Source organism: Tyto alba, unplaced genomic scaffold, assembly GCF_018691265.1.
Source record: "Tyto alba isolate M040663 unplaced genomic scaffold, T.alba_DEE_v4.0 Super-Scaffold_38, whole genome shotgun sequence".
Lineage (NCBI taxonomy): Eukaryota > Metazoa > Chordata > Aves > Strigiformes > Tytonidae > Tyto > Tyto alba.
In genome coordinates this window covers 23,922,935-23,989,356 of record NW_024881313.1, presented here as the reverse complement: position 1 = coordinate 23,989,356, position 66,422 = coordinate 23,922,935, and the positions used below count along the sequence as shown (strand labels likewise).

General features: G+C 44.0%; 1 protein-coding gene across 3 annotated transcripts; it reads left to right on the top strand.

The window, feature by feature from the left end:
- Positions 1-15,179: 15,179 nt before the first annotated feature.
- On the top strand, positions 15,180-61,410 carry MKX (mohawk homeobox). 3 transcript variants are annotated; one of them, XM_042802270.1, is made up of 7 exons: positions 15,180-15,250; positions 15,510-15,756; positions 17,905-18,064; positions 24,811-24,964; positions 26,182-26,517; positions 60,403-60,436; positions 60,568-61,410. In XM_042802270.1, the coding sequence occupies exons 2-7, from the start codon at positions 15,575-15,577 to the stop codon at positions 60,752-60,754; spliced, it is 1,053 nt and encodes a 350-aa protein (XP_042658204.1). In that variant the 5' UTR covers positions 15,180-15,250; positions 15,510-15,574; the 3' UTR covers positions 60,755-61,410. The 3 variants fall into 3 exon arrangements, with proteins under 3 accessions (XP_042658204.1, XP_042658203.1, XP_042658205.1); XM_042802269.1 differs by lacking the exon at positions 15,180-15,250 and having other exon boundaries at positions 15,469-15,756; XM_042802271.1 differs by lacking the exon at positions 15,180-15,250 and having other exon boundaries at positions 15,469-15,756; positions 60,573-60,654.
- Positions 61,411-66,422: the final 5,012 nt, after the last annotated feature.

The following is a 66,422-nucleotide window of genomic DNA, read 5'->3' as shown; positions in this document are numbered from 1 at the left end:
GATCATGTTGCTGGTTCCCTCTACCACAGACTGGTAAAGGCTGTGCTACAAAATTAGTGCAGTAAACCACTCATCTTTCCAGTTGCCGCATTCTCTTCTCCAGTTGACAACCTTTTGGGGCCTCCTTGGCTCTTCAGGAGAAAGCACCAAGTGCAGTTCTGTTGCTCTAATGAAAAAATAACAACAATGTCTGGGAAGCCATAGAATGATGCAATAACCGTGCTGCTCTGCTTCCTTTAATGTGATGAAGCTTGCATATTTGCCTGGCCCCAGTGTTTTACTCCTGCCAGTATTGTACTGTAAAGAGACTTGGCAGAACATGTTCAAAGGCTGTTCGTGGTTTTTCACTCAGCATTAAACCTTCCAGTGACGGAAGGGTGGGGGAACACATATTGGGACAAACGGACACTCAAAAAGTAAGAAAAAAAAAAAGAGGAGAGGGAGGCTGGTGGTAGATGGACAGCAGTTTAATTAACCTTGGTTATGGGACTGGAGTTGATTAGGGCCAAGATGAGACCCACTAGTGGACAATACCATGTAATAAACCAGTGGATCTTCTCTGCCCATTTTCCAGGGGGCAATCAGCCCAGGGGAAAAACAGCTCCTAATGTTCCAAGAGAAGACATCAGTGTTGCTTCAGTCTGATAACCAAAGTCACACCGCCCTTGATAACTGTGCTTGGTCACAACGGGTGTGATAGTTCAGAGGCTCTAAGATTGTTACTTTTTGTGCTGTGTTTGCCCAGTATATGGAAAATTCCTGTCCCAGTGGCTGTCAGTCTTTGCAGACCTCCACTGAACTCATGGTTGATTTCCTTCTTTAATTACACCATTAGGAAAACAGACTACCTAGTCCTTACCCCTGTGAGAGGTTAGGCAGGAAAATATTCGAAGTGGAACTGGAGCAACTCTTGGAGAGAAATACTCCATGTGCACTTGCAGATGAGGGGCAAAATATGTTCAGAACCAGAAGTTATGGTCAGATTGATGCCTCCTTCCAACCCGTTCCACAAGTGTCTGTGGTGGGGTGTCATGCAAAAGGAAAAATATTTGGAAAAGCAGAGATCTGTGGGCCAGCCTTGGTATGCTTCCCAGAATGTAATGACTAGGTGAATGTTTTTCAGCACAGCAACTAAGGAATATAGGTGACTGCCAAGCACTGGATCTGATGTGGCATGAAGAGGTACAAAACAAAGAGGAGTGATTTCTCTGAAGAAACTGAGGCCTAATTCTTTCCAAACTCAGCATTAAAAAAAACCAAACCAAAACAAAACAAAAAACCCAACCTACAACCAAAGACAACAAACCAAAAAAAACAGCAAACAAAACCAAAACAGAACTCTTTTCAGTCCCCCTGCATTGCTTTTCAGATCTTTGCATATCTTTAAGACACTTCCGTTGCGTGGACATGCTTGTTTTCACCAGTCATAGGGCTCTACAAGTACCAGTGTAGACTCATTATTGTCGACGTTTCTAAATCAACACAGTTCCTTGAGAGTTATGTTATGATTTTACTTCCACTGGCAATTACTGACATCTAATTACCACTTAATCTGTTCTGAACTTTGTAGGAATGTGTAATAGAAACCACTTTAACTTTTGCTAGAACTGAACTTGAATCATGTGTCTCCTCTCCTACATGACTGCCACATCCACATCCACCATCCCAAAGAACTGAAATGTATTTCAGCTTTAAGAGGAAAATACTTAGTACTCTACCATGTACATTCTTGCTCTGGGAGATGGGACATGCAGGCTCAAGTGCCCACAGATCCTTCAGACACTCTACAAGTCTCAGAGAGTGTCCATCAAAGAAAGCCAATGTAAGAGAGAACCCTCATGGCCTGGAAACAACTATTCCATATCACGGACAACCATTACAACTAGGACAAAACACAGCTGTGATGCTGGGGCCTCAGAAAGTGCTGGCCAAAATGCTCCACTCCAGAAGCAGATTTAGGGATGTAAAGCATTTCTTTGCAACCTCAGGTAAGTGTGTATGTCCCTGAGAGAGCTGACATCAAGCACAGAGCTTCTCCATAACATTTCCCAATGCCACAAGTCCTGCTGGAGACCTGTTAACATCCTGCAGCAGTGGGCAGGGGCCTGGTAAGCATCCTGGGCTCAGGGCTTCCACTGTGTATCTGGTGGGGTGTGCACTGGATGCAGAGAGGCACATATTTTCATAGCAAATCTAAGTGGCAGTTTAGAAAAGCTGACCCAGCCAAAGAAAACCCTGGAAAATCCCACAGAATGAAACAATAAAACTGTCTAAGAACTTAATCCAATGAGAAAGTTAGCAATTGTCAGAAGTCCACCAGATTTACATTTCTAAAACGAAACAGGCCAATGAAGTAACAAGATTGTGCTTCTATAATCAACTAGTAGCAGTTTTACAAGGTAGTAAGAATGTGAAGGGAATTCAGTTACAGAAAGTGGCTACCACCTGCAGGTACCCCTTCAAGATTTTAATCAATAAGGGTTGTGGAAAAATAGATGAAATCTCACTTTTCTGGGGCAGGTAACATTTTGCATGGGCCAGTAGCAACTGTGATTTGGGTAAACATGACTGGGATAACTGCAAATGAAATGATGGTGAAACTGCTGAGTGAGAGCCAAAGGGGGCTTCAGGCTGCCCCTGGAGAGCTCCCAGCAGTGGAGGATGTGCTGCAAACCCAGATTTCTGTGACCAGGACCAGTCAATGCCCTTGGGTAGCTCTGGGCAATGAGTAACAGCATGACAATTCAAGCATGGATTGTAGGATATCACTCCTGCACAAGGAAAAATTAAGGGGAAAATTTAATTTACACATTAAATTGTGTAGGGGAGTCACTTCCAGTGATTCCTACGTGTGCAGCTGATGTGCAGGTACCCAATGTGCTCCAGCTCTGGGAGCACCAGGGCAGCACAACATCACTCACACTCTGTTTCTCACCTTGCTCTTTGCTGTGGGGCCCGTGTGAGTGCAGCTGCATGCTCAGCTGCAGGGGTGGGTGCTGGTCAGTCACACCACTGTGTGGAAGGAAGCAAGGTGGAAAGAAAGGTTTACTAAGGAAGGACTTCATTAAGAAGCAAAGAAAGACGATTTAGTTTCTCAGCTTGATAAATGCAGATTTTGGGATGCTGCATGGTAGAATGGCAACCCAAGCTGCTGGGATCCAAAGTCAGCCCCTCTTTTGGGGAATCGTTCCAGCCAACAAGGGGTATGAAACAGTGTTTCTTCTATTCGGGAAAAGGACATGTGCCCTGTACACCTTATGCTACCCTCATGATGCTCCCCTTTCCATAAAGACTCAAAATGGCACTTACATGGCACTCTGCTATGAGAAGGGAGCTCCAAAAGCCTCACAGAAATTTTTCTTGCAGTGGGGATCCCAACATGATCTGTGAGTCAAACACCCTCCTCACGTCACGGCATTCACTGAATTTCATGGGGATGCATCTCAGGAGGGCATTCCTCCAGCCTGTCCAGACCCCGGCGCATCGAGACCTTGAGTTTTCCAGCCCTAACAAGCAGCTGAGCCACAGGGGAAGCAAGAGGACTTAAAGAATGAAAATATGCACTTAGCTGCACAGGCTGTCTTGCCTCCAGCTCAGACTATTTCCTTCTGTCTCAGTCTGATAACGGTGCAGTCTCTCAAAACCTTCTCAGATAGCTGCTGTCCTGCAGTTCCCAACAGAAGCAGGGTGAAAGAAAGCTTACAAAAGGCTTGATATCTCTCCGAGAAGTCTCAGTCTCTGGTAGATTAGCAATGCAAACAAGCGAAGGCTTCTTGGAACTAGCCAGAGACGTTTGGCAAACCCATGTGTTTGTGACTGCTACCTTCACTGGAGACAATTGACATGACTGTGTCCTTTCCAGGCATTCTGAGCATTTCTGTATTATCAGCCACCTGGTCCAGCACTGCGGAGTCCATCCAAGGGAGGACCGAGGCATGAGGACTGCTTGAAGCAGCTCCATGGTTAAGAACCTTAAAAAGCTGGATCTTTTGTGTATAAAATCCTATTCCTTGGCTGGTTTGTAGATGTTCATTGCAAACTACCTAGTGCTGCTGCCAGACAGAATTACCTTAACTGGGACCTTATGGCTCAATCCATGGAGAGTCTCCCACATAAACATAGGCACGAATCGAAGTGCCTTTTTTTTCAACACAGCGCTCCAAGTGGGCCCAGGCACCTCAGTCATAGACTTTTAAATGACAACGGTTGTGACAACAGTTGAGTTCTCTGAGCTGGAAGCCCAGCAGCTATTGAGGGTGTCCTCCTCAAGGGCTTCTATAAAACCAGCAGTATGTTGCTTGAGCACTGCAAAAGGCTGTCGGTTCCTCCCCAAATATCTGCATCCCAACCAATGGAGGCCACTGAAGGAGGATCAACAAATGTTGAGAAGGAGGTCGATTTTCAACCCCAATAGTTTGTAGCTAGGTGGTTTTAGCCCTGTTATTGTCTGGAAAAAGGTGAACAGCAAAACTCTCTACCTGGATTTGGCTGCTCCTGAAGTGCCCTCTCGATCTGAGATCCTGGGATTCATAATCCACAAACTGTGAACTAAAATGGTCTGGCAGTTCATGGCTTGCCAGGTACATATTTTCATGCTTTTATTCACCCATCTGGAATAAGACACTAGTATCTCAGCTGTCCTCGCGGCAAGTCTCAGCAAAAAAGTGGAGGTCTCCTTTCTGTGTAACCATGGCTTGACCCACTTCACCTAGGGCCTGAGAAGGTGACAGCTTTCCTAAGACCAAGTGTTTGAGCCAAGCACCTGGTGATATGTGGTGGCCTGAGGTTCGTAGTCAGTGAACAGATCAGTTGAGCAGATTTGGGCTTCCACTTCTGCCCTGGGCAGTCCAAAGTTCTGTTCACTTTCCCTCTGGTTGCAGATTATAGTTTATGGGCGAGGTGCCTGGCTCCTTGTCAGGAACAGCCTGCCAGTAGCTGCGAGGTAACGCTGCAGGTGCTGTGTGGACATGCTGCTCACGATGTCCCCACATTTCTTTCCTTACTGAACTGGTGAAGAGGAAACATAAGACAAGCCCCCGTCTATTAAAGCAGGCTGCGATACGCCTTGCTTCAGCCTGATGGGGAAAGTAAAGTCCAGTAGGGCTTAGCTGACCTCCGCTGTGCCCTGGGAACCCTCCACATTCAGACATCAGGAAAGCCTCGCTCTGCAGGGAGGTCCGTAACCCTGGCTGATGCCACCACGACTGGTGGGGGTGGAGAGCCTCTCGCCGGGAGGGGCCCAGACACTGTCTGGGCAGAGCACTTGTTTAGACCATTGCTCTGTAAAGAGGCGGGAGCACCTCACGGCGGTGCCCTAGGTACCGTTGTGGGCTCTGCCGGGACAGGGCAGTCACAGCACCAAGATCCCCGGGCTGGCTCTGCCAGGGCTGCCGTGCCCAGGGTTCATCCCGCGCCGGAGGAGCGCGCGGGAGCAGGCTGTGACCCTGCTTTGTGCCTGCGCCTGGTCCCAGTATTTACCCTGGCAGCTGAAGCAGGTAACTTTATACCATCTCACTACTTCGCGGAAGCACTGTGAGGTGAAGGGCACCTGAATTTGTTGACAGCTTTGAGGGAAACAATTTAATTATGCAAATCTGAAGCTGCCTCTGTCCTCACACCCTGGGGCTGCCGATGGCAGCTTCCCCCGGAGCATCTGAGGGCAGCCCCTGGCCCAGCCCAGCAAACACCTACTAGATGCTTAATATTGCACAAATGAGGGATGCTTGCATAGCCAAAGGGATAGCCAGTGGGATAGCCAACATTTATGTGTACAATGAAATGTGCAATTTGTGCCTGAGCACTTTGTCATATTCTTGGCCTATGTTTAGAAAAAAAAAAAAAAAAGAAAAAAAAGAAAAAAAAAAAAAAAAAAAAGATGAAAACCCACAAATCACATTTAAACTAGCAGAATGATTTATTAAGAAAAAACACTGACAGATTTTTGAAGTACCGAAAGGGTTGAAATAGTCTGAATAAAATAAAAATTGACACAAATTTTTACCACAATGCAAAAGGAACTTGAACTATTCTAATAAGAGTTTGCTTTAATGTTCATGCATGTCTTCACATCCTGCTTTTGGCAATGGCCAGAAAAGAACTACCGAAATACTGTGAGAAAAGCTGTTCTCATGTTATTTCTGGCCCTGCTGTAATGCATGAAATCAGGACATCTCATGAGAGAGACTGATATTCAAGATTTTCAGTCTATTTTTCAGACAAAAAGGTCTGAATATATATCTAAATTTCTGGGTTTAGTCATGGCTAGATCTCAAAGCAACACGAAAAGTATCCTTGAGGTCACAAGTCAAAAAGTCACAATACAGAAGAAAATATAATAGTCATATTCAAATAACCTGGAGAAAAAAAAAAAAATCCTGCAAAGCCAATATTCACTTAACAGGCTAAGGTGCATGGCTCTCCATTCTCAAAATAACCCTTAATGCCATTGGGGAATTTCTGAAGCTTACTCAGAGGGTGGATGGGGGTTATGATTGCACCTAAAGTGCTTGCAGACACCAGAGAGTGTCATAGGACTGGTACTGTGTATGTGTGTGGCTCTAATCTGTCTAAAAATCAGTTTTGACAAACACCTTCAGGATCCAAAGAAATGAGGGCTCTATGAACTATATGGTTTCTGGTGCCCCTGCCAACTCCGAATAAATACACTGTGTGTGTAGCCAAGGTCTTGGAGAATTATTTCCTGAAAACTACTTTAGAACCAGAAGGAATTAATGAAGATGTGCCAGCTATTTCCTTTGCTGGCTTGCATGCCTCAGCCTCACCAATAATAAATAGTAGCAGTTTGTACATGAGTTATGCTGCTACACCTCATGTTTTGCACCCTGCAGAACCCATCTATTCCGTACACAAGCAGGAAAGCAGAGAGAGAATATGAGTTTGCTGCCTCTCCTTGGGTATCGACATTCAAGGCTGGCAATAGCTATCAAAGTCAAACTGCATTTTGAGCCTTTGGCTTTAGCCTCTGCTAAAATAGCATTTGTGTATTTTTGAACTATTTACAGAGATTTAAGTCCAGTTCTACTAAAAAGGAGATAATATGGCTACCAACACTGGTTAAACAGATTAATATGATCGACCTGACTTTTATTCTGCTTGAATAAACATATTTATTATTGTTGGAGAACTTTAAAAAAACTTCTAAATCATTGGAGATTTATAAATTATCAATAATGTAAGAGCTAGAGCAACTAATGAGATGTTTTTATACGACTGCAAGCAATAAGAAGGAGATCTTTCAAACTCAGGCCAAAAACATTAATCGCAAGCTGTCTTTAGAAAAATCTTTCTGCAACCTTATTTTATCCTCAGATTTTCTCAGGCTTTCTCTGTGGGAAACCAACCCACTACTGGGTGACTCTTGAGCAGAGCCAGAGAGAGTGGGATCCTGTGTCCTGGAGGGAGCTCTCGCCGGGCGGCTCCAGGTGCTGGACCCCATACAGTTTTTATAGAAACTGGCATTAACTTTGGGGTTTTCCTTCAAGACACAAAATCCCCTCAATTATATCCTTGTTGCCGAGGCAACATGCTCCAGCTCTGCCTGTCCCCTCCAGGACCCAACATCTACCCGAGGAGCTTCTAGACAGAAAATCATCAAAACCCTGACTCAACCGCACAAGGTTTTATGCTGTGCAAGCAGCCAAGAGGCTGAGGATATTTCAGAGGTTTTTTTATGCAGTAACTGGAGGGCCATCAAACTGAAGCATGTTATGACTACTTTTCCCTGTTTAAAATCCTAAAAGTCAGCCTGAATCTTGTATACTCTCTGTCTTGTCTCCGGAAAACGCCTCAGATTTGGGGTTGAAAGTGAATACGCTCTGGGCTGACGTGTTGGGAGCTGCTACCCTGCGCAGAGCTTTGTCAGTACAAAATAAAAAGGAAACGTTTCTGCTGGTATTATTAACATGTCAGTAGCACTGATAGATTCCAACTGAGATCAAGCCCTCTTGTATTACCCATGTGCCAAAAGCGGAGTAGGAAGCAGAGAAAGGGGAGGAAGCGTTATTATTCCCGTGTTACAGCTGCAGAAGAGAGGCACGGGAATTGTGAAATCCTCGAGGTCACACAAAACTGTGTGCAGCTCAAGTGGAGACTGGAATCAGCCCCTTGCAGCTGCCTCTTACATCCCCTCAGCCCACATGTGTCTCCCCACTTTGCTGGGTGGGTTCACATTTTTGGCTATTTAGGGAAGCTCAAGAGTTGGGGCTGGTAGAGTAAGTGGCAGGGGACGGGTCACAGGCAGATGCCATATGAATTGCAGTGTCTCTCCCTGACCAGAAAAGATGGACTTGAGCAAAAATTCCTCGTGGTTTGAACCATTCTGCAGATAATTATTTAAAATTATGGATTGACTTCTATATCTGTAATACTGAGGAATATTGTTGGTAAAAATACCTGACTTTATACTTTCCAGTGGAGCTAGATGAAAGAACAGGAATAAATAGTGTGAAACTAAGTAACACAGTGTGTGGTGTTTAATTTTGCACAGGTGGCTGAAGAAAAATTGCAATTTTAATTATTGTTTTTATCAACTGTTCAACATTTATCCTTAACTTTTCAAAGCAGTGATTTCTGCAATGTGACCTGCAACTATTAATGTTAAATCCAAACAAATCCACATTTTTTCAAATGTAGAGCACACATCAGCCATCTGAGATACTACATTAAATGGAACTGAACCATTCCCTGGCCAGTAAAGGCACTGAAGATGTGAATTTACTTAAGGAATATTAAATATGGATTTTAAAACACCGTTAAAAGAAACATTGCTATGAAAAGAATAATATATATAAAAAACAGTAAAATCACCAATTTTTATTATATTGATACATTACACATAATTACAAAAATCAGCCTCTGTTGGGATGTTTCAACTTGTTTGTCCAGAAACATGGGCTTATGTACATGTTTAAGGCTTGAGTGTCTGGCTTTATATTCCTTGGAGTTAAACAAAAATGAGCAGCAGGGGAGGAATGCTGGAGACTGGAGCAACCCACATAGCTTGACCCCACGGAGGGCAGAGAACTGAAGAAACCAGGTGCATCATAAGAGGCATGAGTGAGGTCTCCTGTGGGGCACACACATCCCACCTGGGTCCTATGAGCATGAAACGGAGAACGGCTCACACATGTGAATGAAGCTTAATAACAGAGGCCTGTTCTTGAGCCACCAACTCTATCCCAAACCAAACTGCAGATCCTCTCCTGCTAACCACATTCCCCACTGACTAACACGGCATTGCACGCCATTGTCATTCCCAGGAAAAGCACCTGGCCACTCTCTGGAGCGCTTTTGCCCTTGTGGCTGGTCACAGAGCCCCAACAGAGCTTGAGTGAAGGGGTGCTCACGGAAAATAAAGCTCCTGCAAACACCATGGTCCTCCTCCCCATGTCTGCTGCACACAGCAGCTAAAGCACAGCAGAGGCCCTATGGAAGGTGCTTTGTTGTACATGGCCCAGGGGATGGAAATCTAAAAAATGCAACAAAAAATGGAGATGGAACAGAGCAGTGAGAAAAAATAAATATCCTGAGCACCACTCAGGAGCTTGTTTTTCTGACTCTTTGCAGGGAGTTCACATGGAAATAGAAAGAACTGAGATCTAGTCCTTGGTTGGAGATCTTGTTACATTTTTGTTTATTAATCCTTAGAACAAAACACATCAAGAAGTTGCAGAACAGGACTGGGTCCTCAACCCTCCTAGATGACGCAACAGGTACAGGTTGGGGGTTTTTTGGTCTGTGGTTTGTCTGGGGCTTTTGTTGCCACTAAACCCAGTGCTTCTTCCACAGTTTGAGGGTGTCACTAGGGATGCCACCCCACAGGGCGCCCTGCTTCTTAGCAGAAAATGGGGACAGCACTGCCTGCTGCAGCTCCCAAAGAGGCACCTGCCCCCTCCCCATGTTTGCTAGCCCAGCTCCCTGCCTCCAGAATGGCCTTGGTCCCTCCCCCACACACATGACAGCAGTGTGTAAGGCCAGGTTCAAGGCGCATCTTCATGGTTAACCTCTTCCTGCAGCCGAAGCTCCCTGGCCACTTCCCCTTGCCATGCCATAACCCAGGATCTGGGTTCCATTGCTGAGAGGAGCTAGTAGCCAGATGACAAAATATTATGTGTCGTAGCACATGAGTCTGCTCTACAACCCAGCCCGTTCCCTCAGTCACTCTTTTCTAAACACAAATGTCATACAACCATTCCTGTTCTGTGGAAGGCAAGAACTGGACCTTCACACAAGGTTGTCTCCCACATGTGTACAGAGTCTGGTGCAGTTCTTTTTGGCTTTCTCATCAGGTGAAGTCTGGTTCACCTTTCTGCAGCATTCAGCGGCCTGCAGACAGCAGACCAGCTCCCTTAATGAATACATCTCCTGGATGTAAATGGTGAGGAAATATCTGAGTTACCCTGAGTGCTATGCCGGAGCAACAGTCTATAATTTTGTCTCAGTTTAGTCTTGCTGGAAACCAGGGTTTGGTTAATGGTCTTATCTGTCAGGCTTCAGGATGTCCTCTTGACAACCTCCCCATTTCACCCTCTTGCTGTTGTTGCCCTCTTTGCGCCCCACAGTCCTTGCCCCTGTGGTTTGACAGTATTACTGGCCACAGCACCACCAGCAAAGCTGCTTTAAGGATGGTCACGCATGATGTTGGTGTGTTTGCTTCCTGCATGCATGTTTCCATTTCAGCACACCCTCTTACCAATTCCTCCAAACCAAATATCCATAAGGAAGAGAAATAAGCACACATTTTATCTTTTAGGTGCTCCTTCGCTGCTGTTGAGAAACATTCCAAAGCTCATTTCTCCACAGCTCTTTGTATGCAAAAAGGCCTGTAGTTTGGTGGCAACTTCAAAGCCTATCTTTGATTTCTAGTAGACCAACATAATTATCCCCCAACTTAGATGTAATAAGCCTGGTATGATGACCCTGTTGCTCACAAGGATGGAGCACTAAACCCGCTTTGCTCTAAGCCAGGGGCTATTCTAGGCATTAGTCCTGCAAAATGGCCAAAGGGGACAGTTCTTCTTCCTTCCTTAGGATTATATTTAACAAAATTCCATGTTGAGAGATTTAACTTCACCCCTATTTTATTTCACCCCAGTGCTTTGGGGGCTGCCAGACTGAGCAGGACGAGCCCCTTCAATGGCTGTGGCTCTGCCAGCTCTGGCTGCCCACAGAAACAGAGCAAAACCCTGGTGGCACCATTTCAGCCACCTTGGTTAAGCAATTTCATCCTCATCTACGTGTGCCTTGGGACTTTGCTCAGTGCTGACCCAGCTGCTGCCATGGATGGCAACAGGTCTCTGCAACTGCTCTGCCTGCAAGTGTGGCTATTTTGCGGTGTAGATAACACCTCATTTTGCATAATCCTAACCAATTTCTCACCTACCTGACTTTTCAGGCCCTTTGACATACACGGCCATAGTTATTTAGCCACCCAGCATGTCATAGAGCAGACTGTACCAGGGACGTGAGGAAATTCTTTGAATTTCAAACATATATGTTTACTGTGAAGGAATCCGCAGCTGGAGGGGGGAGCTGTGAGAATGCAATGCCAAAGAAATGTTTGCTTATATTTAAAAAATAGCCAGAGCACTAAGCAAGGGACAAAAAACATTTTGCTGGGAGTGTAAACCAGAAACTAGGACTGTATTTAGAAGCCTAGGTGGGATTCTACCAAACTGAATTTGGATTGCCCCTGCTCCTGGCCGGGGAAGGGGCAGCAGGCAGAGCAGCGCTGCAGCCTGCCCCAGCGGTGCCAGCTGGGCTCTGCGCGGCGGCCGCCCACCGCAGGAGGTGGAACTGGGCTGGCACTGGGGAGCTCCATCGCTTGCAGCCTCGGAAGCGAATTCTCCTCTCTGCCTGACAGCATGGTTGATTTTTTCCTGGCTCCTCCAGTGAGACAGATTAGGCCCCAGAGCACCACTTTTAGGCTCTTTCTGCACAATATCCCTTGGAAAGGTGCCTCGCTGCCACTTCGTGGCATGCCAGCCTGCCCTACCTGCTGTCTGAGGCTGGGCACATGGGCATGGCCTGAGAGAGGGGCGTTGAAAAGACTGGAAAGGAGCTTCTTGCAGCTTCAGCCCAGCAGGTGCCCAAACTTCCCCAGCGCCCCAGGTCCCCACCCTGCTGCAGGACGCATGGGAGCCCCAACGCTCCGATCAGTCGGCGCTGAACCGTCCTCCGGGGAGCCGGCTGCGGGCTGCAGTACGTGGCCAGCAGCTATTGACTTATTTTTCCGTGCATGGCCGGGTAAGTAACCTTAATTAAAAACATGAAGCCCACAGTTTGTATCACATTCGCGATGTTAAACAAGCTCTGGAAATAGAAACCCTGTTTTCATTTAAGCTTTTCAACTGTGATCTAAGTAATAAAATATGGAGGGGGCGGGTGTGTGTGAGATTTACATGTGATGATTTGGGAGATCTTGCTGCTTTAGAGGCTTGTAAGGCGCCGCAGTGCCAACTGCTCCTGCCGCTGCCTCGCCGCGCTTGGCAGCGCCTGCCCCGCACAGACTTTTGTTTTTTTCCAGAGCCGCTTTCCAAATGCTGATTTCTGCCCTCGGCTCTTGTTGCTGTGATTTATTCTGGGTGGGGGGTGTGGGATCCGCCAGGCCTTCAGCAACCTGTTGCCCTGGCTGCCTGTGGGCAGGCGGGCAGCTCACACCCCCCCCACCCCCCCCCCCCCGCCCTTGCTCCTGGGACCACGAATGTCCTTGGGGACAGCCACGTGCCCTGCAAGTGCAGACAATGATTCCCCAAGCCCAACCCTAAGCAGCACCATCATCAGAAGACACGGGGGAGGATTAGCTTTACCTTCCCTGTTCCTCCTGAGCCACCACGCAGAGAATGGACATCCATCCTACCGGGGCGGGCAGGCAGGAAGGGAGGCTCTTCCGAGGGTACCTGCTCTTGTACCTCGACAGTGCACGGGCTGGCCCTACTCCAGAGGCTGGCTCAGCCTGCAGGGCCCACAGAAACCTGCCATGCCCCACCCGTGCCTCCCCTCGGGAGTGGGGGCCAGAGCTTGCGCCTGCCCTGCCGGAGGGGCTGGGAGAGGGGACTGGGAGGACAACGGGGCAAAAATACGAGGCTGTAAATGGTTGAGATCATTTTCACTTTTCACTGGGGTGAGCAGGAGCCCTCGGGAGCTTGTTTTTGATCGAGCCTGTCACTTTCTCAGTCTCCTTTTGCTGTAATATAACAACACTTCCCAGGTCATAAACAGTTCAGCTGGGCATGGCAATGATCGGAGCTGTGTGTTTTGAAGCAAGCCCCTATTAAGCATGTTAGCACAGATTAACAGTGAGGCATTCGTCCCATGGTGTCCCCATATGCCCTCCCCTCCTCCCCCCCCCCCCCCCCCCCCAGCCGTTTTGGAGTGCTCTGGCCGGGGCATGTACTGTGCGGGAGCCTCGAACAGGGCTTTGCCCAAAGGCCCAGGGAGGCGCGGGGTGCAGGGGCTGCACAGAGGTGTTCCCAGCATCATTTCCACCTGTTTCTATCCTTCATTTTCTTACCCGGGGACTGGCAGCAAGTTGTTTGTGGGTTTTTTTGCTACTCTGGGGATAGCGTTTTTTCTCCCCCAACGATGGGGTGTCTTCAGCACATTGCCCATCCCCGACCTCCCTCCTGATTCCCTTCAGCAACTGGAGAAATTTCAATCGGGTCAGTGACCCCCGACGCCTGGGTGCCGCTCTCCCAGCGACCTCCTTCCCCAGCGCCTGTGGCTGTGTGACGTTGCAGAGAGCGGCCGTGACGTCACGCGCCCGTGACGGAAGGGGTGCAGGGAGGGCGGGTTAGGTCGCACAAAGCAACCCACGACAGGGCAGAAACGGTGCGGCTGATCGCGGGAGGGGGGCGCGGCGGGCGGCGGGGGTGCCCGGGGACAGGAGCTGCCGCCGGGTCCCGCCGCGGAGCACAGCGGCCGCGCCCGCAGCAGGTACCTGCCCCCGCCGCTCCAGCGCCGAGGGCCGCGGAAAACCGCGGAACCGCTCCGCGGTGGCTTGTCTGGCCCGGGAGGACGGGAGAGGACGAGGCCGGGGTGATGGAAAGGGGAGGGGATAACGCCGGTAGCGGCTCTGTAGGCTCCCGGCCCTTTGGGGACATGCTGGCGGGGACAAGGACGGGGAGCCCACGGGGAAGCGAGGTGCCGTGGAAGGCGTGGGGCGCCGGGGGGGCGCGCACGGTGGTTCCGCGCCGCGCACGTTCCGCCGGGCCCGCGGACGCAGACGGGTGCTCCGCGCTCACCCACGGCGGTCAAATAACGTCTGAATTACATCCTTGTAAATATTGACTGTGGCCATCTTCGTTTCTGCACACAGTAACCGAAATGTTAAGACTGGTAGAGCCGGGGCCGGGCCGCGGGGGGGGTGTGGAGTGGCGGGGACGGGGGGGGCCGGGACACATCCGTGGGAGCGGGCCAGGGCCGCCCGCAGACCTCGCCGGCGAGCGAGCATCGTCTCTCCGCCCGAGCGCCGAGGATGCTAAAGGGAGCGGGGCTGCCTCCCGGCTTGGACTGCGGTCTAATTCATGATCCTTGTAAGGGGGGAGGGGGACGGGACACACGACGTACAAGAGGAAACGGAGAAGGGTGGGGGGAGACGTTTTCGGTTCCCGCTTCATGGAACGCCGGCGTTAATGACCGGCGCAGGGCTGCGGCTGCCAGCACGGCCGTCGCCGCGCCGGTTGCGCCCCGCGCCACCGACGGGGATCTCTCCCGTGGGCAGCGTGACCCCAGCCGGTGTCCTCAGCCGCCTTCCCCGGCAGGCCCCCCCCCCCGGGCACACCGGGACTGCCCAGCCGTGCGCTGCCGGCCCCGCGGCTGCCCCTCGCCGGGCTCTTGCCGCCCCTCCGCGCACCGCCCCTCGACGCCGCGCTGCCCGGGCGGGGCCCGCGCCCTTGCTGGGACTGCCGGGGTCCCCTCGCCGGCGGTGCCCCCTCCCCGGGGGACGGGGAGCCGCGGTCCCCGGCAGCGTGAGTGGCCGCGCGGCGGCTGTGTTCTCCGGGCGCCGGCTCGCCGCATTTGGTGGTCGTTAAAAACAATTTGTTTCCCTCCCCGTTTGGGGAGGGGGAAGGGGAAAATAATTCCGGGGGAGGAGAGGGGAAGGGAAAGGGGAAAAAAAAGAGAGAGAGAGAGAGGGAGAGAGAGAGAGAGAGAAACAGCAAACCCAACAGAAAACCCGCGCTCCGAACTATTGCGACACGGAGCGAGGAGCGCGGCGGAGGCTGGCGGCGAGGTGCGAGCGGGAGCGGGAGCGGGCCGTGGGAGCGGGCCGGGCCGAGGGGGCCGTGGGAGCGGGCCGGGCCGCGGGAGCGGGCCAGGTGGGGGTGGGGGGCCGTGGGAGCGGGCCGGGCCGTGGGAGGGGCGGGCTGCACCCCCTCCCGTGGGTGGGCAGGCGGCGCCCGGTGCCTCCGCGCTGCCCCCCCGCCGGTCGCGCCGGGCGGGTCTCGGCGGTTCGGCGCGGCTGCCCGGTGACCGCTGCCGCCTCCCCGCAGCGCAGAGCGAGCCCCCGCACCTCGGAGCCGGCGGCCAGCCCGACGGCGGCCCCCAGCCCCCCACCATGAACACCATCGTCTTCAGCAAGCTCAGCGGCCAGGTGCTTTTCGAGGAGGACGCCAAGGAGCGGGAGCGGAGCGGTCGGCCCTACGTGGGGGTGGTGGAGGGGCCGCACCACGCCGAGGTGCTGCTCCCCGACAGCCCGTCCATCAAGGAGAGCCTCAGCCTGCGCAACCGGCGGACGGGGTATGCCGTGCGCTCGTCTCCGCGCCGCGCACCGGCTTCGCGGCGCGGCCCCGCGTGCCGCTCCCGGCCGCCGCGTAGCCGGTTTTGGGGTTGCGAGATGGGGTTCTGGATGGGTCCTCCCCCGCGCCCCTGGGTCCGTACTCTCTGAAGCTCTCATTCCACAGCTACGGTGGGAAATTCCGGTACTAGGTGATGCGGAGGCGTCCGATTGGGCTGGAATGTGCCAGACGGAGCGCTCCTGTCCCGCGGTGTTTGACCTCCCCCTCTCTGCCGCCAAACAAAAACAAACTGGGGAAACCGGGGCTCGTCCGGTTTGGTCGGGCTCTTCTCGTAATTAAAGCCCCCAAAACAGAGGCGCAAGGCGGAAGGTGGGAGACCCGCGGGACGGGAGCCCCGCCGGCGGGGCCGGGGCAGCTGGTCCGCGGCCGGGGCCGGGGCCGGGGCCGGGGCCGGGGCCGGGGCCGGGGCCGGGGCCGGGGCCGGGGCCGGGGCCGGGGCGGGAGGGCTCTGCGCGCACCCCCACACTTGTTCCGCCGGCCCCGCTGGTTCGCAGCGCGCTGAGCAGGCGGCCGGGAAGGAGCTGCATTGTCGGTGCATTCCCTGGGTTGGGATTTAAAACGGACTAGAGCGGTGCCAGGCAAGGGCTGGACAGGATGATGCTAGGATCGGTTTTGTTAAAAAGGCGGCTGAGACTGAGCCGTGTGCGGCTGATTTTCTTTGGTGCTGGAACAGGTGAAACAAGAGGTGATGAGAGGACGTGTTAGCTCCGGCGCGTTGTCAGCCGTAGCTCGAAGGGTTGAACTGGCAAGCGCGGACCAGGCATTTCGGGTCAGCTTTACCAAGTAAAGACTGAGGAGCACAGTCAGGAGGCACCGAAACCCAGAAATCCCGAGGAGCTGTTTTTACTGCCGAATTTCCACCTTAACGATTGCATCAGCTCGTACTTCTAGCGGCGGTGCTGGTTGGTAGGACGCAGGTTATGTTTCATCGAAATGCTACTATCAGCCGATCGCGGCGGAGCGGGGTTGCCGAGGGAGCCCGGGACGAGGGAGCCTCCGCTCGGCCTGGAACGGTACGGCCCGGCTCGGCTTAGGTCGGCTCGGCTTAGGTTGGCCCGGCCCGGCCCGGCCCGGCCCGGCTCGGCGCGGCCCCGTGGCGCCCCCTGCCGCCGCCACCGGGAGCCTCTCGCCTCCGCGCTGCCGCCCGGCGCGCCGCCGGCCCCGGCCCGCCTCTGGGTTTTCCTTGCTATTCCCCCGTTTTTCTTCGCTCGCTTTTTATTTTCGGCCGTTTTTTACAAAGAAACCTTTTTTTTTTTTTTTTTTTTTTTTTTTTTTTTATTAATAACGGCACCTCCGTTTCATTCCCCCCGTTTTAACCTTTCTATCCCCGGCTGGCGTGGGGCTTTGGGGGCTGCTTCACGTCGCTGCCGGCGGCGTTGAGGAGCGGCACCGCCGGCTCCCGCAGGAGCGCTCCTCGCCGCCGGCTCCGCGCAGGGAAATGACCCGGGAGGAGCTTCGATGCCGCGGGTATCCCTGAATGTAACTGACAGATATATTCGCGCGGGGGCTCAGGCTCGGTTGGCCCCGGCGGCAGCCCGCGCCGCAGCCCGGTTCTCCCGGCTGCGCCGCGCTGGGGTGCGCGGCCGGGACCGTGCGAGGCGGGCGCTGGCCCCTCCGGGAAGCCCCTCTGTAAACAGACCGAACGGCCACACACGCTTGACAGATGCCGAGCACCGACAGCACCGGGGCACTCAAACCACGCACCGGCGGAGCCCTGGCCCCGCTGAAACCCCCGCGGTGGAGCCGTCCGGGCCCGCGGCATCATCGCGGCCAGCGCCCCGTCCTCTCTGGGTGCGCTCCCCCAGAGCCTCCACCGGGCTTCTCCTGCGCGGCCGGCCCGGGGCGGGGGCTGCGGCCGTGGCAAGTCCCCCAGCACGCCGCGAGGACGGGGCTCGGGCAGGGCGCACCCCGATGCTGGGGCTGCCCCCCGAGCAGGGTCCCCCCCCTCGAGCAGGGCGCGCATCCCTGCGCGCCTCCCGCAGCGGCGGCCGCGCAGGGAACCCGGGGGGAAACGGGACCGGGGAGGGGGGGCACCGGGCAGGTGCCCGCCGCCCCGCCCGCGGCCCTCAGCGCCCCTTCTCCGCGGCAGGGCGCGGCAGAGCGGCGGGAAGGTGCGGCACAAGCGGCAGGCGCTGCAGGACATGGCGCGGCCGCTCAAGCAGTGGCTCTACAAGCACCGCGACAACCCCTACCCCACCAAGACCGAGAAGATTCTGCTGGCACTCGGCTCCCAGATGACGCTGGTGCAGGTAAGGGAACCCCCGACCCTCACCACCGGCGGCTGCCTTGGGGCGTTTCATAGACGGGAGGGACAGGGATGGCATCAGCCAAAGCCCCCCTGGGAGCTGAGCAAGAGGCAGCGCTGGGTACCAGGGGAGGCACTGGAGCAGCCAGCAAGGCCAGGGCTCCTGTGCTCAGCCTTCCCTCCACCCTCCCCAGGGCCCCCCCTCCGGCAGGTCTGTATCCCCCAAACAGGAATTCCCACATCTGGGCTGTCCTGGCTGGGGAAGCGCTAAATGCAGGCTGCAAAAAGTGTGCGCTTTCCCTCCTAGGAAAAGATGCCCTCATCCTTTAATCTTACTCATAAATGTGGTGGGAAAATTTTTGTTTAGTCTTTAAAAATCTTCAGGTAAAAAGGAAAAATCAATAATGGGAGATTTTGGCACAGAATAGGAATTGCTGAGGACGTTGTAGGGAGCTACTCTTTTCCCTTTTGAAAATGGACTACAATAGAAACAGTTATATTGTTCTGATAATAATCACCTGTTGCACAGACCTCAGTGTTAGCATACACACTGTGTGCAGTGGCTCAGCATGCAGTGACTGTGCTTCACAGCCTTGTGGGAATTAGCATTATAGTGTAATTAGACATGGGGAATAATTGTTTTCCTCTCAGGTAAAACTTCCCTGAAATGACTGGCAGTTGCGTTGCCAGTAAGAGATATAAAGTTGGCTGCAAATGTTTATAAATCTTACTTCTTTGTTCTCTTTGCCATCTGGCACTCTATTGAAATATGTGGTTAAATGCTATCGGTTGCTGAGTGATGCTATCTCAGGTCTGGATGCTGCAAAGATTTATGTATCATGGATAATCTAATTTCCTAACTGCAAGCTACTGCTAGGTGAATAAAATGAAACACATGTTTTTGCAGGATTGGGTCCTCAGCTCTCTGCCTAACACGTTATGTGTCACTTTGCAAAGGACATGAAGATATCAAAATAACATGAAGTGTTAGAAAAAGAAGGTGGTATTTCAGCATTATTATTTTGAGTGTGCTATGAGCTTCCATTCTAGTAACGGCAAAATGCGGAACTTTTACACTTTAGTACCTCACTGTGAAAGTATTGAACTAGAAAAAAACACTATAGCTTTAACCAAAATATTAATGTCTCAGAAAATGCCAGTTATAAATGGAAGATATAGTTAAAACAACTTCTCGAGCTTTTAAAAAATATATGTGAAAGGTTTGCTCAGACTTTTAAAAATACGATTACATAAACACTATCTACTTAATGCCACAGTGCAATAGGAGTAGTTTATTGGATTACGGCTTTTAGAATATTCCTGTATTTTTACATGAGATTTAAAACATACATCCAGAATACATGTTGGGAGACTTTGACATTAATGACATCTCGAGGAGTTCTGTTCTTTTATAAATGCCTCAGAATGAACAGAGAGGGAAGAAAAAAATGGTGGATTTTTGCCGTATTTCTCTCGTGGCAGCTTTGATAAATTCTGATGGGGATATGCTGTGTTAGCCTCTATAAAAGCATCAAGTGAGCCATGGCCACTACTCCACAGAATTTTGTGATCTACATAAGGTGTAGAATAAAATTTAAAAGAATCACGGAGGGCTACATTTATCTCTGTTAGACCCCCATGACTCTAGTGGATTTTTGCTGAAGCTGGATTTGACCAGCCTTCTTTCTATGAACTGTAAAGAGCTGTGCAAACCAGCACATCTATCTTCATTTACAGAAGCACAACATCAAAAAGAAACCCCAGATGTTTCTTCCATCATTTGGGTGCAATGCTCTTTTAATTCAGGAATACAATAGCATCTGTACAAGAGGTAAATACGTATGTCTGGAACCAGCAGTAATTCCTGAGCCTGGAAGAAGAAACAACACACACCCCACATCTACTTTTTGGATGCTCAGAAAGAACGGGACTGTAATCCAGATGAAAATTCTTGTTCTCTGAGAGTGAGAGAGAAAGTGCCAGGCTGTGATCTCAGCCACGTTGGGTACATCTGACATAGTTTCCACGGAGGCTGTGCGCTTTCAGCTGGGTGGTATAACTGAGAGCAAGCTTGGGACTGGGCTTCGGTATCTGTTGGAAAGATTTGATTCTGTCCCAGGAGGGGCACTTTGCAAAAGCATCAGCCAGGGTCTCCTGTGACTGCTTTTCTAATCCAGTAACACCAGACATCACTGGAGAACCAGGAATCAGCATATGATGTTTTCTCCGGGTTACACACCTGCACATTTGCCGACCTGTCTCGTATTTCCCACTCTTCTTCCATTTCTTGGTGCTGTCCTGTGGAGTTTACTCTAGGTGGGAACGTACCTTTATCCCCACAGCTTTCCACTCCTGTGGCGGCTGGTGTCTGCTGACAGCTATTACCTCTTCCCAGCACCCCTCGTGTGCTGGCACCTTGTCATTGGAAGCCCTAGGGAAGGCAGAAGATACTGTTGAAAACACCTTTGAGTTTCTGCCAAAATGCCGTTTAGGGAATGAATGGTTGGGGTTTTTTTTCTTTTTCACCTGACTGCTGACCTTGGAAAAGGTCTTTAGCAGCTGCCTGGAAGATGATGTTGCTCACAGTAAGATTGATAATATAGCTGTAACTCTTCTCCATGTGCTTTTTTTTTATCTAATCAACCTTATTCCAGTATGTACCAACTATCCAAAGGAGCTTTTGCAGAACTGTGGCATAGATAAAACTGATCCTTCTGTGAGACAAGGAGGTGAACATCTGTTCATGTTTTCTACAGTATCTGCATGTCAAATCTTTCACAACTTTATTTTCATTAGTTTCGCTGTCACATAGTTGACTGATTTTAAATTAATTTATTCTACCTCACTAATACTTTGGCTGAACCCCCTGTTCCTGGGTGCAGTGGGAAAGCAAGGGGGCTGTTCCAGGTGCCTGTCTGACAGCACTGCAGGAGGAAATCCTACCTCCTCTTTCAAGGAGGTAGGATTTCGCAGGAATCATAAATCATCTTATTTCTTAATAAGTAGTAGCAAAACTTGGGGCAAGTTCTGGGCTGACTTATTCCTAATCAGGCCAACAAGGTCTTCAGGAGTCCTCAAGGCAAATGTTATTGCAGCTTTCAGTCCAGAAGTCCAAAGTTTTCTGCTTCCCCAACTGCCAAAGCAGAAAACCAAAAAAGCAATATAGTTTGAAAAGGCATTTTATGTTATACTCCAATTAGATTCCAATTCAGAATCCAATAATTTGTCCTATTAATATGCTACATTTTCATTTGTATTATTACCACAGTGCTTGATTTATTTTATTTTAAATTTTGGTTTAGATGTTCTTGTGAAATAAAAAAGAAAAATGGCTGTATATTCCTTCCAGAAAGAAATATGAATGGCCATATTGTTGAAGAGAAGTTTTTTGCAGTACTAGGATTCATATATTGGACATGTGCTGCTATGGATTTAGTAGTATTCAGATTCATAAAGGCATATCTGGATTACTGGAGGAGGAGAATCACTTGATTTCTGTTCCCTTTCTGAAACTTTGGCCACTCTTAAGCAGTGAAGCAGAACCAATTACAATAAAATTGAAGAGACTCTTCAGAAGTGAAGCCAGAGGGTTAATATTTCATGATGCTGATATAAGTACTTGATGCTCTTTGGAATGACTGAACTGCTGTAAAATATGAAAGCTGGAAAGCACATCTATTATCGTTCTCCTTGGGTTTTGCCTTTTTACTTCTTGAAGAACTACATGGTTGTTACTTTACAAGCATAGTGAGTTTCATCATGCATTTTTTTCTTTGGGAAGTTTCTAAGACAAAGATTTTTCCACTGGGTTGTATGTAAATCATTGTTTTGGGGGTTTTAATCATTTTTGGAGGTCACAGTGGTGTAACTTGGGACCATGGTAAAGGATGGATGGCTTTTGGCAGCTTTGGTTGTTTCTTTTTGTAATAGCTTGAGTAAGTGTGGTGCAAACAGGCACTTGTAGTGAGTGGGACCTACAGCAGTACGCATGCAACTTTTTAAAGACCACATGGATACACAAGGTAACATTTGGGGCTGGTTGAAATTAGTGATAAAACTGTACCTTGGTTTTAAAGGAGCCAGGGACAGCCTGTGATCAGTCAGGCGGTGGCTGGAGCTCAGGGTGAGCCTGCTGTCTGGTACAACTCGGGACCGTGCAGCCTCTTCCAGTCCACACACCTGGAGGTTGCCCAAGACTGAAGAGCAGGAGAGATGTTGAGTCTTCTGACGTCTTAGAGATCAGGATTTTCCAGCAATATACACCAGTGCCCAAGAGCAAGAAAACACCCAGAGATACCACACCATAGATCTAGCCTAAAGTCTCTTAAGTGAATTTGCGTATCTTTCCTTCAGCTTTAATAGGCCATGTTGTAGTTGCATTTGGGATAAGAGTTTCTGGAGTGAGTTTGCTGCTTTGTTCTTTAGCAGAAAGTTTCTCTTGTAAATGCTGACTTCAGGTTCTTTCATAATGATCAAATACTACTATTTCCTCCTCTCATAGCAGAAGATTTAAAATATGACTCATCTTTTCATATTGATATGCAGAAAGCAAAGCATTGGCATGGGAAGAATGAGCCCAAAATAAACTGAGAGTACCATGCAAAAATCATTCCTGCTAAATTTAATTGCTTTTATGTATGAGTCACTCTAATACTGCCCCATCTTTCTTTTCTGTACATGGCACTTCACTGATGAAATATTTCAGTATCTAATGAACTGGAGCCTAATGAAATCTTTCTCGTGAGAGGTTGGAAAGCTGTCAGTTTTGTAAGATTCTGCAGTAACTGCTATAATATTCAGTGGAGCCGTGGACTGATCCATCTCTATCATTGCATACTTGATTTCAGAGTTTTACTAAATCATGCAGCAGCCAGGTGACTTGACTGCTGCTTCTGCTGAGCAGTCTGGAGTGAATCTGTTAACAGCATTAGATGTGGATGTAGATTAGTGGATGGATTCCAGCCCACCCTTTCTGGTTTACTATAATGATTGCTGTGTTAATATGATTAATACAAACAAGTAGCCTTAGAAGAGAATGAAAATTACTTACTCTTCTCTGCCAGCTACAGTTTTGGTGTTCTAACTTGTCATAGTAAACTACATGGCGTGTAAAGTTATGTTTGGCATCTGAGCTCTGATCCAGGGCTCACTGTATTTTGGTGGAACCCTGTCTCGTTTAAATGTGATTTTAAGTAAAATCAAAGTGACAGGTGACACTACTAAGTTCTGGGTGGGACTCTGAAGTTTTGTTTTTCCTTGAAGCAGATAGTGTTTATTTTTCTCATAATCACCCTAGAAAAGATTAGCAATCCAGAATAATTAGCCAAATACTTCTGTGCAGTTTATACAACGTTAGCTACTATAGACAGATGACAAAACTAGGGCCAAAATCCAACACCGAGGTCTACAGTTTGGCTCCCTAGTAGGTGGAGTATCATGTATTGATAAAACATGTGTTAACTTGCTTTTCAGGTTTACATAAATTAAATGGTATGATCATTCCCAGCTCAGAACATGACTGCAGTAGTCTCCGACTTCCTCTGTATGTACTTTCACAACACAAAGATGTGAGTGGGGCTGTAGACTGCTGACATTCTTTACATTCTCCTTTGCAAGTAATGCTACTCTGCCTCCCTCTTGCAGAGGTCAGGTCAGAATACACTTATTCCTGCAAGGAGTAAATAGCATTCTTAAGACCTGATTTATCATTAAACAAATATTGTTAGAGTATAGGTAGCTTGCCTCTGCTCTTGCTCGTAGTAAGGTTATGGTAAGGTCACTCTGTCATTATCAGTATTTCCTATTTTATGTATTTTAACTCACAGTAGAATCAAGGCCAGTATTTTCTCAGGTATGCTTTCATGCAAAGTCACTGCAAGTACACACATCCCATTTGGTGGTTTGATTAGCACTGCTGGCACAGAAGACTATACCATGCCCTCTTGCTCCTTTGGTGCCTAAAGCACTGTGAAATACTTGTGTTTGAGCATGACTTTGTGGTGACCCTGTATGCTAGAAGGGTACTAACATGTATTCATTTTGCAATGCCAAACTAGAAAAATGCTCTGCAGCTGAGAAGGAAGACAAGCCAGTCTCTTGTTTAGTAGTTACCTTGTGAGGAGTCTGCATCTTCACTGGTTTTTAGGGTTTCCACAACAGAAAGAGTTCATAAAAGCTGCTGCTCTGTAGGGCAAATGGTTGATTCCTGCAATGACTCAAAGTACATTGTATTCTGTGTAAGACTTTCCAGATACCCACTACCTGCCAGACTTGGAGTACTGATAAAGCATGAGGGAGAATTTGGGCTTTTATATAGCCAAATTCAGAATGTTTTTTTCTGTTCAACAGCCGTATTGTAGCCTACATAAACGTCAAAGGCAAATTACTGAACATTAGCTGTTAGTTTTAATTTAGGATGTTAGTAAAATATTGAAAGTTCATATTGAAAGTATCTTTAAAATAAAAAAAAAAAAAAAGAAAGGTTAGTATAAAATGAGTATTTTGGGACACCTTAATTAACACCTTGTTAATAATGAGGGTTTGCTAACACTTATGAGGGGTGGGAAGCCTGAACCTGCCTTCTTGTCTGAGGTTCCTTCTCTGCTCAGTGGTAGTTGCGTGGACTCTTGTTCATCTTTCCCTTGCTTGCCATTTTCTTAGGGCTTACATAAAACTCATGAAAATTCTATGCGTTAGATTTGTTTGTTTGCATCATCTTCAAGGGAAACTAATACATTAATTTGTATGCAGGTATCAAACTGGTTTGCCAATGCAAGACGACGCCTGAAGAATACTGTCAGGCAACCAGATCTTAGCTGGGCTTTACGAATAAAACTGTACAACAAATATGTTCAAGGAAATGCTGAACGACTCAGCGTAAGCAGTGATGACTCATGCTCTGAAGGTTTGTTGACGTTCTTTTTACCAATTTTAAACCGTTTAAAATCTATTTAGAAAGAATCAGATACCCAAAGTTAGCTCTGATTTCTCACAAAATGCTCTCAGTGGATCCACCCTTACTTTTTGTGAATTAGGTGTCATTTTTGGCTCCCAGCTACTGTGCAGCCTTGCAGAGCAGGACTGTGTAGGTTAATCGGGTTGACAGTCTGGTTGCATGTTATTTGCCTGTTTTCTGTAGCATTGTTACTAGAAATATAATTGTTAGTTCATTAGATTTTACAATCATATTCCTTTAATCTGCATTAAAGGAAAAAATTTATTACATTTGTTGGTTTAGGGAAATGAGAAATCTTTTGACTGTTACTTTTCTTGATGGAAGGGCTATAGCATTATCACATCATTAACAAAAGAATCTGATTAACAAGGCAGTCTGATTAACTTCAGTGGGGCTTATTATATTAATTACTGTTATTTGGCTTATGCACTTTACCAGCAGATGTGTTCCTTAAAAGGTGCACTGAAATTCGCTTTCTTATCCAAATTAACAAATGCAGGATTTTTTAAATAGCACCCTGTATTTTTTAATAGAACATTTGTATTACTTATGTCTGTGGGTGCTTTTCTTAGTGTGACATGGAGATACATTGACAGGAACAAATGCTACAGAACATTGTTAGAAATCTGTATGTGAATTTTTAGAATAATATATCTCAATTTGTACTCAGTTCCAATTATCTTTGTTCCAATTTCGATTTGTACTCACATTTCTTTGGTATGCGCTTCCTTTTAAAAGATTGGTTGCAGGACAGTTAAAAGAGTACAGTTTAAGGAAATACACTTAAATATGCTGAAGTATTCAGAACAACTAAATTTCATGTTATGATAGTAAGAATTCAGCTTATTCACACAGATTTTTAAATGTTTATCATTGATTTAGGACATTTCTCAGTTTTTTTTCTACCTGTCTTGTGTTGCTCATGAACAAAGTAGACTCAGAGACTGTTTTCTACAGTTAATTAATTTGAAATAGCTGGAACATCTGAGAACCCTGGGAACTACTGTGAGCAATGTGTGAACAGAAGAAGATGAAAAACATTGTCTACTGCTGAAGTCTAAAATTATTGTCTTGTTTTAGTTATATTTATACCAATTTAAAACATGTGGCGAAAGCCTCTTGTTAAGTATCAGGTATTCAATGTATCTTTGTTCTTTTGCTTTCAGATGGAGAAAATCCTCCGAGAAACCATATGAATGAAGGGGGATATAACAAACCAGTTCATCACACTGTGATTAAAACTGAAAGTTCAGTAATAAAAACAGGAGTGAGACCAGAAACAAGTGCCAATGAGGATTACGTGTCACCCCCCAAATACAAAAGCAGCTTATTGAATCGTTACCTAAATGACTCATTGAGACATGTCATGGCTACTAACGCAGCTATGATGGAAAAAACAAGGCAAAGGAATCACTCTGGTTCATTTAGTTCCAATGAATTTGAGGAAGAATTGGTGTCTCCATCATCATCAGAAACAGAAGGCAATTTTGTCTACCGGACAGGTAAGGGATTCTTTCCGCATCATTTCTAATACAGCTAGCTTTGGTGGATGTTGTTACCTGGAATGAGTGTCACCCAATTGTACTTTTTATGAGAGTGAATAACTCCTGGCCATCCTCTCATATGAGAGTGAATAACTCATGTCCACCCTCTCATTCACCAGAGAAGTTCTACATGCAGCATTGAAGTTAAATGCTGTTACTGACTGCTAATGAGGATGGTTTGCGATTTGAATGGAGCTGTGGGATTGATTTTTGAAATTACACAGGCTATTTTTGTCAGCACTAAGACGAGCCTAAAGAAGGTGAAAACTCTTGAGCATTCTGTTACAGTAAAGGAGGTCTGGAGGAGGACTAAAGTACTCTATGGCCCCACATCGGAGGAAGAGAAGGGCTTTGACGTTGCAAGGTGGCTGTTTGCGGCGCTTCCATGAGCCATAGACACCCCAATGGAGTGCACGTGAACACCTTCCTCTGTTGTACAGCATCTTGTCTGTCCTCAGAGTGCCTTCTCCAGTGCATGGCTCTTTGGTGCTCATGCATTCAATACATCAATTAGTTCACACCAATTTCTGCATCACTCTCCAGACACAGTGCACTGAGGAAAGGGCCACAGACTTGGCCATTAAATATCTTGGCGTAATGTTTTTTTGATGGGTCACACATAATTTATTATTTTAATCTTATCAATAAAAACATAAAAGCATGATTTATATCATCCGCTGTGTTACCAGTCAGAGGAAGGCATATGGGACTGTTCATGCCAGTAAATTGCTGTAAATCAGGGCAAGATTAGGACTTGCTTAGGTCCCTGTGGGGCAGGGAGTTCTGGAATGTTCCTCTTGTGAAGCTTGTTCTGTCTTTTTTTGGGGATGTAAGGGAAAGGCTGTCCCCTTATCTTTGGAAAAAAATGAAGTTTTGCATCCCAAGCTCTGGAGTTCTCAGCCAGCGTCTCAGGGTTTCCACCCATTGCAGCATCCCTTTGCATTGTCCTGGGGCCTTTCTTGGGAGGTTATTCTGACAGGGACCACCATGCAGGCAGCATCACTTTTGGGATGAATATTGATGAAAAGCACTGGCAGGCTTTGCGCTAAAGTGAATGTAGATTTAGATGCTTTACTTGGTTCCCCTTGGCTTCCTTGGCAGGCAGGTTCGGGTGCCCTTGCCTTTGCAACCTCTCAAGTTTCAGCCTTTGCCCTCTCTTTCCTGCCACGTTTCATGTGATTTTTGTTGTCCCTGTGGTGGGGCCACAAGGATTTCAGGGGGCTGAACGCTCTGATGGGGGTAGGAGGACATTGGTGTGTGCAGTTTGTCAGGGAATGACTGAGAGGGTAGTGGGGGCCCTGTAGAGAAACGGGATCTTGTGGGGAGCAAGAATAATGAATGCATGATGAGTAGGTTTCAAAATTAACTCTCTCTGTTCATTTAGCTTCTTTTTTTTTTTTTGTTTAAATACCAAATGCATTTGGTCTGCATTATGGGTGTATTGTCTGCCAAGTTTTATTTTTAAGTAAAAAGTTACTCGAGAACAGATGCAGCAGCTCAGATATGTAAACTTCTGTTTTCTGTACTTTTACCATAACTTAAAAATGGACACAATGACTTTTAAAAAATTGTAATAAATTTGCTACTGGATTAAGTTGTTCTTGCCAAGTTTCAAGCTGCACTGAAAAATAGGGTCCTTAATGAGAAGTTTGAGACAGGCACACTGTAGCTGTATGCATTCACAAGCTGAGCTGGAATGACTAAAACCCAGTATATTTGTCCTTAAAATTCATAACTGACATTCCTGGAACTCATTTTGAGATCGTATTTAAGTCAGTTCTTAAATATCTTTGTTAACCTTTTGAAGTGAAAGGCCTTTGATGAGAACACACCAGCAGATCTCAGGATACAGTTTTGTGTTTTTACACTTCCAAAGCAGACAAGCAGTAGCCTGCTGATAGAAAGAAAAGGGTCATGTGCACACACTTATATTATGTGGTATATCCTTCCTATACATGTGTGCACATTTAGGAAATAATAGGTACAAACAGGCTTTTTTCAGCTGCAAGATTACAATCCCATTAATGATTTTCTGATGATACTGTACCATGCAGGAGCTGAGCCCTTCATGAACAAAGCAGATATTTTCAAGTTACCATCCATTCATTCAATCTACTTACAAATAGATGAAATTATCCAAATGACTGTTAGCTAGCAAGAGATAAATAAGGAAGTTTTATTTTTTTATGTCTTTCTCTGTAATTTGAATACCTGGGATGGCAGTTCTCAGTGCAGTTGTGTAGCAGACCTGTATCTGTGTTCTCAAAAATAGCTGTAATCCATTTTGCTTAAGCCAAACAATGGGGTATGGCTGACTGTACCACTCTTACCTTTCTGAAAGCAAGAAGTCTATTTTTAAGTGAGACGTCGCCACTTGTAAGGAGCTTCTCACTCCTATTTTTTGTTAAGTGAAACAGTTAATTTTTAATACAAACAGGTTGAAGAAAAATTGTTAAGTCCCTAGTAAATATTTTAGTTTATGAAGACATTTTGAGTAGTATTTCAAAAAGCACAGAGTGAAAGCAGATTGACATTTTATTTTTGAAAAAACATTTGTCAATGTTGCTGTGCTCCTAAGAGCAGGCAGTCATTGGTGTTGAAGCAAATTCTTTATTGTGCTTCCCCGAAAAAGCAACTTTTCATAGCAGATCATGAGTAGAAAGCTTATGACATCTGGTTCATGCTATGGTCCGGACCCTGATTTCAGGTACATCAGTGTGTCCACAGCAACTTTGCTCACCCAGTGCCCAGCATCACCGAGGCCACATTCATCTCAAGACCTCGTGCCAAATTAACAGGGTATGAGTGCAGTGCCCGGTGACGAAACCAAGAAATTGCAGTTTACCGTTTATAAGGTAAACGGATTGTACAGTTTCCCATTTCAGTCATTAACATGCTTATAAACATGGGACCATATGCTACTCTAGCTTCACACAACGGGGAAATCCCACGTAAAGATCAAGGACAGGCTGTATAACTGACTGTCAGGAGAGCGGCCTCGCTTTATACCTCTGCATGATTATTGCGATCTTGTGGGAGTTGGGTCTAGTGCTGGGGTGGGAGTGTGGCCCGGGGAGCTGGGGAGCCGGGGAGCGGCTGCGGGAACGGAGCTGCTGGGAGAGAGTGCAGCCGTGCTCGGATGTGTCACATATGTAAGCGTTTCTGTCGTAAGCTGATATGCTTATGTGTATAAAGTGACATACGCGAATGTGTTCGCTTAAGGCAGTAAATTTCAGTTTGGATTAATCCTAGTGTAGGTATAATATATAAATATATATAATTGGTCAAATATGTGTCTTCATCTGACCACTGAAAGCTTGGTTCAGTGTTTTTGTTTGGTTAAAAATCCATGTTGGAGAACAAGTTTTCATTAACTCCTTGGCATGCTGTCATTCACAGCAGGTTCCCTGTGTGACAGGAATAACTAAAACCAGACTTACCTATCTGTATTTGTTGTACAAACGCATGCAGAAACAACAGTCTGACTGCAACAAACACTCCAGAAATCTACAAGTAAAATATCTAATAATGTTTATAGTGAGGCTGGACATAAATCTAAAGCGGCAATGTCAGTCTTTGGTTTACGGATCACTAAAATGCTGGCTTTCTGTAATGCTGCACTGCTCTGAGTACCCTATCGTCAGTCACCTGCGGGAACAAAATGTTCTGCATCGTTATAGCACAAGGAAATGAAAAATCCCAGCTTTCTGGGATATCGCTGTCTGGTGAACTGCGTTTGGTGAATGTAAGCAAAAATTAAAATGAGGGAAAGAGCAATGAAATGGCAGGACAGGGAGTTCTCTAACTTTTCTGTAGACAGATTTTCCTTGATTTCACTTTATAAGTTATTTAGCACAGTAGAAAAGCCAGAACAAATAAAAATAGTGAGGAAACTAAAGACCTGGGAAGGAGGGTGGCTTTTAAAAATCCTCTTGAATGACTGGTTGATTTTTGAAGATGTTTGATCTCTATTTTTAGACGTTTATACTCAGGAGTGTGCTCTGTTTCTGATGTTTTCATTGCTGCCACCTTTTTCTTTCCTTTCGGCTTCCTTTCTTTCTTTCATTTGGATCCTGCAAAGTTTGTGATTTATAAAGCATGATCCCGGGGTTGTTTATTGCAGCACACTGAGCACCTCTGGTGAGACCCTCAGCACACTGCAGGATGAGGCCCACATTAATACAGAGCACTTAAATGTAAGGGTATAGCCATGCACATAAGTACTATAGAAAGACACACACAAGCTGCAGAATAGTGCTGTGATTTTGTGTGGTCCTTGCCAACTTTTCCTCGCAATTTAACATTTTTAGAAATTAACATGTAATTTAAAAATGAGCTATAAAATTTAAAAGCATAATATGAACACAATGGAACCTGTTTTCAGAAACAACTCGAGGGACCTGCAAAAACCACTAGTACCAGTAACTTTTGCAAGTCTGATCTAAACGGTGCTGGAGGCCTTGGGGATATTTTAAAATAAATGGTAACCTGGGAGAGCTGAAGGACGTCCTTGTTGCAGATCCTAATGTCATCCAGAAGTGAAATGGAAAAGGGGAATGTCAAGTACAGTATTAAATGCACACAGCAGTGTAACTGCAATTTGAAGGTTATACAGTTAAGATCGTATTTCTGCAGGAATTTTATTATTACATGACCTGATTCGTCGACACTGAAATAGCATGGAATTGAGAATTGAGGAGAGGATTGTGTTTAATTTGCTGTTCTGTTGTTTTTTCTAAAGAAAGATTAAAAGGAAATGGCTTTACTACAGGGACAGTGTCAAGTTTAATATGCCAGATGTGATAGCCCAAACTTGAGAATTTTAAAGATCCTGCCCACTCCCTGCTAGTTAAGTTGGTTGTTCGCTTTTTGCATTTTTCTGTTTGAACAGCAAAAATCAAATAAGCTGGTTTTTAATTCCCATTAGTTTCTTGATTTCTCAGTATTTGAACTGCAGGGGGAATGGGTCAGGATTATTTCCACATGACCCTGAAAAACTGCTTCATCAAAACTTAATCATTTTTTTATTTTGTGGAAAGGTAGCAGTGTCAACCTCTCTCAGGTGAGGGGAGCAAAGGAAGAGGGTGGAGGGTGGGCTGGGAGCATGGATGGTGTGGATAGAGCATCCTCCCAAATAGCGTGGCACCCAGGGGCTGCCAGCGGGCCAGGGGGAGCTTTGCCTGGAGCCAGCCCACCAATGTTAGCTTTTCTGAGCCATTTCTCTCTACTCCTTGCTTTCAATGGTCAGTTTTGTGGGAAAAGAGAGTATTTGTTTTCTCACAGGTGCTGGGTGAAAGTACTGTGCATTCTTGTTTTATCTGTTTGTTTTCAGGTGCAAATAGCTATGAATTTTGGGGGCTTTTTAAATTTTTTTCTCAATCCCCAAAAAAGATTCTGGGGATTGGGCTATGTGCGAGTCAGATATGCTTCCAATAGCAGCGTGTTTGTGGATATAATTCAGGTATAATTGCTGTGGAGACGCCACGGAGCAGAGGAGGTGTGTGTGCACCTCTGCTGATTTTGCTTCTGTTGATATCATGGCAAATTTTTTGCGTACTTTAGTAAAAAGTAGCTCAAGACGGTTGTGTGGCCGCAGAGAATTTGCTTCAAGTCAGCTTGCTTCAGGGCAGCACGTCTCAGGACTCCTGACAGCTTTATCATCACAGAGAATGAGGTGTTCTTGCATGAATGATTTGAAATGGAAAAGACACCTGACCAAAAAACCAAGAGAGACGAAAAAAATCAGGGGATCAGCCATGTTTCCATGGCCACAGGTTGCAGCTGCCTGTGCTGGTACAGCAGCCCACCTCTGTTTCTCCAGGACCATTAAAATTTCCCCAATGCAAATATTTGCTTCAACAGCCAAAAAAGCATCAGACTCATGCACTTGCCCGGGACCTCTCTCAGACACAGCAGGAAAAATGTATGGTGCTGTCACCGATTGCTAACATCTATATATATTTTAATACTGCTCTTTAGACTTAGCCAATGCCCCAGGCCTCAGCAAGAGCTGTTCCCTGGCAAGCCTTAGGCCTCATTCATTTAGCAAAGGTGTGTGTTCAAAGAGAAAGAAATATTTATCCCCATTTTCCCATTGTTCAACGTGTCTTCAGAATTATGCTTGGTCTTAAAACCTGGGGCCAGCCCAAATGTGAATGTTTCAGGAAATTATGTGCATGGAAAAGCACATGATCATAAATCAGACTGTTTTCCAGTTTTAGCTGTAGACTACATGGCTAGTAATGAATATAATAGGGAAATTAGTAAGAAAATTAGCAGTTAATTTAAGGAGTATTTAAAGAGTGTGTGAAACTACAGTCTGGGAAAACTGATTTAGTGAAATGGATGTGATTCTTTCTCCCCTAACGCTGCCTGAGTAGAATTTTCCCCAGCAGCCAAATTTCTGTGCAGATTGCTCACAGCAGGAACATCGGGCTTCCATGCTGCGCTGCAGCGCATCAGCTGGTGCAGCTTTTGCACCGATTCAGGGGATCCTCAGCCTTGCAAATGCTGTCTGGCTGCAGCCACTGCCACTGTGAGTGGCTGCATGCATTGCAAAAGGAAGCACTACTCAAAGGAGGAGGGCAGAGGGGGGCTCAGGAGGGGATAAGGGGAGGAGATAATGGGGAAATGCATCAGCTCAAGCAGAGCAGCAGAAAGCCCTGGGTGCTGCAGCCCTGGTGCAGCAGCCAGGGACAGACCAGTGCAGCATCAGGCAGGAGCGTGGCTTTGCATCCCGTGGGTCACCCCCGTGGCCTGACCGCCCTGTGCTGTCCCTGTGCTGTCCCTGCGGGACCCTGCCACTGCAGCTTTCCCCCCGATACGCTTCTGGGGCACAAAGGAGGGTATGTTTGCTCTCTCCCCTACCTGAGAAACCTGGCAGCAAAATGTGGTTATCAGCTGTTTGTGCCAAAGAGGGAATGTAAGCCAATGAACATGAAAATTATGGCATGATTTTAAACATAAAAGAAAGAAAAAGGGGAACAAAACACGAGTGTTTGCAAAGACAGAAACACAAAGATGTGCTGTCACCCCATCAGGAGTGGCTTTGAAATCATACACCTGACTTTATAGATCACTGATTGGAAAGTGCTTTTGAGTGCAAAGCCATGGCTGGAGGCAGATCACCCCAGTGCTGTGTTGCGAGCAAGACTTTCACAGTCTTCAATCCCAAAATGTGCCTGTTCTGCTCCTTGGGCTCACGTGAGTCACCAGCTGGCTCTGCCCCTGCACCGAGACATCTGCTCGTGGCACCTGCATGGAGAAGAAAGAGAAATTACAGGGACAAAGACCTTCCTTTTTGCCCACTGAATTATTTTTACGTGTAAAATCTATCATCTCCTTCATGAATAATCACTGTCTTCGGTGACACTTGTTAATACACTAATCTACATACAGTGCAGCAAAGCATGACCAGGAGGGGACGGGGTGCAGGAAAGTCAGGTGCAGGTGGGACAGGGTGATAGCAGCAGGGGGATGAGGGCTGGACTTTTCATATTCTGGGGCAGTAAATTTAAAGGAATGGCAAGCCCATAAAAGTTTCACTTCTTTCTGGAAAAATGTCTGAATTGAAATTTCATACCTGGCATGGGGTTCCTGTGTGTCCCAGCCTCCTTCCGCTGCTGGGGAGAAATAACACAACTTTGGGTAATGTCCTGGTAAATTCTGCTTGTAGCGTGGATTATCCCCCATGCAGTGTTACAGTGCTGCTGTTCATGTTGCTGTAGTTAAGGTTGTATCTGTGTTTCCATTAGAACCCTTTTAATCCGCAAATTTATGACCCAGCTGTAAAAATTCAATCCAGACTGAAACTTGGCATGGGCAGTGTTCGTTCTCCCATCTGTGGAAGGGATTTAAGCAGGTACATCCCAGTAATAACCATCCGAGTTAGGCTTGTAAATTTGGAGCATGATGACTGCTGAATAAAACTGTGAGCTTCTCAGTAGTCCTGGAGTTTGAAATATTTTATGTCTGTGGTGAGACTAGTGAAAAGCAGCTTGTTTGTATTGAGTCGTATACCTGTAAATGAAGAAAATGTTTTGGGTTTTTCTGTGTTTGCTTACATGCACAAGCACATGCATTTTCCTTACCGTGGCAATATTTTGATGTGGGTGGCAAACACTTGAAACTCTACAGGGTCTTACTCCAAAGCAAGGTTTGATCGCTCCCAGGTAGCATAAGAAATTGTATTCATGCTGGTGCGGACAGTAGAATTTATTTATTTATCATAATAGAAAAAAGCAGGGAAATAAAACAACTTCTGAGTAGGATTTTTGATTAGATTTTTCTTAAAATATCTTCAAAAGTGATTCAGTATTGAACTGCAAAATTATTCACCATCACTTCCTCTCATTTTAATTTTCTTTTCTAAAAAGCTACACACTGAACGTGCCTGACCAGATAGACTAGTAATCTTATCTGATCCAGCAAATCCTATTTCCCTTTGCAGATTTGTGGTTTTTGAAAGTAATTCTGTAACTTAAAAAAACTCCTTTATGTGTTTAACTGAAATTTTTTAGGTCATTTGTCCATAATGTGAATACCAGAAACATAATGATGAAAGCAGTTTAGCGAGACCAGACTTCTGATCTTCCATGTGTATTCACAAAGAAGATTTCAGGAGGGTTTTGGCACTTCTGGATTGAAGGGGGAACCTGGAATCTCTAAGTGGACTAACAGTAGGTTGTGGATGAGTTTATACCTGGACACTTGGAAAACTCCTTGACTGTATTTAGAAAACAGGGGAACTTATGGGTATTGTTTGTGTATGAGATTTTTCCTCTTGGTAGAGGAGGGGGAGTGCTCATAAAAACACCTGTTCTGGAAAAATGTCCCTTCATCTGTAAAGTTCAATTTGAAATTTCTAATTATCCAGAAACAGAGAAGCAGAGTTGAATTCTGTTTTATTTAATCCACTTCACTTCAAACTTAAAAAAATCTGGTATGAGATACAAGGGGTAGATGCTGAAATGTCAGTGATTACTAAAGTCCATTTGAGGTCTTTTATGCTTTGTGGCATTAAATTGGCATCAGATAGCTACTTTAGTTCTGTTAAAGGAGAAATACGTCCAAACAGTCAAAGCACACAGAAGGCTTGTATAATATATGGAAGTTTTACATGAAGTACAAAAAAAGGAGCAGGACTTTAAAGCAGGAAAGTAAATTGGAGAAGTAAACTACATTGTAGAAAATCTGGAAAAAGTAAGAACAATTCAAACAGACAGAGATCAGATAAACGGCTAGAGCTGGAACAGAGGAAAAGAAAGACACAAAAATAGGTAAAGCAAAATTCCAACAAGCCATGAAATGTGTTTTCCTTAATTTTTCACAGTGGCCTTGAAACCTGATGTTGGAGACTCTATCTCTGTTCTCTCACTGATGACCAGAAGTTGAGGTTATTATGACCAGATCATTTGGTATGGCACTGACATTTCAAGTTAACAGGGATTGCCAAGACTCTCAGTTATGACACTAAAATATACCGCTATTTCTGGGGCCAATTTTCAGTCCCTCCCTCATGCCTCCACATTGATTTAGGCAACAGATGCATGAAAGGCAAAGCAACATTCAAAATAATCCCTTAACTGAAGCTGGGGGAAGGCTGGCTAATGGGCTGTAGCCAAAATTCCTTAAATGTTACAATGTTTTACATTTCTGAATGTAAAAACTTTCTTTCCAATGTGAGGTACCAGCCAAATGTCTTAGTTACGGTATCTCAGAGTAAAAACTGGCATATGGCCTTGTGGTCATTTGTGGGTATTGACAGATTTACACCATCAAAGATCAAGTTAAATGTTGTCGGTTTCTCCATCTCCCCTTTACTTTGTCAGGCTTTTTTTCTCTCAGTTACTATTTGTCAACTTAAATCCAGTTTGCTGGAAAAATGAAGGCTCTTCACGACCTGGCTCTTCAGGAGCAAATTGCCTCAAATTCTTTCTGCTAGCCAAGGTATTTTGTAATGCATTGCAAAACAGCAGCAGGATTGCTCTCCTTGCACTGGATGTACTCTGTGGGCTAGACACTGTGGGCAGTTTTAATGAGATCTTGGTGTGCTGGAGAATTTTTCTCAGCCGTTGACTTCAGGGAGACTTTCATCCCAGGTCCCTGCTCTTCTAATTGCTATTCCCTCCCCAAGGAGCAGGGTCTGGCTTTGCCCCATTATTGGCTAAGCCGTGGGGAGCCTGGGCCAGCAGCTGCTGGGGGAGCAGGTCCTGGAGCTGGTGTGCAAATTAAACGGTCTGCTCCTGACTGTCAATGGCAGCTTTGCACGGGAGGACTGGTGGATTGCCCATTACACAGACACACTAAAATTCATTGTCCTGCTTTTCTCCTTCTTGTGTTGTTTAGCTGGTGTAGCTGTTGGTCACTGCATCGCTAATTCACTTCCCTGGGATTGTCTTCAAATAAGACTATTGACCTCCAGAAGGCAGTGGCCTTTGTTCCTTTATCAGGGAAAGCCCAGGGTGGCCGTAGTACTGCTTTTGCTGTCAGTCAGGGCCCAGTGCAGCTTGCAAGACTAATGTCACTGGGGGAGCATGGGTGCTGGGTGAAGCCTGGCGCCCTTCCCTGTCCACATTATCAGAACTGCAGTAGTTATGGTCTTCCTAATTATTGAATCTCAGTAGTATTGAATATTTAAAGACACTTTTTGAAGTGGGGAGAACCCAAAAAAGCTGCTGTGTTCTGGTCAGCTCCAGAGACAGTAGTAGTGTTTGTAGACCATACAGTCTTTCATATATATATATATATATATATATATACACATACACACACACACGTATTTCCTCAGTGCTCTGTTACAATGATGATATCTGTGGAATTCAAGCCTGCTGCCTTGCTGTTTTACTCTGCTTATTCCTTCAGCTCAGAGCTGTGCAGTAGTTTACTATGGCAATGAACTTTGCAAATATAGAGGAAAAGAGGCTTCCAAGTGTATTATCCACATGTAGTGAGATATCTCCCTTTCAAATACCATACCTCACTGAGGTGCTTAGTTCAGCTTGCCCAGCAAAGCCCCAAGTCCTATCCATGAAGGTCAGCAAGGAAGACAGGCTGACCTGCAGGTATTGATCCCAGTGATCCTTTGTTTTATGCAAAGGCCTTTTTTTGCTGGCTAAACCAATGTAAGGAAATGCTTGTTTAAACATTTTAAACAAATAGAAATGGCAGGCATCTTTATAAGCCTGTTCTCCTTTTAGTACTGTCTCCCAGCATTTCTACTACTGTTTTCAGTCCTTGTCTAATGAGACTGAGAGTGATAAAATTTCTCCTGGCTAGAAGTTCATATAAGCATTAATGACTGTTACATTTGCTCTGGATCTATATAGGGAAAAGGTCATTAATATTTCTTAGTCCTCTAATCTTCATTCAACTCACGGATTCATATCCCTGATTCTCTGCCCTCTTATTCGAAAAGGGGCTAATAATTATATCTGATGTCTGACTCAAAATGCTTTTAGCTTCACCTGATAATTGATGGACAGGCACTCAGATGTTTTCAAACCAAGCCTTTGGAAATGCTTTATGTTGAACAAAGCAAAAATACGTTGCGCCAAGATCTGGTCTGGTTTTTGAGCGTTTTGGCCCCAAAGCCTGCTACATGGTTTGACACACAATGTTCATGTGTTTGTAAAGCTTTCCAAACTTCATTTGGTGAACTCCAGCTGCTTTCAGTAGGATCTTTGCTCACAGATCAAAGACTGTGACCCTCAGAGAATGTAAGTGCTCATAACTGGGTACTGCTCTTCCTTCATTCCTTGTACAAAATAGGAAAAATAAAGGCTGTTTTCAGTGCCACAGTACTGCTGCACTTGCTGAGGTTTGAGGAGCTCTGTCATCTCTCTGTGGGCGTTGTGGCTGCTTGGAGACATCCCTTCCTTGCCGTGCTGGCAACACCCAGCCCAATCTGAGCCCACCAAAACCCTCTCCTGCCTCATGGCAGCATCCTCTTTCCATTCTGTCCCAACAGCCTCCCAGGCAGCAGCTCCATGCTCGCCACAGGACCAAAAATCCTGTAATGGACCAAGTGTGGGACATGTCTCTGCTGGGGCAAACTCAGCATGATCCACCTGCTCCTGCCCACCTTTCCCCTTGGAGACCCTGTGTCCCACCACGCAACGCCTCCTGCATGTGAAAAACCAGCCTGCGGCCCCAGCTGGGAACAGCAAAAAGCCAAGTCTGGGTGAGCTGTGTGAAGGGCAGCAGAGGAGGGTTGGAGCATGGTGTCTGAAGGGGGTCGTGGGGAGAATTGGGTTTGTGCTGCCCCTCGGGGTGCGAGGGACCTGCGTGCCGTGGGTTATCTGGTAACAGGCCTCACCTTCGTCCTTGACAAGCTCTGCTCCATCCAAGGATTTTGCTCCCTTGGCCTCTGCGTATCTTTACAGCTGGATTATGGGTTTAGGAAAGTCAAATGCCCTGAGATCACAGATACAGGGTAACTGTTTACAGAGGACAGGAGGAGGGAGAAAATCAACAAATTCCTGTGATATATTGTATGTCATCTGTACGTGACACTCCAAGACCTTCAAATGCTTAAGCTAAAGACCTAAATATAATTTAGTTAGTAAAAATATACCTTAGTTATAATAAAATGATAATAGTGGAACTTGGCAACAGAGCAGCTAATAAATACTACACTTCTGAAATGTGCCTGGGATCCAAGTACGTACTCTTTTACTGTGTAGTTAAAGCATGTGGCAGGACATGCTAGACCAAGATTTTCTTTTTGTCTTTCCAGTGGAAAACTAAAGTTCTTTGTTTAAGTGAAGCCCGTTGGGAATTTTACTTAAGTAAAACAAGGAGCTAAAGAATTCCATTCCCTTTTGCCAACTTTTTTCCTCCTTCGAGCCAAATTATCGATTAATGGGGCATTAAATATCAAATACTGCCTAGTTATATTCATACCCTTTTTTATTTAGGCTCCTTCAATACTTTCTCGTTGGTGCTTCAAACACAGCTGAATTAAAAGATGAGATACTTTATTGGGAAAATACTACCCCTTCTAAACCTTTTTGGCCTTATAAAAATAAAGGTCAGTAATATGAAAGTCAATACATTTGAATACTTAACCCTATTTCTGATTTATTAAAAGGAAAAAAAAAAAAACAAACAACTCTGTACTCCTTTAAGATCTTCTTCGTCCTGAGCTTCATTCTTTGCCTTCCTCATTAGCTGTCTCCATTTCGGTACCCTATCGTTTTGCCAGCAGAGCAGCCAAGTGAATGCTTGACCATATTTTTGTCTGGCTCTAGCGAAACTGTGATCTGACAATAGAATACTTTTCTCTGGGTTTTCCTTCTTCCCCCAGGGAACCATACTTCAAGGGCAACCTGCTTGTCCAGCATATGAACATGTGGAAAATCCACTGCTATGCACTAATGATTTTCAGATGGGCAGTTGTTGCTGAAAATCATCCCAAGAGCAGCAGCTTCTCCATTGTAGCACCTAACCACTTTGGGATCTCATTGCTTATAGCTGATCTGAAATAAACCCTTTGCATTTATGTATAGGGTGGTAACATTTGCTGCATTACATATATGTAGTAACAAAATTTAGGGGAAAAGGAGGTAAAAAGTTACAGTTGTGGTTCTTTTTTGGCCATTGCAACGTGCATCAAAATCTGACATTTTAGCTTGAAAGTATAAATGTAGGAAAAAGTCGAGCTATGCCAAAGATCCATGACAGCAAGGGAGAAGCACCCTAAATATTGTCCACAAATGAATCATTTTCAAACTTTTGTTTTAAATATTTACAAGGAGACTTGTCACATGCTGGGAGAGAGAAGAACGAGTTTTAAATTTTAAATCATTTCTACTGCTGTTCTTCTCAGAATATGCATTCTTTTTAAACAACTTTCACTTTTCATCTGTAATTAAAGCCAAAGTTTTCTTTTAATTTTAAAAGCTTGTCCTTGGACTAAAATAACATGGAACATTTTTAAACATTGATCCAAGCTGCTGTAGATACATTTTATTTAAACCACAGAGCCTGCAGTTGGATTCCTCGCTTTGCCAGATCGGCTATGAACTGTAAGTGTGGCAGTAATGACTGTGGAGTTCTGGATGCTGCACTACCAGCAATGAGGGTTGTTTTTCTGGAGTTGTTTCTCCCTTTGGGCCTTATTCATGAATGACTTAATCTCTGTGTATGATCAAATGTCGTGCAAGTTACTGTGAACAGAAAAATCAAGGAATGCTTCTCTTCCCCACGTTCCTTACATGGAATTGCTGTGCCTGCCCAGCAAGCAGTTGGAGAGCAGTAAGGGTGGGAAGCAAGCAGCAGCAAAAACACACACAAAAAACCACCAGAAGCAATATAAAAAGAGTGAGACAAAGAAAACAAAAAATCTTGAAAGATTGGGTGTTCAAGTTGGATTGGGCTGTGCATAGACAGTACTAGTTTGCCCAGGCAGCACTAGCTGGCAGGGGGCTAGCAGGGATTTTGACTGGGGGGTGTTACGGGGTGATACATTCACCATGAAAAACAAAAGTGTTGACCAGTACTTTCTCTGGAGCATTGGCCGTAAAGATGATTTCTAGTGCATGTTTCTATTAGCTTGTTTCATCTTGGAAAGCAAACATTTACTGTTTTGATGGGCAGATCTTGAGAAGTTCAGGGAATCAATGCTTCTTAGTCTTTTTATCCTCTTGACCTAATTGCTTCTGTGGTGTAATTCTGTCCTTTTACAGGATGTTAAACCACTTCACTTGAAGCCAAGACAGAGATTTTCATTAGTTGTGATATTAATTACGCTATGTGTGCCGTACAAGGAACTTTTCTCATGATGTTTTGGTATTTTCTTAGAGATCCAACAGAATACAGGGGATGAAGTTGTACATAACTGTTTCCATATTTATACAGACCTATTCCTTAGTCTTTTAAGTTTCAACAAAGTTTTCACTTATGTTAGGTGCTGTTCTCAGTTAAGAGTGAAGAAAGGACTTAAATTATCAGAGTTGTTTTTCTCATCATCAGCACCCTCCAGCTTCTGCACAAAATTCTGTCCGTCTCTCCTTGCCCTGATGTGGGGACAGATTGCTGTAGCAGGACTCCCACACCAAACAGTGACTGGTGGGAAATGGGGAATAACTTGACTCATGCACTGAATTCCTCCAGCTGTCAGTGGGAGCTACACTTGTTTGTCTGGGACAATGACTGGAATAGTCATTTAGCTTTTTTTGAGACACTTTCAATCCCTTTTGTACTGACAATGGACTTAAAAGATGTACCTCTTTTCAGGTAGAGTATGGCTGGAGTATCATTTTAGCTCTAGGAGGCAAAAGATAGGAGAAAGGATGAAGGAGGGAAGGGAAAAAGGAAAACTCATAGCCAAGAAATAAATACAGGTGGGAAAATAAAGAACAGAAACTTTGAAAGATTGTAAAGAGAAGAGTGTTGGGAGAGGACGAGGAGAGGGGAATGCAAAATTGAGGACAAGAACAAAACAGGAGAGGAAATGGGAGAGCAATAGAGGGGAAGGAAGAGGAAAGAAATCAAAGGGATGAAGGTAAGATAAAATGCTGGAGAAGCAGATATGATGGAAATGCTGGTAGGAATCTGGAGTGTAATGGGGAAAGGCTCTAGAATAAATTAGAGATGCATAGGAGTTATTAGCATTTTTCATAGTCCAAAATGAGAAGTTTGACATTTTCCTTTTCAAAGTGTTTGAGAAACAAGGGTAGAAAAGCATTCAAGATATTGCCACTCTTCTTGGAAGGCCTGTTTTAATCTAATTACTATGTATTGGCATTTTTTTCTATCCTGCACAGGCTAAGAGCAAATACACTCCCAGAAAAGGGCATGACCTTGCTTAGAATACAAAGCAAATTAGTTCAAACTGTTGCTCACAACTCAGGGAAAAAACAGGATGTAGTCTGAGACTGGGAAATACTCTAGTTCTGGTGGCAGTGGTGGGGGTGTCTGTTCGCGTGGGGTGTATGGTTATTAATTTCCCAGTTTCTTGGTGCATCCACAATCCCTGACTAAGCTGGACACAAAAGTATAGAAGACTTTTCATACTTTGGCTTAAACATACCCAAGCAGACTTTGGTGAATTCCACCAAGACCTGTTTTGATAACCGTAACTAGTAGTTTTCAGGCTACTGTGAGACAGTTTGGCCAAGTGTGGAGGCTTCTCTGAGGCAGTGTTCTGAAAGTTTGAACGTCTCCCAGGTCTACTCCTTTCTGTAAATGATTCAGATCAGATATACAGCTCGAAAATTTTTCAAGTCATCATCTGTACATTGCAGGCAGAAAATCTTCTTAACCTATTGCATAGTTGGCTGAGGGCAATGTCTTTGTGCTCCTCTGAGATGAGCATCAGTCAGTAGCGTAGAAAGGACATCACCCAGGATGGACTGATAGTTTGATCCTGCATGGCAAGTCATGCATTCCTATATAGTTCATGATCTATATGAACCTAAAATATGTCATGCCAGATCAGATTATACATATAACTTTCAAGTTCAACAAAAGGTTTTGTTTCTTTTTCCCCCATCATTTTTAAAGAAACATAATGTATCGGAATTAAAAACATGATTGGTGATGACGAGTGGGTGGTTCTGTTTACCCTGCCACATTATATAGTACCAATTTTACTCCTTGTTTGGATAGCAGTCACAAGACCCAGATATCAAGCTGTGAAAGTATTTTTCTTGCAGCAGCCTTTCTTTTTTTGGCAGGCAGTGGCTTTGGAGATGCCTCGCATTTTGTCATGTGATTGGACTGCTGATGAGGTTTCTGTGCTGCCTCATTTTCCTGGATTCCATCTGAATTAACTCTTCTTTGGGTCACAATCATTAGCACACTTCTGAATGAGTGGGGCTTTGCATCATAGTGCAGTGAGCAACTAATACTTAGTCTCTGTAAGGAAACAGCCCGTAAAGAAGGAATTCGCTGCATTTGTTCCACGTGACAGAAATCTGTTTTCTGTACCTCCAGCTGTCCACATTGAAAACACATTCCTTCTTCACAGTAATATTCCTTCCCGAAACAAGGGAAAATGAGGGGAAGTGACTAGTATATAATCGTTCCATCTAAAAACATTCAGCTTAGTCTTGTAAACACATAAACTAGATCTTTGTAAACAAATGTCTTAATTTTCTTTAAACTGAATATTTAGATGTCTAAGATAGAAAAGCGGGATATGTCAAACATATGGTTCGTATTGCATCAGAGGCTTTCTTAATTTTGGTATTCTAGTTGAAAAGACATTTTTGAAAGCATGCTAACTTTACAGAAACTGATCTGTCTGACTCTCTGTTGGGTTTGGGTTTTATTCTTCCATCTATCACCACACTCTGGAAACATTTAAACATTTTCCACTTTAAATGTACAGCAGTAACAATATCCCTCATGGACTTTGAATTGCCCTCAGTACTTCAGGTACTTGATGTGGAAGCATGGTTTGGGGTAGTTGATGTTGGAGTACCGACAGACGTAAAGGGGAGAGGCATCAGGGAAGGAATAGGAGTAGGGATCATAATTTATTCATAAGTTTTTGCCTTATCCCTGGATAATTTATAACACAAAATGCCCTAGGCTAAGTAATATCTTTAACTGGGCAAAATTTCTATCCACATCAGAGAAATACTGCAGGTCTGCTTTAAAATACAAGTTATTTTATAAATGTCATGAAACAACTACCTGCCTTGGATAAAACAAAATTTCAGTTCGGCATTCAATATGTATTCATTTTTCCTCCTACAAATAATAGGCAGAAAGCTATTAAGTTTACATTTGAAGTAGAAAACACATTTGTATCTCAGGCACTGCCATTAGGTGTTCTGCTAGTGTGGGCTTTACCTGCAGGTGCATGCTCTGCAGAGAGCTGAGCAGAATACACATGCTTGCAGGTTGCAATGAGGTGGGATGTCTTGTAGAGCTGAGTTAGAGCCCCCTCACCAGCAGCACCCTGAGCCCTTTGCAGCGCAGGTGCTGGGCTCTGACCTGCTGCAGTGAGTGCACCAGATGTGTCAGTGGCTTTGGTCTGAATTCTGTGTAAATCCACCTTTCCCGAGCATACAGAATATTTAACAATAAATTACATTTTTTTAATGAACTAACCTGTAAAATATAAAGTCCACAAAGGTCATAGAGATAAATTTATTTATTAAATGGAAATACTTGGGTCCAAAAAACATTATGAATCATTTTGGTGTTTTAAGTTCGGGATGCAGGGTAAGTTATTCCAAAAATAATGGCAGCCAAATGTCATTCCCTCCAAACGTTTGTGTAATATCTATTTATCTGTGGGCAGATGACTGCTATGTATAATCAGAGGCAGACTTTTGTCAAATTGAGACTAAGTAAACACAGCTGAACACAAGCAAGTTGGACTACAACTTTTTTGAGTTTTGCCAGCACTGTTATGACCTTGAAAATTTGTGTTTCTTCATAGCAATCTGCTTTCAATATGGGAGAAATTTTAGTGTTTCAAATTAAGAAGTGTTGATTGGAAATTTGTTCTGTTTAATTTTACTATTTTTTTGTCCAAATAAATGAAAAGTGTGTATTTGCCCAAAGGAGGGCATATTTTCTGCTGCTTAGAAAATAGGAGCATTTTGTAAAGGAACGTTTCTTGCATGTATCTATGAGAACATTAACAACAGTTAGAGAAAGAGCTGTACACTCATCTGAAGCTCCATTATATAATCAGATAAAAATTTCCACCATTTCTTGAAATATAAATGCTCTTTTTTTTTTTTTTTTTTGTGATGTGCAAGTAAACGTAGCATTTAGGCAGATTTTATACTACTGCATATCTAGATGCTGTTTTCATCATCCTTGAAAAGTAGTACTTCTATTTATAAGTTTTGCCTATTTTTCTACAACTTAGTCCCCTACTAAACATTTTCTACAAATCCTGTTTTTCTCTGAGACACAAAAAGAAATGAGTCTGATTTTATTGACAAATGGGAGTACAATTTAAACCTTAACTTTAATATGCAAATTTTCCGCTTTTACATTACCAATCATTTGAGCAGAAAACATTTTACTCCTTTGATTTTAAAGGCCATAGCATGTGGTGTTTAAAGGAAGCTTTGGACAGAAGTCAGTCTTGCTCAAAAATTTGTCTTTCAGTAATTACAGCAAGTCAGTCTCATCCACTGCCAATATCTCTGTTTCAAGGCAATTCTTTCAAAGGGATATTTTCTAATTTTACGTTTTGTATACAAACCAGCTTACGCACCAAATTCAGGAGTAGAACACGGGCACAGCATTGTGGTGAGAGGAGACTTTCCCAAAGTCCTTGTGCCTCATACCCATGTCATACTTCCCAGTCTACCTTTTTTGGAGCAGCAATTACCATTTTCAAATTTCTAACAAATTCTTACAGCAACAACAGTTTAATGCCATCAGCTAAGTGTACACAGCACCTTGTGTTTGATGAGTTGCTACAGTATGGCTTTGACTTTGCAAGCCAAGTACCATCCCAACAGGTAGTCTTGGATGGTTTTTGAAAGAATCGCAGTGGAAGTCTTTTCTTGCTTCTGTTTTCTCTTCCCCTATCAGTAGCAAAAGAAAAATTAAGATGCAGTTGGAAATGGAGAGGAGGTGGAAGAGGAAGATGGGAGAAAGAAGACATCATGACTGAAAAGCTATTTAAATTGAGAACCACAAACAGTGGTTGTGCCTATACATTCCTGTACGTTCCTATACTTTTTACTGAAATGCAGATTTCAGACACAAAGCAGGAGATGCTGCTTCCAGGCCTGGCTGAGCAGTGCGGCCTCTTAACATTAACCAAAATCATCTGGAAAAGGCCATGATGACAGGGTTTTTAGACACTGTTGTTTCCTCTGGGCAGTTCCTCCTTGGGGACTAAGGGTACAGACACATTGGTGGCATCCCGGTTCTTATTCTGGGATTTCTGCTTCATCACAGAGGCTAAATGAGGCTTGTAAAAATAAAAATAAAACCAGAATGTGCCAGGTGTCATCTAAGCCTATAAAGTGGGCCTCTGGGTGCTTGGAGGGTGCAAGGCGGGTACTAATTGCGAAGTTTAGGACCATCAGGTAGAACTTGCCTTGAGTTACAACAGCTTGCGGCAGCTGGCTGTTTGAGGTGCAAGAGGAAGGGGAGAGCCTCGCTGCGGATGGGGCTGTGAGTGGTCAGCAGCCTTCAGGGTGCATTGAGCAGCCCTCAGGATGATCCTACCTGAGATGGTAGTTGCCTAGGAAGTGCTCTCAGGAGAGTATTTTAAAAATACAGGCTTAACCTTGAGTTGGGGTTGGGGTTGGTGGTGCTTGCCAGCACTAGCTGAGTCCTGCCTGCAGGCTGGGTGAGCCGCTCTCTCAGTGGTGCTCTGAGGGGCTGGTTTTGCCAACCCCTTGCTAGTTTCTTCATCTGAAGTAAAGCAGTTGGTGGCAGCCAACTAGGTAGGTTGTGCAAGTGCTTTGTGTGTCCTGATGAATCTGTAGGTTCAAATGTAATGTTTGCTGGTGATGCCGTGGTCTTTTGCCCACTGTTGCAGAAGGAGGGTGGGGAGGAAAGCAGGCATTGTCCAAACACAGGATTTGCTGCATCTGCTTTGCAGACCCTTTGCAGGTCTCCATAAACTTCACAAACTGTGATGTACAGGCTATTGTTCCGTGGGAAAGCTTTGGCTCACGGGCAAAAGGAAAAAGTAAAAACGCTTGCAAAATGAAAGAAAAAGCTTTTATTGTTTTAAAAGTGGAAACAGAAGTACTACTAATAATAGCAGCAAGTTAATTAGAGAACATGCAACATTTCAGTTCACAGAGCTTAAAGCCTTTGTGTTGTAGCTGCCTGGCTTGCATGGCTGCTTACAGTCCTCTTCTCATTCTCTGTCCAAAGGCTCAAAGCCTAGAGCTGGACTGTGTTGGAGGGATCAAAGGATCTCAGTTTTTTTCACCATAGTTATTCCCTAAAAAATATGAATGTTATTTATGTCTCGAACCACGGCTTCCTATGTCATTGATTTTCTTTATGGAAGTGGAAATTCAGGATCTTAATTCTTAAAAGGGAGGTAAGGATATAAGGCTATCTGTACAAATACCTGATTGTTGCAGATATGGCTTACCCTTAGGAAAGCATCTAAGCAGGTCAGGGAAGACATGTAAGCAAATTACAGAAGTGTGAGTTACTTGGAGATAAATTTGATTGCTCCTCAAGCAACAGGTCCACAGTGATTTCCAACGGTATCTGTGTGAGGAATTGCATTCTATGAATACAGATATTTTCCATATTTTTATGCATCCGTATGTAGCCCAGTTTCCCCTGATTGAAGACCCTGATGGTTGAAGGGGTTTTTTTGATATATGGTAACAGGAAGAAAGACTGGTTATACATTCTGATAAAGCTTCTGAGTTGTTTTTGATCTACAGATCTTTCAAATTATTCAAAAGTCATATTTTTTGAAGTATGTCAGTTGATTTAACCATAAATACTATATGGCTTTACCATAAATATGTATGAGTGTTTTAAGTCTGATACAGCAAACTTGCAGGAAAGAATTCCTTAATAGAAATTTCCTGACTTCCAGGAAAATATGTATGAGCATATGTAAAACAAATATGTAGAAAAATATGACATTATTGCCTTCTGCACCTGTCTTGCATACTTTTGAAGCACCCTATCTCTGTGCCAACCTGACATTTTTAAACAAACAGTATTCACCCTGTTTGGGGGAAAAAATTTGTGAGGGGTTGCTTTAGATAACATTGTATTTGATCTTGGAGGCTGATAGCCAGCAATTCAATTAGGTTTTAGAAGAGGCTATTGGCTTTCGCTGCTGTTAGATCATGTCCACTACTGTGACTTGGGCTACACTGGTCAAGGTAATCAGTGCCTTTTTGGGAGAAATATGTCTAATAGTTCTGGATAATGAATTTTTCCCCTGTGGTAATAATACGTTGTGCTTCAGTAATTTGTCATTTTATTAGTACAAAGGCATGGATTACTTTTTATCACTCATTATTTAAAAGATGTATTATTACTGTCACAATTATTATTACTACTATTTTGGTATAGTTGCTATTTAGGTATAGTTTCCAGTGTCCAGTGTAGCTTTTTCAGGTGAGAGCTATTTGCAGTGATCTCAGAGAATCGGCATCTTCACTCAGAGAAACAGCCTGGGCATATTGCCCATGGATCGGATGCTCTCTATTTGAAAGCAAATCTGTTTGGCTTGAAATATTGTGGCTTAGGGTCCTCTAGAGCTCAGCAATTGCATCTTTGCAAACTACTCTTCTTGGGATGAATGGCAGAGGGTTTGAATACACCTCATTATGCAGTGTGTCCTACAGTTAGAGCAGCCAAACGGAACAGTAATAATCTCTGCAGCACCATGGAGTGAGTTTTACAGAGGCCCCAAAATGAATGCAGTTGTGTAATACCAAGAACTGCAAGCAGTATATTGAGGTCAGGATGAGCTAGTAAGCCCTGTGTCCCTGCAGCAATCTTTGCTATGATGTAGGTCCATTAATGTGGCACAGCATTGCTGTCGTGGCTCAGGAAGCATGCTAAGCCATGTGGATACATGGTGCCCTGCTACGGGGTGCACGTTTACTCAAGCGTGCCTCAGCATCTGAGGCCCTGAGTGCTAAGAAGTCTGAATTCAGTCCCGTGTTGTTATCAGTTGATGATGCTTCCCTGCTGGTTTCTTGAAAATCACTGTCTCCAAAAGCAGCACTGTGTGTTGAATAACAAACCCCTTCACATTCAGACTCTTCAGGTTTGGGAATTGAGCCAACATTCTTGAAGAATGATTTAGTGGCCAATAAACATCTGCAAAGTCTGTTAGACTGTCAGAGGCAGTAACACTGAAAGTAAAGATCATATCAGTAGCAATTCCCCTATCCTGACAAGGCATTCAGTGCAAATATTTGTTCAGTCATCCTTGCTCTCATTCCCGTTATCACAGACAGTTTCACATGTTTTGCCAAAAGAGCAATTCCATCTTCTTCCACAAAGCTGTTCACATCCAAGGCCTTTGCAATGTTAAATACTGGCCTACTACTGTTTCAGGACCTCCCACACATGCTCCTTTGCAGTGCAAGAGCCTCATCAGTCTTACGCAAAGATTCCACTGTGAAGGTCTCTTACAACTTTCAATTAGTGAGCATCTGCAGTGTTATGGTTTTGCTGCTCCTTGAGGATTCAAGCTTGGTTTGGCTGATTTATTACACTGCACCAATCTCCATGATAGCCAGGATGGTCTTTGAGCTCTTCTAAGTACGAATCTCCTGCGGAGTCATTGAAATTGCACTGTGCCAGGACTCAAACCATTTTAAATACAAGATGATGTTTGGAGAAGAAAGAGGTGTTTCTGCTTCTTCAGAACCTCTTGGCAAATAGGTACATCTTCCTGAATAATTCTGGGCACACGAATCTTGTGCTCCAAGAGCCTTCTCCCTTTTGCCTGGTTTGCTATGCTGCCTCTTGCTTGGTGAATAGGAAGACTGAAAACACAGCCCTTCTTGAGATACCTCCCAGTTTACTAGAATCTCTGAGGGCCTGTTCGGAAGGTGTCTGGGAATATTTAGGTTTGGAAAGAAACCCTGTAATGGAAATAATAACAGTGCAAGTTGTGGTGAGCAGGAGCATGAAGGCTGCAGTAGCTTCACAAGGGAAGGCAAAGGTAGCAGAACTAAAAATTTGATTCAGAAATAATGCAATCAAACATCAAAATAATTATTGTGCAATTGGAGGTGAGAATAATCCACAGGCTACTATTACCCCTGTAGCTCACTCAGCAGTGTTTCTTTCTGCTGCTTATTCTGCATATAGTTAGGGAGGTGTGTGACTACAGCTTTCTGGGTAGGTTCCTCTAATTCCTCAGATTGCTGAATAAAAGGGTTCCCATCACATTTCTAGCTAGATGAGGAAAGAGTTACTTTTCTGATATATGTGAGCTGGCCCAATTTGAAAGAAGCTTTAAAACCCAGCTCACATCCTCACTGGGTGCTCATTTCCACTTCTCTACAAGCAAATCACTAATGTGAACACAGCTGAGCATCTCTGAGGACAGGATGATTAATTTCATGATGTGCTGTTCAGTGTCATATGATACGTTCCATCTGGTCTTTTGCAAACTTTAATGAAGTTGTTTTCATGAGACGTCTGTAGGATTTTACGAATGGGGAACCGAGGCACCAAACAATTACAATTTGAAGTCATTTTAGATACCTAATATCTTGTGGATGCTCATCATTTCGTGACTATATACACTCAAAGCACAGCTCTTGTTGACTTCATTTGCACCTGTGAGCGCTCAGCACTGCTGAAGATGAGAGCCTAGGCTCCCAAGTTGGAGTCCAGAGACTGGGGAATATATCGTGGCATCTGTGAAAAGGTCAGTTAGAATAACTTATTGAGCCCCACACAAACTTGTAGCACAAGCAGAGAGACTGTCTGTCACTAACATGATTTACCTGGTGTTGTTAAATCCATCTGAGTATCTTTTATCTTCTTGCTTTCCCCACCTGCAGCAGCCTTGGAGCTGCTGTGCCATGACACTGAGGTTGTGCGGGGAAAGGTCTCACCTACTGCTCCAGGTTTGGCCCCAGAGCAGGTCCATCCTGCACCTCAGGGTGGGGCAGTGACCACAGAAAATACCCTATGTGATCATACTGCTGTATCTCACAGTATGCTTAGTGGGAAGGCAAACTGCTTAGGCATTCCCATTTTTATTCACACATAACATAGAAGAGGATACAGATATGCATATATGTGAATATATCTGTATCTATTTTTAGAGAGAAGTAATTTTTAAAATTTCACATGTAATGCCGTGATTTGTAGGATCCATTGTGCAGCAGTTGTCTGGGGTTACCATGAGGTTCATATGCAGCTTACAGCCATTTTTATGGCTGATGGAGCCCTGTGTGTGCTTGTGTACTTCCACACAAACTGCTTCAATCTTTATGCTTGTGATTGCACAGAGTGCAGTAAGTTTGGGACATAACTTAGGTACCTGGGGTTTAGTATTTGGACATAAATATTGTGCACATTTCTGTACCCGATACAGTGAATGGAAGTAACTGTATTTGAAAAGATCATATTTGTCAGTCCCTTCTTTATCTTGCAGGCAAATGAAAGAAACAGTGAATTTCCTCTCTCTGACAGACTTACTCATTCTTTACTCCGTGCTGCTGGCTAAACACACCCTGGAAATCAGTTCTGGCATTCACTTAGAAGTTCCTCCACTTGCTTGAAAATACAGCACCTTGTAATTTAAATTGCCTTTGTGCAGCATATGCCATGTCTGAGCCTGCTTGGCTCCCAGGGGCAGGAGAGGAGCTGGCTCCTGCAAGCGGGGCCGCAGGAACGGGGGGCACGTTTCTCCGAATTCTGCAGGAGGCTTCTGAAAATATCCTGTGTGCATGCATTCATATCATAACATTACACCGCATATGTAGGGTCTGCTCCCAAACCCACAGCCAACTAGCATAACAAAATCAGATTTTACTGCTGTAGTGTCAGCATAGGGTTGAAATATGGCTTTGAAACCCTCCCTTTCACCCTGCTTTTTTAATGAAAAACAATCGGGCTGGAGTGTAATAGTGCTTACCCTGGCTGCATTTGACTTCAGCTTTTTACTTTTAAAGCCTTATTTTAGGCTTTAAGAGCTCCCAATTAAACTTTTTAGATCCAGAATGAAAGGCTGAACGTGCCTGCCTGCACAACAGCGAGATTCCTGGGTGGGAAGAGGATATTTTTATATTAAAAATAAAGAAAATTAACACAGTGGTATGTTTTCTCCATTCATACCCCTTACTCATTGTTTTTCTAATGAATCTTCATTTGCCATTTTTTCATTTCCTTTCTTTTAACACCTCTCATACCCTTTCCTTTATTTCTATTTTTTTTCTTCCTCTTCCCCTTTCTTCTCTTTTCTTTATTTCACTCTCCCCCTTCCCTGCTGCCTAACTTGGTTTTCATTGTTAACCCATAGCAGTTTGTAGTAGGAGGGCTAACTATTTCATCCTTCCAGTCAGCACAGCACCTGCTCGAAATCCCTTTCTAAATAACACCCAAAAAAATGAAGCCTAGGTCAGATATTTGTTTATCCATTATGAAATGCATGTGGGAGACTATCACCAAGGAATCTGACAACATTACACTATTAATTACATAACAATTCAACAAGGAAAGATTTGATTTCAGTCAGCTTTGCAGCAAACTTGAAAAGGAAATAATACCATATAACCATCAGTTCGTTAATAGTTTGCCTCCAACACTACCGAGCCCCAACTCCCATTATAAGCTCTACTAAAGTCCGGCTAAGAAAACAAGTCTCACCGTGCCCTGCATCTCACCAAGGAGAACACACTGTCACTGGCCATGGGAAATTTAGAGCCAGCCGTGACAGTTCTAACAATGAGTTGATTTACACCAGGTTTGTATCTAGTTTACTAACTCATAAATTCTTACATGCAGGTGCATAGCCCAAGACTGTAAGACCATTTGCACCATGCCTACTATTATGTGAGGCTTTCAGTGCACTTATTAATGCAAACGTTAATATAGACTTGCAAACTCAGTTCTCTTTTATGGTTTATAAAATACACCTATCCCAGTCTCTGTGGGCATGTACACTCATTTTAAAAAAAATCACATCTATTAAAATGTAACTAGATGCCTACTCCCACTTCAGCAGACTTCAGGCTGCACAGGGAAGAAAAGTCTTCAAGTTCCCAGGTATTCAGGAAAAAAACTTTAGTGGTACCATTCCCTCACAGTCAAAGCTTATACCTGATGTTTTGGTGTAAGAAACAAATTTCAGAGAAAGATTTCCCTCAAAAGGCTTCATCTGAGGGATGATGGGAAAAGTCTATTTCCAACATTGGCGAGACCCAACCTATCGGTCTTAATGCAAGAGGTCAGACCAGGGCTAAAGCTGTTCCTGGAAAAAAAACACCATAAGAACAGGGAAAAATATTCACTGTAGCTGTCACTGTGAACATAAATTGTCATCATGCAGTTTGTTCATCTGAAAGGACATAACAGCTGATGACAGGTCAGTTGTTATACTTGGTGTCACTGTGAAGCCAAAGGAGTGAGGTAACGGGGTTTGGGGGTGACTTCATTACAGGCTGCTCTATAACCTCCTCCTGGAAGAAAGAGCGAGCAGTGGTGAATGAAAGCTTTGCTGAAAAGGAGTTTTCTCTAGAGCCTGGGCCCAGAGCTCGTTCCTGCAAGTTTCTGACAGCTTTCCTCCTCCCACCCAACAAAAGGACATGGTAATAAATCTTTGTCAGTAGAAATCTGGTAGCCCCCTGAGATCAGACCAGCTGTGATTGGTATCATGCGCACTCCCAGGTCACGCTGCCTCGCCATGTCCGCAGCCACAGGTCATCTGAAACTCCGGTGGGGACTTTCATCCCTCCACCAAGAGGCTCTGCTGCACAAGCACTGCCAGCCCCAACCAGGTGGTTTCACACAGACCTGCCCAGGCCAGGACCTGCTCTGCGCAGGAGTGGCTTCATGAGGGCCAACACTGAGCGAATCCCATATGGAGGTGTCCTGGGGTCTGCAGGAGGTCAGCCGCTGGGGTGAGTTTGGGGAACATTTCTGTAGGAGACTCTGTGGTTTGGAGTCTCTTCCAGCATGAGCTTTCCTGTCTGCACTTCTCCATAATTCATCCTTAATAGATCTCATGTCCCTGAGGAAACCTGAGAGGATGATGCAAAAGGAAAAGAGTTTTAAGAGTTTCTGTGCTGGATCGGATGAGTCCTGTCTATGCGTAGAAAGCCTTTGGTATGTGGGTCACTGGCTGAGCAGTGTCAATGATCAGAAACTCATTCGTCTGTTCACATTAGGCTCAAAATGGGAGTCCTGCAAGTGTAAGCATGGGAAGGCCAACACCTGCTTCCTCCAATTCAAGCTAGAGGAGCTGAGGTTTGCTCTGCTGGGGTTTTTCAGAAGATGCTAAAGTCTGCAACAAGATTAAATGACATTTCTTGTAAGAGGAAAGGGCCTGGCCTGGTGCTTCGGGCTACAATTTCCCCTCCTTTGCACTGCTGGGCAGCCTGCACTAAGCCACCTTCCCTCCCAATATGTGAGTGAACATTAGTGATGTGTGATTCATGGTATACTTTGGGATCTTTTGGGAGGAAGGGAGCTGTGTCAATGCAGAAGAATATAGAAATATTAAGGCCAGTTAACCCAGTTTTGTTCTTGGAGAACCAGAGATGTGAAAGTCGTGTATTCCCTGAAATTGCGGTTTGGAAAATGCTAGCATCAAGGTGTGCATGTGACCTACAGAAATACCTCATCTTAACACTAATTTACTCACACATGTAAACTGCATTTTTCATGCAGCTGCCCCAATGTATTTCCTGTTCCTCCCTCATTTTCCTCTCCTTTTTTGTTTTGAAAATGCTGGTCAACACATGTTAAGCCAGAGTCTCCAAAACCAACAAAAGAAAGTTAAGGAGAGGCAGCAAGAGAAACAGCTGAATAACATTGCCAATTTTAAAATGAAGATAAGTTATACAGGACCTTTTATTGAACCAACAAATATTTTATGGTGTTCACCATTTGGGGCCAGCAGTTCTTTTTTTCCCTTAGTTTTGAGCTAGAATAGAAGGTGTGTAATTCGTCAGGAATCTGTACACGTTTAAGTAGCTTCAAGAAATATGATGGCCATGTGGGACTGACCTATTGTGTCTTTACTTCCATGTCCATTTTTTCCCCACTACATAATGTTCTGTACCCTTTCCTCTCTGTCTCGTTCCCTCATTCACACGTTCTTTCCCCTGTTGGTTTCAAGCCATCTTTTCTTTGTCAGTGTTACCTGATAACACAAAGCAGGGTTTTAAGCCAGTTGTTGCGGTTCAGCTTGAGCTGTATATAACACCAAGTGGGGGAGCAACATAGATGCTTCTTGGTCCTACGTAAGTGGTTGGTCTTTCCTTTGCTGTTCCCAGCAGGGCTTTTAGGAGAAGTCAGTTCATCACCACACACGTGTGATATTCTTAAGTCAGAATTCTTAGATCCAAAGAATAAAACGTAACCATAATTAACATTATTTAGCACACCTCTGAAGTCATCCAAATATATAAGTTATTAGTCTGGATTCAGCGAATGGTATGGGTCTGAATTGTTCTGAAATATTTGAACGTGCTGAAAGCACCACGTAGCCAGAGAGCCTTTGTATATTGTAAGTTGGAGTTAGGCATATGTGCTACAGTATTTATACTCTGGCTTTCTTCTCTAATACTGGATGAAGTATGTAAAAGGACACTGTGTATGTACTTAGATGTGTATCTTCTTGTGAATTATTTGTTTCTTATTTTGACAACAGTCAGGTGTAATGACAGTGTACTGGAGGTAAGTGATGATACTGTGCAGCTGAAGGATGGTTTGCCTGCAAGAACCCTGGAGTTTATTTTCTTTGGGTGGGCCTTTCTGATAGCAGAAGGACAAAAGAAAACATTTTAAATATAGGAGAAATCCTGGAAAATTCTGCTCTTAAATGCTTTTGAAATGGTCATAGTATTGCCTAGGCATGTTGTCTTTGGACTTCTGAGACTCATTTCCATCTCTGCTAAAATGGGACTGCAGGCTACCTTGCAAGAGAGCTGTCAGGATCAGCCAGTGAATATTTATGAAGAAATTTCGTGGTGAAAAAAAAGATACATATATGCTACATATATTATTAATAATTATGTGAGTCCTGAAAAATACCATACTGTATCACAAAGCTGGTATTGTCTACTGACTACACCCTTGGCACTGTGTGCTACAGTAAACTGTATACTGAAAACTCATACTAATGGAAAGGTATACAGGATTCCATTGGTAAGTGATTTATAGTGACTTCCTATTATAAACAAGAGGGAACAAATATCCCGCCTTGCTGGTTTCTTTGGGCAGATGGTGAGAGCAGAATGAGACATTCCTGGCCAGGCAAAAGCTGATTCTCTGGATGCTTGCAACTGGGAGCAGAATGAAGCACCAGAAAGTGAGGTATAAATGACAATCCCTAATTATAAATGATTCACTTTCCATTTTCATAGTGTTTAAAACTTTCCAGTTGTAGAGCACATGACCACTGTGATTTCCAACCTTGTAACAAAAAATGTTTCTGATGTTTAATATTAAATAGACTTACTATAGGATCTCAATTTGTGCTGAAAGCCTACCAACATCCTTTCACAAGAAGCACATTGCTTTCTGAGACAGAATAAACCGCCTTCAGCAGCAGCTTCTTTTTGTGTTTCAGTTAATAAATAAGCTATTGAGCACAACTGTAGTTTGTTTAGGAAAGTTATTTGTCCTGGTCAGTGGTATGCTGTTGATAAACTTCAGTATATTCCCTATCAAATGTCTTGGGAACTGCATGGAATATAATAACGCATCAGCATTGTCTTTCTCTGGAGTCACTTGACACATTGATCTAAGCTTGAGAAGTCTGTAGGGGTTGAAATTTGTGTGACAGCCTGCCTTAATCCAACTAGTGAGAGGACCACACTTTTTCAGGAGAGATCAGACGTGGGTGCTGCCTGAGGTGTGTTAGATTAAAGGCAACCACAGCACTTGGAGAGGGCAGCTATGGTGCATCCTTGGTACCTTGTATAAAGTGCTGCCTCTCAGGTAGTGAGAGAGGGCTCATGAGTGAAGCTCGAGGCCTTCCCATCAGCACTTGCTCTAGGGTGAGTCTTTAGATGAGACTACTTGGTGAGAATCGGTATGCTGCATCATTTTTCCATTCTTTCCGTCACCATTTCCAGAGATACTACCCAGTCCCAGTACCATTTCCTCATTGCCTCAGAGAAGAAATCTAGGAACATGTTGTGCAAAAGCCAAGAAACCAAACACTTTACATATTGAGAATGCTGTTCTTCAATTATATTCATGAAACACTCTCACCAAAATGTTGCTTTTACCATTGAAACATACTTTGCAGTTGTTGTGTGGATATGTCAAATATAAAAAGCTTTAATTATCAAAAGCTCTATTTATTAGTTGGGTGTAGAGCAGGTAGATCACAAAAGATGAAGAAAAAGCAAAATGTTGGGCAAGGTTCACTTTTTTTTTCTTTTAATTTGATAAAATCTTGTTATCTGTGTTTCCTCTCTTGTCAGTAAAAAGGCAGACATGGCCAGACTGTGTTTCTTCTGAACTGAGCTAAGCAGTTAAGGCTGTAGTTACGCCAACAGTTTAATCTCCAAAGGAGAGATATGGTCCACCCTTCTTCCAGATCACAGCATACGGATGATAATGCTGACCAAAGGGAAGCAGTGGGAGGAGGTGGCCATGGAAGAGGGCTCCGCAGTCAAGTTTTGCAGCAACACTCAGGGATGTTGGGCTGTGGTGTTAAATAGGTGGGCTGAAACCTCTTCTTGGAGGACATCTCTGCTGTTTGTGAATGAAGTCTGGACAACTAGCCTGGATAAAGATACATGACTTAGATGGCAGGTTTGTGGCAAGTGAGGTGAACTCTACTCTTCCTTTTGAGTTGAATCGAGTTGGTTTAACCAGCAAGATGTCAAGGAGAGCATGGGGAATGGTCTTTGTCTTTCTCGATGTGTTCATCCCCATCCAAAAAGTGATGGCAATCCTTATTTCATTCACTAAGGGCTGTTCAGACAGCTGCTTGGATGCTATGGTAATGCAAACTGGGATATGCTGTCAGAGGTTTGGTATAGCAGAAAAGGATTTTTGGCAAGAAAAAGGAGGCCTGTGCTTTGAAATGATGGATTTTCAGACTTCATTGTACTAACATGCTTTTACAGCAATTATTAGCAGGAGCTTTGCAAATTATCAGTGATGGTTTTATTGTAACCCAGTTTCAAGTTTCTTTGACATAAATTATTTGCTTGAAAAAAACATAAAACCTGAAAGGAATAAAAAAAGACTTGTAATTCAGGAAAAATCTTCAGCAAAGGTAAAGAATGGATAGCTCTCTGCTCCTAGATTTTATTTTTTAGCTTTACTATTGCTTTTATATACCATGGGCAAACTGCTTTCTTTTAGAGCTGGCTAAACACCAGTAAAAAATATTTGCAAATGCTCCTTCAAATAAACGCTGGAATTGGAATGTGTGTCACCATTCACACCTACTTTCCTCAGAAGTTTGTACAAGCAATTTTTTTGTTCATAGGAAATATTTTCCAAGAGCAAAAGAAACTGACAGATGCTTGAGAGAGGTGTATTTATATCCAGGTTTGCTCTGGCAATGATGTTCTCTATTACTTGCCATTTCCATTTCTATACCTTCTGACCTATTCAGTCCTAAACCGCCTCTTTAAAATTGTATCTATTTAAAAAAAAAAAAAAAAAAAAAAAAAAAAAAAGAAGCAGGGCTGAAAAATTATTTGTAGCCAAGTACAGCATGAAGAAGGAGACTTTGGGTGTCATTCGGTACCTCCCTCTGGATCAAATGTTTCTTTTTTCCTTGGTTCTCTCTTCTCTGTATAGATTGAACTTCCCCCTCTTGAATCCCATTCAGTCATTGATCTAGGAGAGCTTAAGAGATACTGATTTAAGATGTGCTCGTTTGGAACAAAATGTGAACCTTGATCACTTGTGGACATTTATTTATAAAGCTGTTTTGCAAAAGGATGGAGGCCTGCTAAATCAAATAGCCTGGCAAACATCTGACCTCTGAAATTACAGCTGTTCTCCCTGCATTTCTTTGGTGAGACAGCTCTTTAGTCGTTGCCTCCAAGTGCTGGGGAGTGCAGCTGGGCTGAGTTGTATGTATGAGAAAACAGGCTGCTGGTCGGTGGTGGGAAAAGTCACTCCTAAATGGAGAGCTACCAAGGATTGCAATGTGCTTTGAGACTTATTCCACTGGAAGCTCTGTTTAAAGAGAAGATCAACTTTTAATTAACAATCTGATGGAAATCTAGCAATAAGGTTGATTTTTTATTTGGGAATCTAGCCTCATAAAGAGGTGCATTACTTTATGAGATTTATGCTGCGTTTAGGGGCTTTTTGGGTCTTGTAGCCATTAGTGCTCATGCTGTTGTTGTTTCTTTTGTTTGATTCATTCTCCATAGGTGTTGCAGTTAGGTATCAGCTTCTCGTTCCTCTATCATGTGTTTCTGTGTCAGGATAGCAAACCCACTGAATAAAGCTTATACATTTTTGCTTGGTGATTATTTCTGGCTTCTCTGCAGTGTGAGGACTTAATGAATGAACAAATGTGACTCTTGATGGGAAAGTGTAGCTTATGGCTGTGATGCAATTTCATCTTTGAAGGATGTTAACCAAGTGTGTTTGTTACTTGTGTCCTTCTCAGCCTGCCCCTGTGACTAAGTTGCAGCCTGGGCAAGGAGCACATTAAAAACCACACACATCATGTGTGCATGGGTGAAAGTCCTATTTTTAGTGCATACAAGAAGGCATTCACTGAAGGGCAATGAAGCTGATTTTTATTTTTAGGTTTTGCAATTCCTTGTGTTCTTGGGATTTATGGTTTGAAAAACTATCTGTATCACTCTGCAAAATGTAGGTGAACCTCCAAGACTAGCTTTATTCTCACTATTGCCAAGATAACTTTTTTCAGACATAGACTGGTGTGGGATGCGCTGGGCAGGGTTCAGCACCAGTTCTGCCAGTGCGATTCTGGTGAGGCACAGTGAAGGTCTGCCTCACCAAAGCCTATTTCTCTAAGGTCATGTCTGGGGAACCTCCCTACTGCATTATTTTTTAACATGTGCCCTGCTTCAAGCTCAGTGTAGATTTCTCCAGGCAGATGTTTGCATGAAGCTGGCCCTTTATATGTGTCGAAACAAAGGTTTTATTTGGAAATCTAGTATCAATTTTGGAATTAATCTTGGGTTATTTTTCCATATGCCTATTCCATGAACTTCCTTGTTTTAAAAACTATGAAAAGGAAATTGACATGTTTTTCTTTGTTTTCAGAAACTCTGGAGAATGGACCAAATAAGTGTGAAAGGTGAGTAAGGGACTTCGCAGTTTTCCAAAATAATAGTAATAATAATAATATTAATAATATGTAACAGTTTTCCTGACATCACATAGCTAAATAAGCTGTACATGTAAATATTTGTTATTGCTTGAATCTAGCGCAGCTAACAGAAAAGGAACCAGCAAAGATGAAACATACTGGAAGGAGATCAACGCAGCTATGGCCCTAACGAACCTTGCCCAGGGGAAGGATAAACTGCAGGGAACTACCAGCTGCATCATTCAGAAATCATCACATATATCAGAAGTAAAGACTGTTAAAGTGCCATTAGTTCAGCAGTTTTAATAGATGGGTCCTTTTTTCTGTCAAACGGACATTTTCCTCGCAGGATTGGTTTTCAGCAAAATCAGATTCACAGATATGAGGCAAATGTAGAAAATAGGCCCCCTTTTACAGTATGGTCGGTTTAAAAAAATAATGTTTCTTTTGACTCAGACGTTTTCATTGTATTAAATGAAATGTTCAATTGCTTCTATAAAAGGCATGTAAATTATAAAAAAACCTGTTTTTATCAAAACATTAACTTATTTTATGTTAATCAAAGTGCGCATAAGATGTTTGCATTGCTATTACAGTAAGTGCCTTGCTTTCAAAAAATAAGCTATAACGTGGGCATAGTACAACAGTATTATGCCTCAAAATGACAATGCCATAATGCTTAAACTTTGTATATTATTCCAAGTGGGCTTAAGCAGCCTAGGGCTAAACACATTACTGCTGGAGGCCCTGGAGACTTGTGCTTATCTGACTTGTCCAAATTGACAAGTCTTAATGAAATTGTTACATCATTTTCTCTCTTTTTAATCAACAGTGTTATGAAAAATGTACAGTATGTTTTGTCAAAGTGACGATGAGGTTGTTATGCATGTTTCTTACCTGTATATGCAGTATATTAAAATACCAAAATCATTCCTTTGAAAAGTGCAATACTCTAGAACACACAAATTTAGGAAATAAGTTAATTGTTTAGATTATTTTGAACTTATACATATGCTCCCGGCTATGTTGCTCACTAAAGATTTCTAGTTGAGAAGGTTCTAGCCAGACTAGCTGTAAATTCAAGTTGAATTTCTATAATTTTAAAGTTTTGCTAGTGACTTACTGAAGTTTTGGTAGAAGTAAAATTGATTTCTTCTCGTACAAAACTGAATCTGTGTGCCATGCATTATTTGGAATGGAGCTCAAAAAAGTTTCCGTGATGGAACTTACTACTTTAATGTGGTTTAAACATTTTTATTTTGTAGGTACTGCATAAATGAGGACAGTTGATTGACAGTTCACATTTCAGTGACAAAAAGCTATAATATAAACTATCAAAGCCCAAACTAGAAACACAAATGGGAAATGAAACATTGAAAAATCTCAGCATTTAAGGTGGGAGGGGTTTAAGTGTATACTAAACCATGTATTAAATATCATCTCTCTAAACTTGACTGCTATTGAGTGTAATAACTAGCATAAAACCAGGTTTATTTTTAAGTTTTATTGGGAGGTGTACAAGTTATTAAGTCATATAACAGTAGTCTAATGAGGTTTTACAGTGCTTGAATAAACAGTGGCAAAGCCAAAACCAATTTATACTGAATCAGTTGCAGAAAACTGGAAAAGAGCTGATTGTTGCTAGGATTTGGATTATTTCCTGTGGGTATCCTGTCAGGTTTTTTCCTACTTATCCCTTTTCTTGTTTCTCTTTTTGGTGAGCCATCAATGAACAAGACAAGACTTTAGTCCTGCTCCCACTGAGTTTAATGGCAGAACTCCCACTTCAATGGAAGCAGGACTGTGCTAATGAAACTAACTTGCAAGTAGAGGCCGTTCCAGTTGCACTAAAATAGTCAAGATAAATTGCAAATACCAGCCTTGGTGTGACTTCTTAGGAAACTTCTTGATGTAACATAACATGTTGTTGGGTTTATTTAGTGTACAATGAAAATGATTTGATATGAAAATATTTTGTACATATATATTTTTACTTTGTTTTCTAAATTGCTGATTTGCATTGACTTAAAGTGCCAAGCAAGAAATGTATGTCATGACTGTATGAACAGTTGAAGTATATGTTTTACTGACTTGCACCATTATATGTCTGAGATTCCATGACATTAATTTTTGATACTTTACTGGATTTTGACATAATAATGTGAGTTTATAACTAATAGCAGAGAGCTAATACTTCACTTTTGTTCATACTATTATAAGTTATTCTGGTATTAAATATTTTGTGACAATAAATTGATGGTTTTGACAAACTTTTCTGTTAGAAATATTCACAGTGTTTTTGTCTGTATAAATGACAACAAAATTTGTCATGTAAAAAGGTACTTTTGGGGACTTCTCTGCAGTAAAACTGGAGAAGACAAGCCATTGTATAAACAACTTGTTCATGGTTCTTTTTATAAATGATCAAAGCACAAAGAATAATCTGTAAAACACATCAAGTGGGTTTTAAATTTAAGAAATACTTGGCATAATTTCTTGTTACCATTTCCTTTAATTTATTTTTTTTCTACTGCTGCTTTAGAGTTTTCTGAAAACACAAATTCTAATGAATTATGTGTGTGTCTCTTTTTAAATAACAAAAATCATGATCAGTGCTGAGCCAACAGCTAATGAAGACTCAATAATTATTTATGATATTGGAAAAACAAACATTATTACTATTGCTCTACTTTGTTTCAGCATATGTAACCATTTTAGTAAAATAAATAACTGCAAACAACATCTTGCTGGTTTGAATTAAATATTCATTTATCTGTCCTTGGTAATTTGCATTTCTGGTTTCCTGTTATAGTCAGGGTTTATCTATAACTGGGATACAGGCAAAGAGAAAACAGGAATGCTAGTCTTTTGATTAATACACCTTGTGGTGCACAGTTAAGTGAAGTAGTCTAGCACATCCCTGATGAAGATGGCTGTTCAGCAAGTTTAGGCTAATTGACTGCTAATGACAACATGGCATGATGCTTATAAATCCTCCCCGTTGGAGGACTACAGAGGGAAGCCATAGCCAATCACTGTCCTGAGCCACTGGAGAAGGTATGTGAGCTGGGAAAGACTTAGGTCATTTAGGGTTTTTTATGAGTACAGACTACATTTGTCTAGAGTACCATGTGTGGATACACTCTGGCTGTGAAGCCTTGGTGGAGAAGGAGATGTAATCAGCCTGTCTAGAAATTCGGTGCTCGTAGTAATGAGAGCCCAGTGCAACTGGTCTAATTTTTGTGCCTCAGCAAAGTTCCTCCAGTTGCATGGGAGGGGTGATAACTAAGGTTGTGGTGAGCAATTGGAACTTTCAGTTTTGTGTTGTGCTTATCTGTGATGTATGTATACAGCTGTAATATCTGTGGCCATACAAGTCAGTGTAGATTTGGATATTCAGTTAATATGAGTGTTCCTGAGGGAATACGCACAGCCTGACTTTTGCTGTTGGGAATATGTAGAAACACCCACATCCTAATGATGTTGAGCTTCTTGGCATCTACTTTGTACCCAAGTCTCACATGAAGAAACCAACTCGTTGTGCTCCTACCTACTCTGTCACATAATTTGCAAGAGTTGAGCATTCCCAACCTGTTACAAACCACTGAGAGTAAGGGGAGCTTCAACTTTGCCAGGTTGCTCAGTAGTTAGAATATACATTGGGATCAAGTCTACAGCCTCTTCTTCCAGAATCATAAAACAGCTACAACCACTGAGCTATTGTTACCACTTGGTGGCCTCATGTTCTCAGTTGTTGGCCTAATGTATAGATATGTATGTCAGGTGAAGTAGGTCCACCAAGGAGACTGAGAGTAAGTCCCGGGACAACACACAGGCCATTTTGAGGGCATTTGATAACTTGATGACTTACGTTTTAACTTGGAGGTTGGCAAAGGATAGCAGCTAGATTTTGACACCCACATGCAAGTGCATGAAGTAACCACTGCAGTGTGGGTTAGAAGGAGAAGGTGAGGAAGGGAGATTGATAGCAGCTCTGTACTGTGCAAGGAAGAATGGGCTTAGCTTAGTCTAGGGGAAAGGTTATGTGGGCTCAAACCTGTTTCTTCATTATTGCTTTACTTACCTAGTTTTTCATTAGATTCACTGGCTTTGATGAATGATGTTTTTATCCACCTAACCTATCCATCAGTGGAGATCCACAACACCAAATGTGAGATGCTATTACAGGAACCTGCCTTGATTATAAAAATGGGTGGGATCTCTGATAATCAGCTTCCAGAACTCACCATACTCTTTAATGTGCAGAAAGTCCTTCTTTGTACCACCTACGACATCCCCAGCTGTGGAGGAATGTGAGAATCATTCTGCATTAGTCAAAAGGGGACCTGCACAAAGGAAAGAAGTCTGTGGCTGCCCTGGGGATGCTCTTGACTACCAGGGAACAGCCTTTTCTCTCTTACTCATCACAGTGAGTGAATACTGGCATGAGGAATCAGTCAAGGCTATGGGGTAATGTGCTGGTGAGGCACACCACCCTCTGCCTACAAAGGCACTGCCAAGCAGCGAGGCTGCAGCCACCAAGCTCAGATCCTCCTTCAGGAATCCTTCCAGAGGTTTTCAGGCTCAGTGATGCCTCTTTTTCTTTTGGTCTTGAGAAACTCTGGGCCATATTCCCCTGCATGGCTTCCAGCAGCTGGAGGAGACAGATGTATCCGCTGGTAAGTCCCCTGCGTGGGCTGGAAGATGAGAGTAAGCGTGACTAGTCATCCAACCTCCCAAAACTGCAACAAAGCTCCTACAAATTGAGCTCCACCAGGGCTATACAAGTCTTTTACCCTTGCCTGTTACTTGCAGGAAAATGAAGCCAGGACTCAGCACAGATTGAGGACACCAGACCCTTCAGTACTCCACAAGCAGCTCTGAAGTCCAGTGGGCACCAATTCAGTGGTCACAGTGACAACTTCAAGCCTGACAGACCTCTGCTTTATTCCTGTGTTACTATGAACAATCTGTGAGACTCCTGGAGAATCAGAAAGACCCTCAAAGGGATCCAGGCTCCTAACCTAGCAAATCCAAGCATTTCTGAAGGTCTGAGGGCCAAGGCATTTTTCCACGGCCAAGTGCAAACAGTTGCATGCCTGGTCTGAGCCAGCTGGACAGAAACATGGCCTAGTTCAGAAACTGGGTAACCAAGTTTGGTATCAAGCCTGAGCTGCTACATTAAGGTCCCCAGCAGAGCATGGACTGGACTCAGCATGGTGCAAATATGTCTCTGCAGCTTTTGGACCATTGCTTGTTCCATGCCTTCACTTGTCCACAACGTTGTCCTTAAATTTCTCTGTGCTTTGGTGCAGCACTTCAAAGAGGACAGTAATACTGTTCGGCATGGCTGAGCTGTTGTGTATAGAAGGACACTAATAGTTGGGAGCTGCTCTGGTGAAATACCTACCTAGCCTAACTAGCGAGGACAGGAAAGTGAGATGAAGCATGATGCAAAGGGCTGGATTGCTTGAGAGCACTGCTTTGACACACTGCAAGAAAGGTTACAGGAATCCAGGCTGGATGTGAATTCATGTTGTACAAGCCGGTTTGCCAGAATTTGGGTGTGCTCAATCTCTATTAGCAGCAGAATTGAGACCCAAACCCATGGCTTTCACAGTGCTGGGTTGCTGAGCCGGTGTTTAGTTTTGGGCCCCATCTTGAAACTCCTCTTGTTTAACAAGAAGGGAGGAGGTTGGCTAAAATACAAGTACCTTGTGAAAAATAGAAGGAGAAAAAAAAAAAAAAAGTGGAAAAGAGACATGAATGCCTAATGCAACAGAAAAAAAAAAAAATCCCAAACCTCCTTAATGTTGCTGTTATGTCAGCTTGGGTTATTGGCAGTGGAAGTGGTTATTGGCAGCGGAAGTTAGACCTGGCTTGAGGCTAATATAACTCGCGCACCTGACTTTTTAAAAGGAGCTGAGATCTGGTTTCTTTATGGATGGGCTTTTTTTCATTCGTCGTGTTGGTC

What these genes read in the sequence shown, in the direction of transcription:
- MKX (XM_042802270.1), top strand. Translation starts at nt 15,575, where the DNA reads ATGAACACCATCGTCTTCAGCAAGCTCAGCGGCCAGGTGCTTTTCGAG. An exon ending in CCCAGATGACGCTGGTGCAG is followed by an intron (nt 18,065 to 24,810) that starts GTAAGGGAACCC and finishes ATTTGTATGCAG; the next exon opens with GTATCAAACTGGTTTGCCAA. An exon ending in CAATTTTGTCTACCGGACAG is followed by an intron (nt 26,518 to 60,402) that starts GTAAGGGATTCT and finishes CTTTGTTTTCAG; the next exon opens with AAACTCTGGAGAATGGACCA.